Genomic DNA, 71666 nt, shown 5'->3' with positions numbered 1-71666 from the left:
TTATTACACACTACTTGAAAGGGAATACCAGAAATAAAATTGGCACTAAGGTGATTCATGTTTGTTGATCTAGATTTGACAGTAGAGCAGTAATCATGAGTGTTGTAGTGATTGTTCTATAACTGTTTATGTGTGTGTTTGTGTAGTATGTGAAGCCTGTGTTTATGTGTGTAAGTGTGTGTGAAGCCTGTGTTTATGTGTGTATGTGTAGTATGAAGCGTGTGTTTGTGTGTGTGTGTGTGTGTGTGTGTGTGTGTGTGTGAGAAGCCTGTGTTTATGTGTGTGTAAGAGTGTGTATTGTTCCTCAGCCTGTGTTTATGTGTGTAATAGTGTGTATTGTTCCTCAGCCTGTGTTTATGTTTGTGTAAGAGTGTGTATTGTTCCTCAGCCTGTGTGTAAGAGTGTGTATTGTTCCTCAGGCCGGGTCACATGACCCCCGTGTGTGCTGAGCTGCAGTCGCAGGTGTTGAGCTGCTACACACTGAACACACGACACACACTCCTCTGCTCACGGCTGGCCAGAGACTACATACACTGCATCCACTCCTGCAAGAAGGTACGCTTGCAAAATATGATTGTTATATGTACTGGATATTACATAAAAGGGACAGTCAGCCAGTCGTTAAATGGTTAAAAATAAACATGTCACCACTGACCAATCAGAATCAAGAATTCTAGAGCACAGCGTAATAATGTACAGTTGAAACGATGGATAACTGTTTAATAATTTTGTAACCGGGCGGAAACACTTTACAATAAGGTTTCATTTGTTAGCATTCAACAACATCTCTACAGCATTTATTAATCTGAGGTAATGTTAATCTCAGCATTTACTAAAGCATGTATAAGATCAAAAGTTGTATCTGTTAATATTACAGTAGTTATTGCACCGTAGTTATATGAACATAACTAACATTAACAATATCAGTAAATGCTATGAGGATATATTGTTCAGTGTCAGTTAATGCATTAACTAATGTCAACAAACGAGACCTTATTGTAAAGTGTAAACCATAAAGTTACTGTTTGAAATGTAAGAAATCAGTCATGATGATATTGGCAATTTTAGTGTAATCAGACTCATGCTGATCATAAAACAATATGTTACTGACCGATACTGATCATTTTAATCATTTTTTCCCTCCATTGTGTAACTGAGAGCTGGTTCATATTAAAACATGCTAGAGTTATTAAGTGTGTGTGTGCGCGCGCGCGTGTGTGTGTGATAGAAGAGCTGAGCGTCACATGAACGCTTGAATTGATGAAGGAAATAAACACTCATTGACGTGTCGGTTTGTTCTTTCTCTGCAGAACTTGCTGATGAATCACGGATGAAAAGGACGAATGATGCTGAAGAAGAGGAGCAGTGTGAAAAGACGTCCATCCGTGTGTGTGTGTGTGTGTGTGTGTGTGTGAGAGAGAGAGAGAGAGAGAGAGAGAGAGAGAGAGAGAGAGAGAGAGAGAGAGAGAGAGAGAGAGAGAGAGAGAGAGAGAGAGAGAGAGAGAGAGAGAGAGAGAGAGAGAGAGAGAGAGAGAGAGAGAGAGAGAGAGAGACCTTTAAAAACATTTTAATTCACATAACATTTTTTCCAATATCAATACAAATCATAATTAACAGACATTAATCAAACATCATAAAAAAAAAAAAAAAATAAATAAAAAAAAACGATTGAAATAAATATTTAAAATAAAATTATACAACTTCTCTTATAACACTCAAAAACTTATCTGATAACCTTGCCCTTCACTGGGCGTACACAACACGCCTTCTGTTCCCCATATCAAAAGAAAGGTCTCAATATCATTGATCATTTCAAAGTAAGCAAATTCTAACATCAAACGTCCTTTTATAAAACCTTTTGACATCAGCACTGGGTCTACTCCACTTAAGTTAAGAAACTTATTTTTCCTGGTTAGCCAAATTGCCATCTTTGCTTTTCCAAAAATAAAATTCAGTAATATAACTTTTTGTTTATTTGCAGCACTATACTTTGGTCCATATATAAAAAGTTCATTAGTAAACAAAAAACCTAATCTTTGGCAAACATCTTTTAACCAGAAAAAAAGTTCACTTAGTCTTGGACATTCAACAAAAAGATGATTAACTGTTTCAGATTCCCCACAAAAACTACATTCTACACTTTGCAAAGGGTTCAGATGTGCTTTGTATCTGTTTGTGGCTATAGCCCAATGTACAATCCGCCACTGAAAGTCACCCAACCTTTTTTCAATAGGCATCTTGTACAGGGACCTCCAACTACCTTTCGGGGAAGACCCGTGCACAGTCACTGCAGTCCATTTTGACTCGATCACATTATCAAGAGTTCTTAAATTAAGAGCTTTCACACAAACGATGTACAAGGCTTTCTTGGAGGAAAGTTCAAAGTCCCCAAGTACAGGTGTTCTGAAAGTCAAAAGACTCCCTTCAGTCTCTACCCAGTCACCCACTTCCGCAGACACACGTAATTCAGGGAATAACCCGTCAAAGTCCACCAGATGTGATCTCCTCAGACACACAAGATTCTTTGCTTCTTCCAGCAGCCTTTGGAGAACTCGAAGAGACCGAATGTCTGTTTTAAGACGCAACTCTTCAGCTGTAATCCACTGGTCATCATGCTTTAAATGTCCAATTTTACAAATGCCAGCTTCTATCAGACTGTTACGTAATGTGCCTGAATTCAGTAGTTCAATAGGCAAAAGTCTGTTAAAAAATAAGGGCTCTTCCACAGGCCAGATGTCAACTCTTTCCACAGAAAAAATCTGCCACACTTGTAAAGCCGATGCATAAAAGGGTGTGAGTCCATTAAGGTCCATATTCTTCAAGTTCATCAAGAACAGGTGTCTATCAAGACCCAGCCGACCAACCCTCCTCAAGAGGGCACATGCCACTTCCATCCAGGTCTGGTCCTGATGATAAAGAAACCTCTGGACAGCCTGTAGACGAAAGGCCGCACACCTAGATTTAAGTTCAACTAGGCCTTGTCCTCCCTCATGAACTGGTAGGTACAAAACTGCTTCTTTCACCCAGTGATTCCCAGACCAGAAGAAATTTACAAGAACTCTCTGGATATCCACAAAAAAATCGGATGGTGGGTCCAGAACATTTAGTCGATGCCACAGGGTGGATGCAACTAGGTTATTAATGACCAGCACTCTTCCCCTATATGATAGTTGAGGCAGCAACCAGTTCCATTTAGATAACTTAGCACATACTTTAACCTTTACATTCTCCCAATTCTTTTTCTGAAACTCCTCACTGCCTAAATAAATCCCTAAAAATTTATAACCTATTTTTCCCCATTTCACACTTTCAGGAATAACTGGTAAAACTTCTGTTGAATGTTCAATACACCACAAAGCTTCAGTTTTACTCCAATTTAACTTTGCAGATGATGCATTTTCATATACAGAAAGACACTTGCTAATTATGTTAACATCATCTTGATTTTTGACAAATACAGTAATATCATCTGCATATGCCGTCAACTTAATATCATTATAAATGCTATTTCCCACACATAAACCAGACACATTTTTTCTAAAAAAACACAACAAAGGTTCAACTGCAATTGCATATAACTGACCAGACAAAGGGCATCCCTGTCGGATTCCCCTTTGCATTTGTATTGGTGGACTTAAACCTCCTCCAATTTTCACTAAACATGAAGCATTTCTGTATAAAGTCTTAATCCAGGAGAGAAAACCATCACCACAACCAAAGGCTTTCAGTGTTTTAAATAAATACCCATGATCTACGCGATCAAACGCCTTCTCTTGATCTAGCGATAGAAGGCCCAGGTTGATACCATTCAATTTACAATAGTCCAGTAAATCTCTAACGAGAAAGATGTTATCATAAATAGTCCTGTCAGGAATACAGTATGATTGATCTTTATGAATTATATCACCCAAAACACACTTCAATCTATTGACCAAAACTTTAGCCAGAATTTTATAATCGGTAGTAAGGATGGAAACGGGTCTCCAGTTCTTCATGAGACTTATATCTCCTTTTTTGGGAATAAGAACAAGAACGGCCCTCTGACAACTCCTGGGAAGATGTTGTTCCTCATAACATTTCTGCACAACCTCATAAAAGTCATTACCTATGATTTCCCACATAACTTTATAGAATTCCCCCGGCAGACCATCAATACCTGGCGCACGACCAGGTTTCATCTGTTGTACAGCTTCAGTCAATTCGTGAAAAGAAAAAACACTGTCCAGAGTCTCACGTTGTTTTCTATTAAGAGTAGGAAGTTGTTCAAGCAAGTCCGATGTACTCTGTGAATCACAGTTCTCAGCTCTAAAAAGTTCTGAATAGAAGTCCACAGCAATTTTCCTCATTTGTTTAGGGTCAGATGTTTTAGACCCATCAGGGAAAGTCAAACAATGCATCACACTCGGCTTTTTTGAAACTTTTTCAAGATTGAAAAAATAAGTAGTTGGTGCATCCATATCACGAACTGACAAAAACCGTGACCTTATAAGTGCTCCCTTAGCTTGCACTTGTAGAAGAGAGGTAAGAGTATTCTTTTTTTCATATAAGTTATCAGTCACAGAACCTGATTGTAGCACCAAATTAGATGTAATCAGTACTATTTCCTTTTCTAATTCATTTATTTTTTTCCTAATTTTTGTTGTAGAGAAAGAGGAAAACTGCTGACAAAACATTCTAATTTGCGTTTTTCCCAATTCCCACCACTGAATTAGGTTTTCATATTCCCCTTTCTGAGAAACCCAAGTCCCCCAAAACCATTTAAATCTTTCAATAAAATCCTTCTCCTGTAATAAACGTACATTCAATTTCCAGTAAGGACTTTTACACTGAGTCGGAGACAAAGTCAAATTAAAAGTAACAAAATGATGGTCTGAAAAACCACATGGCACAATGTTCGCAGCCACAATTCTATTATTAGTTTTCTTACAAACATATAATCTATCTAATCTGGCTGCACTTATTCTCCCTTGTGATATTTTTACCCAAGTATATTTTTTCACTTGTAAATTCCTCTCTCTCCATACATCCACCAAGTTATTTTGAAAAATCACATTACTTAATAAAGCAGGTGCCTCAAAATCTGGTTCAGTATTATTCCTGTCCAATGTAAAATCAACTGTACAATTCCAGTCACCTCCTACTATTAGAAAATCATCTACATTCACAGTACTCAAATAATCATTCAATTTTTTAAATAAAATTATTCTGTCTGCACTTCTATTTGGAGCATAAATATTAACAAATGTGAAATTATACTCATCAATTTTTGTTTTTACAACAAGAAGTCTACCTTTTTCTAATTCTGCTTTTGACAAAATATCAACATTGAGGTAAGGTGAAAAAAGTATGGCTACCCCAGCACTTAAGTTTGTTCCATGGCTAAAAGAGTAACTGCCCTCCCAACACAAACCCCAATCTGCCTCATTGCTCTCATCACTATGAGTTTCTTGTAAAAATGTTACATGCGACTCTTTAAGTTTAAGAAACTCAGTTAATAAAGCTCGTTTTTCTCTATTCCTCACTCCATTAACGTTTAAAGAACTAACCTTTAAGATTTGCATGTTAGAGGAGAAAAAAAGAAACAAGAAAGACAGACAGAGAAAGAAAGAAAAAAAAAAGAGCAGCACCCAAAACCATGTGAACCTATTTATTCTTTTTTTTTCCTTTTAAACTTTTACGGACTACAGTAGCCAGTTTTTTCAACCGAAATCTTTTTTGTTTTGATATGACATCAGTACTTACACTTTTCTGAACATTCACAACTGACCTCAAAAATTTTCCAGCATCAGGAAAAAACTTCAGGACATCTACTTTCTGTCCTTTTGTATGATCCAGAAAGTCATTAATCTCGTCCACAGTATATAAATCCCCAGACGGTTGACTCAACTCAAACTCAGAAACGTCTGAACCACTATCACTATCACATCTTGACTCATCTACACACACGTCATCAACATCATCATTCTCAACAACCTGTAAACCGCTTCCACTAGCCTTTTCAATTTCCATTTCATCATCACATGTAGGCCTACTACTCTGACCAGCTCGTTCTGAAACACTACACACTTTCGTAAAAGAAGAGTCACTCACCTCAGATCTTATCATTGGCTCCGCATCTGCCTCAGCCTGCACCTGTCCATCTAAAAGCTGCTGTATATCCTCAAGGGGAAGTGCGCGTCCACTGTTAGTTGAGCTTTTATCCTCGTTTTGTACTTTTTGTTTTTTATTTTGCGGTTGCGCGGAAGTCTCTTTTAACAGTGTGGGTCTTTTTTCAGTTTTGTCACTAGTTTTACTACGATCCGACTGAGTTCTATTTTCAACGTTTCCGGTCGCTTCATTTTCCTCCTCGGTTTGTTTTCTGTGAGGGCACAACAATTTCTTGTGACCTAAATCCCCACATTCAAAACAACGCATACTTTCTGTTGTTGCAAAAATCAGGTACGAGCTTTCACCGTGCTGTACGCGGAAAGAAATATCCAAAAACTTAGTCGGTGCTTGCAAAAACATAAAAACGTGTCTACGAAAAGACGTGACGTGCTTCAGTGCACTATTCTTACAGCCAAGCGGCACATCTCTAATTGCACTCGCAAACTTCCCAAAGCGACCAAGTTCTTTTAAAATCGCTTCATTTTTAATGAATGGAGGTGCGTTAGAAATGATGACGCGCGTCGCGGGTGAGCGTAAAGGTGTCACCTGCACAAATGTGTCCGACATTTCTATTCCACTCTCTACGAGCATATTCACGAATTTCTCATCTTTTAAAAACACAACTACGGCCTTATTCATTCTAGACGCCGACACAATTTTATCATGGCCAACAACTTTTCCCATAGCCATGAGTACATCCTCCACCCAGCAAATTTGATCAGGAAAACATTTGCATCCATTTCCAATAGACAAAACCGGCGTCCCCTCAGCAGAAGGTGAGGCCATGTTTACTGTCCACAAATGGACGCGAAACAAAAATAACAAACAAGTGTTTACAACTTCCCAATTATTTCCTAACTAAGGTGAGAAAAAAATCCCCATTAAGAAAAAGAAAAAAGTATAAATTTAAAGTTCAATCAAACCCCCACTCCTCACCACACCAAACACGCACATGCGCACGAGAGAGAGAGAGAGAGAGAGAGAGAGAGAGAGAGAGAGAGAGAGAGAGAGAGAGAGAGAGAGAGAGAGTCGATGTTATCAGGATTGTGTTGGTTTGTTGAGCTGATCTTCATTTACTGTGAGCAAATAAAGTCTCTTCTTCTGATTATCTCTTCAGTCTCTCGTTACTCTGTTAGTTCTCCACACAGTAAATGTTCTTCCGTCTGAAACACTTTTCTGAAGGTCAGTGAAGATGAATATGATGTTTCTGCATTATCGAGACACAAAGCGTGTTTATGAGGAAATGCATTTGGCTCAAGGAACATATAAATCACTAATATTCCACTATAGTAGATGTTTAATCAGTGTTTCACTGATATCAGTTTACATCCAAAGTTGTGAATTTAATTTATGCACACAATTGGAATATCGCATAAAATATTTGAATAAAGCAGCGAATAAGCAATATAAGAATATCCATCCCATAGTTCAAGAGAACAAAATCATCACTTCCTGGGAAATTAGTGCAAATTATCAGTAATAAAACTAAGTTTCTGCAATCTTTCTCTTTTTCCCTCCATCATAAACGAGTGTGTCAGAGCGTCAGATGAAACACAGTAAACGCTGTCATGTTCTCTAGCGTTCGGATGCTGGTGTTCAGGAACACACTCGTGTGTGTGAGACGCTTCTGGAGGGAATTACACCAAATCATTCTGATCACACACTTCCACTCCGGCATTTCAGAAACACCAAACCAACATTAGAGATGCTGCGACGCCATTGGTCCACTGGTTACTCCAGTTATCCAATCACAGCCTGAGGGAAAGTCACATGAGTTTATTGTTGCACATCGAGGGATTTATTCAGTAAATGTGTTTCCATCGTAGTTTATAGTTTATGTGCACATCTTCTTATCGGATAAAAAAATTTCCGCCTCAACTGAGCGCTTGAGTTTTTTACTGTATGTGTATTTTCAGAGTTTATGTGTATCTTGCCGTTCCCTTACGAGAACGTTCTCTCGTACTCGTTGCAAACGCTGTGGGAAAACTCCTTTTCTCGAGAATATTGAAGCCTTTATTTTAAAACGCATTGCTGCAGCACAGGCGAGAGCGCTGATAGGCTGTGCTGAGGCAACTGCACGAACCAATGGCGAGAAGGCAGAGGCGCACGAACCAATCAGAGCGCTTGGCGCCCTGCCAGACTCGAGCGCGCCAAACAGGGCGTGACAGAAGAGTATAAATACAGAGAAAACTCGCCATATGACAGATCTATCTCCTTCAGCTCTGAGACTCACCTCGTCGCTGATTTCTCCGGATAGGAAGCCGCTCGTTGTAGAGAAGCCTCTCAGCGGAACAGCTTCGCGTCTCGGCAGATCGCCAGCCAAGCGTTTCCCTGTGGCATCCGACGAGTATCCTTTTTCTATTATTGCTAAAAGAGCAAATCGCTGTTTTCACATCTGCAATTCCTGCGGGGTTCCCCTGCACGTGTCTGATAGACACACACAGTGCGCTGCCTGCCTAGGTCCTGAGCACGCCGAGTCAGCGCTCACTAAAGGCGGCTGTCTACACTGCGATGGCATGCCTGTAGCAGTCCTCCGATCAAGGCTCGCTCTCGCTACGTCAGAGAGTGAACCTGCCCATCTTCCATCTTTGGCGCCCCGCGAGCCCCGTAGGAAGAAGCGGCGCGATCAGAGGATCCCTGAACGCGGTGATTTCGACGAATGCACGCCGGGTCCTTCCCCACGTGCTTTGCCCACACCCCCATCTCTAGTTCTGTTCGCTCGAAGCGACCAACGCCCCTCACGTGAAGCGGCGGGACTCGTTTCGTTCGGCGGATCTGCTAAAGACATGGATGACGCAGTTTCTGTGGCGGCATCTGAGAGCGAGGATTGGTCGGGCTCTGCGGACCCCGCCCCCTCCTCTCAATGTGATCGTCTCGACACTAGAGCGAGTGTTGACGCCGAACTTTTCCGTGTCATGTCTCGCGCTGTCGACGAGCTGGGACTCAACTGGCTTTCCCCAGCTGAACCTCCCAGAAGCCGCCTCGACGAGTGGTACCTGCCGGGGCGCCAACAGGCCCCTCGCCAGCGCGCCGCTCCGTTTCTACCGGAGGTCCACGAAGAACGCGCTCCTCTTCCTCTTCCACGCTCTCCACTGTCGACGGCGCTGAGGAAAAGGGCTATGTGTCTCTCCCACCACTTGAGGAAGCGGTCGCCGCGCATTTGTGCCCTCCCACTGCAGGTAGTTGGAGGTCAAAGACGGTGCACCCATCTAAACTGTGCAGGACTACTTCGGCTATAGCCAGCCGCGCCTATGCTGCCGCCGGTCAAGCCGCCTCCGCACTACACGCCATGGCGACTCTTCAAGTGTTCCAGGCTAAGCTCCTCCGCTCTATGGATGAGTCAGGCACCTGAACCGGACGCTTTTAAGGACCTCCGAAGTGCTACGGATTTGGCGCTACGGGCTACAAAGACCACGCCGCAAGCCCTCGGTCGCAATATGGCCAGCCTGGTGGTTTTGGAGCGCCATTTATGGCTTAATTTAACGGAGATCAGGGACGCAGAAAAAACCGCCTTCCTCGATTCTCCGGTCTCCACAACTGGTCTCTTTGGCCCATCTGTCAACGGCTTCGCAGAGCGTTTCACCGAGGCTCAGAAAGCTTCAAGTGCAATGAAGCACTTTCTTCCTAAACGCTCCAGCTCGGCTTCACGGCGCCCCAAGAGCACGTTGCGGCCGGAAAAGTCAGTGCCACAGGTTCACCAGCCCCGCCCAGCGGCTGAAACCAGCCAGCACCTGAAGCCCGCGAAACGGTACCCGTTCCCTAAGCGCCAGGGGCCCCGGCCGAAGCTCACGCTCGACCATGAGCCCAAAAAGCCGTCCTAGCCGGCAGAAAGAGGGGTCTATGTCCCGCCGCGGCCGGACCTGCCCCGAAGACCGCTCGAGTGCTGCTCACAGCCCCCTCTTCAGCTCAGGCGGCTGGAGCAGTTTTAAATGCAGAACATGGGCCCGTCATCTGTCACGCACCCCTGCACCCAAACGCTGTTTTAACAGCGACCCACAAAAAGCACAAATCGAGCAAAATTTCTCTCTTAAGTTCATGTCAGGTCGAACCCCCGACTCTGGGCGTTCCGTCATCAGATATGATCGTACCGCTGGCTCATCGGGCTCTGGCTTGGCAGGCCATCCCCGGAGTTTCAGAATGGGTGATGAACATTATAAAGCGCGGTTACTCGCTTCAGTTCGCCCGCAGACCTCCACGCTTTCGCGCTGTTATCCAAACCTCAGTAAAGAGCACGTTGACTCACGTCCTCCGCACCGAAGTGTTATGTCTGCTGGCGAAAGGGGCTATCGAGACAGTCCCCGCGTCACAAAGCGAGTCAGGGTTTTACAGCCGTTATTTTCTTGTTCCAAAGAAAGACGGCGGCCTGAGACCCATTCTAGATCTCAGACATCTGAACAAGGCCCTCATGTCACGGCCATTCAGAATGCTTACGACCAGACACATCCTGGCGCAGATTCGCCCAGGGGACTGGTTCTTTTCAGTAGATCTAAAAGACACGTATTTTCACATCCAAGTGAACCCCCACCACAGGCCATTCTTGAGATTCGCCTTCGAGGGGCAGACATACCAGTACACAGTTCTACCATTTGGACTGGCACTGGCACCTCGTACATTCACGAAGTGCATGGATGCAGCTCTCTCCCCCCTAAGACAGCGGGGAATGCGCATTCTGAACTACCTCGACGACTGGCTCATACTGACTCAGTCAGAGGCAAAGTCCCATACTCACAAAGCCTGGCTCCTCAGCCATCTGGAATGCCTAGGGCTCAGGGTGAATTTTTCCGAGAGTATTCTGTTGCCCAGCCAACGTATCACGTTCCTGGGAACAGTTCTCGACTCTGTACTTATGAGAGCATGGCCCACCTCGGCCCGTGCTCTATCGATTCAGCAGCTCGCCGCGTCGTTCGTAGAGGGCTCCTATGTACCCCTCCGAACGTTTCAGAGGATCTTGGGCCTGATGGCCTCAGCATCATCAGTACTCCAACTAGGCCTACTGCGTATGCGTCCTCTTCAGCTGTGGCTAGCACCTCAGGTACCACCCCATGCCTGGCGCTCAGGCCTCTTGAATATCAGGGTGGACCAGCGCTGTATTCGAGCTCTGGCCCCCTGGAAAGATGCCAGCTGGTACCAGCAGGGCGTAAGCATGGGGGTGGTCTCAGAGAGGAGGGTCATTTCGACAGATGCTTCCAACTCCGGTTGGGGAGCCCTGTACGAGGGCAGGCCTGCCTCCGGCCTCTGGTCGAGCTCGGAGAAACCCCTACACATCAACTGCCTCGAGATGAGAGCGGTTTTTCTAGCCCTAAAAACCTTCCTTCCATACCTGGCAGGACACCACGTCTTGGTCCGGAAGGACAATATGTCAGTGGTCTCTTACATAAATCGCCAGGCCGGCCTCAGGTCCCGCAACCTGTTTGCCATAGCCACACAGCTACTGCTATGGGCTCACACCAACCTGCGCTCGCTCAGGGCAGCTCACGTGCCGGGCACGATGAACACAGGAGCAGACATGCTTTCTCTGGGCAACGTTCCCCCAGAAGAATGGTCACTCCACCCCCAGACGGTTCTCCTACTATGGGAGGTCTTCGGGAAGGCAGAGGTAGACCTCTTCGCCTCAGAAGACAACTGTCACTGCCCAATCTTCTTTTCAAAGAACAGGGATGCGTTGGCCCACGAGTGGCTCAACCTTCCCCTTTATGCGTTTCCTCCGGTCTCGATGCTCCCTCAGGTCATCGAACGGATCAGGAACACGAAGTGCGCAGCCCTCTTGGTAGCCCCCCTCTGGCGAACCCAGACTTGGTTCCCAGAGCTGATGCAACTGTCTGTAATAGACCCGTGGCCTATTCCACTGAGGAGCGACCTCCTGGCTCAGGCGAACAGGACTATCTGGCACCCCCGTCCCGACTTGTGGGCCCTACATGTGTGGCCGCTCAACGGGTACCCCAGGACCTCCCAGAGGGTGTCCTAAATACTATTATGGAGGCTAGAGCTCCGTCTACTAGACGTCTCTACCACCTTAAATGGTCAGTGTTCTCCAGCTGGTGTCTAGCTCGGAACCTCGACCCACACACTTGTGAAGTACCTATGGTACTATCCTTTCTCCAGGAGATGCTGGACGCGGGACGCTCCCCCTCCACGCTCAAGGTGTACGTGGCAGCCATTGCGGCATTTCACGTACTGGTAGCCGGATCTTCTTTAGGTAAAAGCGACCTTATAGTTCGCTTCCTTAAAGGTGCTAGAAGGCTTAACCCACCTCGGCCACCTTCAGTGCCGGCCTGGGACCTTTCCCTGGTTCTACAGGCTCTTAAGGGACCCCCCTTTGAACCACTTCAGTCGGCTGATCTAAAACCCCTCTCCCTGAAAACTGCTCTGCTGTTGGCACTGGCGTCAGTTAAAAGAGTAGGGGACTTACAAGCGCTTTCCACGAGCGCTTCCTGTCTTGAGTTTGGCCCTAACGACTCTAAAGTCTTCCTTAGGCCAAGACATGGATATATACCTAAAGGTGCTCTCAACTCCGTTCAGAGCCCAGGTTATTTCTCTGTCAGCTCTCCCAGTCTCGGGAGAAGACAGTGATGCTCACACGCTCTGCCCCGTCAGGGCTCTGAGAATATATCTGGAGCGTTCTGCCTCTTTCAGACAGTCTGAACAGCTTTTTATCTGTTTCGGGGGCCGGACCAAGGGTCTTCCGGTCACGAAACTTACGCTATCCAGATGGATAGTCGACGCCATTGCTCTGGCATACACCTCACTGGGCCTCCCTTGTCCCATAGGTGTTAGAGCTCACTCGACAAGAGGCATGGCCTCCTCGTGCGTTTGCAACGCAGTACGAGAGAACGTTCTCGTAAGGGAATGTACTTGGTTACTTGCGTAACCTCGGTTCCCTTAGAGATAAGGGAACGAGTACTGCGTTGCCTTGCCGTGCTATTTCTCTTATATCAGGTGTTTTCGCTTCAGTCGATTAGACCTGTCATATGGCGAGTTTTCTCTGTATTTATACTCTTCTGTCACGCCCTGTTTGGCGCGCTCGAGTCTGGCAGGGCGCCAAGCGCTCTGATTGGTTCGCGCGCCTCTGCCTTCTCGCCATTGGTTCGTGCAGTTGCCTCAGCACAGCCTATCAGCGCGCGAGCTCTCGCCTGTGCTGCAGCAATGCGTTTTAAAATAAAGGCTTCAATATTCTCGAGAAAAGGAGTTTTCCCACAGCGTTTGCAACGCAGTACTCGTTCCCTTATCTCTAAGGGAACCGAGGTTACGTAAGTAACCAAGTACGTTTCCATCCAGTGTTTTATATGCGATATCCCAAATTTTGCATAAGAATAGGTGGATGGAAACACAGCGATCTTGTCAAATTGAGCAGTTAGCAGTGTTTTTCTCTCCTTTGGCTGCTTTTTCTGACCTGCACAAACAAACACAGGTTTGATTTCTGGAGATTCTCCATCATTTAAAGTCCTCCTGTAGTCAATACTTTTAGGTTTTTCCATGCCACTGCTCTGTAGAGTCGGCAGCCAGTCTTACAGATAAATCAATAACTTACCAAGATTCCTTTTAACAGGAGTCAATCAATTTATGTCGGCATGAAATACTCGTTAAAAATAAGCTAAAAAGCTGCATATTTACACCTGAGAGAGCTTTAACGCGCTGTTGGCTCATAATGCTTGAGGGAACGTCTGCCAATTACACCAACTGCGTTTAAATGTATAAATCTTTACTAGTAAAAATTACTTTTAACACTTAAAAACAGACATGTTCAAATTCCAAGGCTTGCCGTAGGTTACTGTATGTACAGTACACAATTATTTTCAGAACAAAGTTACTGTAATGTGCTGTAGCTTTTTTTCTAAGTTTAAAGCTTGTAGTTTGTTCATATGGACCATACTGACTTACTACAGTTGAGATTTTGCCAATATCTCCCTTACTGTACATACAGTACATAAATATTTGTATGAAAAATTACTGTAATTCACCTAAAGTGCTTTTTCATGTTCCAAAGGTTGTAGTACTTTGCTAGTGACAACACTAACTTACTGCAGTTGTAATTTTGACAATATCCTTCTTTACTTTAAGTACATTAAACAAATGTTTTTTATGAAAAAAATACTGTAGTTCACATAGTGTTTTTTTTTTCATGTTCCAAATATTGTAGTATTTTCCTAGTGACCAGACTGACTGACTACAGGTGAAATCTTGACAATCCCTCCCTTACTGTACATACAGTACACAAATATGAATAAATATTAAATATTAATAATAAAAAAAAAATCATGTGTTTTTAAAAGTGTGTTTTCATGTTTTCCATGTCCTGAACCAACTGCCGACCTGTAATCATGTTTCACATCCACACTGCAATCTGCGTGTCCAGGGTCTGCCATTACCCACTGCACCGGATCATACATGGCCTCAGAAAAGAGCCATTTCGGAGTAAATCTATTGTTCCAATTGATTGAACATTATCACTGGTCAAAATGTTTAACAAAAGCATTACAGAGAAAGAAGTTGAATCACTCATCTCACTTTCTGATCAAACATGATACATTTTACTGGCCCATATAGTGCATAAAATCTACCTTTAGAAATGACCTGGACTTTTAACATCAACAACATGCATAAAGGAATCTCATTTCTCCAAATATTACTAACTACACTTGCTCCTTACCAACCCACTCTTCAAAAACAAGTTTATTTACTTTGGGATATTGTCACAAATTACACAAAGTGAGGGTATATGTTAAAACCTATTTAAAAAGGATTTCTATCAGAATTCATCAGCTTTACTAGCAATTTTAATAGTAAGGGTTTATAGAATGCAACAAGAACATAAAAAGCAGCAACATATAAAGGAGAACGAAGCCTAAATAGCCTAATAAGTAACTTGAAGGCCTCCATGCTTTAATGTCTTGATTGACATTGTCAAAGTTTTAAAAGAAAATGCACTCACACACTCCCCTTCAACCAGTCCTATTTGTGGAGCGTAGGGTTATAGTCTCAATACAAGCAACCTCAATTCTCTCAGACAACCTAATCACATTATTATAATAATGCTTGCTCTTTTGTTGTTTGGTGGAGATTGTGGATAGGATCGCAAGTTGCTGAGGTCTCACCAAGTATATTTAGCTCATTAGTTGATTTCATTATGTTTGACTACTAAACTTGATTCATCTGCATTTAATAATCTAGGTTTGTCATTATTAATACACAACACAACATTAGTTGAATCACTGAACTTTATTTGATTTGGTCACCTCAAGAATCACGGGCATCATTTGTAGTAGCCTATTCACAAGCTACCTCAAGCATAGCGTTTTCTCTGAGTTCACTGTGTGCTTTCTACCATGCACAAATATGTGTGTAATTGTAACAATGAGCACTCAAACACACCAAACCAACAATTACTAAAAACACACTCAAAAACTGATTTTGCATGGGCATTTTGCACTAGCACTTAGAAGGTTGTGGTATTCATAAACACTCAGTCAGCTACACTGTTTACTTCTGAATATTATAGTTTATTCACAGCCATCATTTGTAGTAACCTAGCCTGCTCCCTGAATTCAATGCGTTCACAGTCTCTTTCACGGGCACCAAACCAACAATTACTAAAAACACACACAAAAACTGATTTTGCACGGGCATTTTGCACTAGTATTCCTAAAGTAAACAAAACAGTCAATGTTTCAATAGTTACAAATCTTCAACAACCCAAAATACAATAACAGCAACTTGACTAATCATTGTTCCTCACCTCCTCTTCCTCTATCTCCTTCAGGATGGTTGCCAGATCTTTGCTCCTTCAGCAGCATCAGTTTCTGCTCAGCCTCAGACATCAGCTGCAGTGTTTGTTCTTCTGAGTCTGGAGTCAGCTGTGGTGTCAGACCCTTCATCTGCCAGAGACCAAGAGGAATGCTCAGACATTTCATGCATGCATCGTTTGAATGTAAAAACATTTCCTTAATCACTAACTACAGACAAAACATCCCTGGACACTTTTTACTGAATTTTTTTTATGCAGTTTCTACTCAATTTAAAAAACAAAACAAAAGAATCAGTCTCCGACGCACGTTCACGAGAGCACCACGTGTGGTGATGACGCAGCAGCTGGCGTTCTGACATATAACCTACAAGCAGAGGAAGATGCATGCAGGTTGCGCATGCGTCGTGGTGCTCTCGTGAACGCGCGTTGGAGACTGATACATAATATCAACTGTGTACATCAAAAAACACATGCCAGTTCCTGGTCAAGAGCTTTCCAAGTTCACAAACCAGTGATCACTGGTGCAAAATGGAAATCAGAGTGCCCAAGATAAAGAAGTATAATGGGAAAAAAAGTTTTAAACACATACAGTATGCCAAGTTCTTAAATATACTGTATGTAATCTTTGTATCTGTGTTGATTTCATATGGCTTTTATGTTCAACAAGAAGTTTAAATTGAACAAATGTCATGTGGTGTAACCATCAAGTAAAAACTAATAGCATATTTTCTTTATACCTTGATGAATGATAAAATATATTTTCAAGCTAAAAAGTTTTTTTTTTACCATATAAATACCCTGCAATGTGTGACTTCACGCCCCAAAAACCTTAATTCAGATATAGGATACATGTATGGAAGCCCATTTCCGCCATAAAGCAATAATAATGAGATAAAAAGTCAATTATGGAATACAAATTTTAATTGTCAGGAAAAGTCACAATTACAAAAAGTTTTAATTAAAATATAAAAAGTCAATTATAACATAAAAAGATGAAATTAAAACAAAAAGTTATAGAAAAAAAATCATAATTGTGACAAAACATTTAGGGCCCTATCTTGCACCCAGCGCAAGTGACTTTGTACACCGACGCATGTATCATTCCTATTTTGCACCCGCGCAAAGCGCGCTTTTCCCTCCACAGAAGCACGTCGCTAAACTAGGGAATGAACTTGCGCTCCCTGGGCGGTTCAGCGCAAAAAAGGAGGCGTGTTCCGGCGCAAACGTTCCTTCATGCTATTTTGATGGTTTAGAAAACAATTGCGCCACTAACCAGGAAAAAATTGTTTAAAGTCAGTGGCGCGTTGCGCATGTTATTCATATGCTATTTTAAGGGTGCATGCTTGGCCAGAATCAATGAAGTGTGTGCTCAACGCGCACTTTGATTCTCTCATCTACACAGAAGCAGCAGTTTTCATTTTTGCAAATCATACATTATTACAATAGATAGATAGATAGACAATGTATTATAAAAGCATACATCTAGCTTACACATTTACCCAAATTATCATACGCCTGTTTAACCGAAGTTAATTTGGGTGGGTTTCTCTATTTCAATGTAACTTCTCTCTTTTACGGCCGTGACGAGAGCGTTGCTCTCCTTGGCTGTGAACCGCTCCTGGCGCGCGCCTGGCAAATCCGCCGTTACAATAGCAATCCGCTATGGAAAAAACGCGTCTGCTCTTAAAGGGAAAGTGAGATGTCGCTCTGATTGGTTTATTTCACGTTACGCCCAAACCACACCTATGAATAATGAAGCTACTTCAGACCAACCCATTTTAGATTTGCGCCTGGCGCAAGAGTCATTTATCCCGCCGGGAAAATAGCAACAGCGCCGAGACCCGCCCACAAAGTTACTTGCGCTTTGCGCTTGACACTTGCGTTTCAGATCGTTAAAATAGGGCCCTTAGACTTTTTATCTAATAATTATGACTCGATATTTCACCAAAGCATGATTTTTTTCTTATGTGGCAGAAATGAGATTCCATGGTGATATGAGCTAGTGTCTTACCATCAAAAGAGTCCTGTTTCTGGGCCTCATGGAACTGAATGCATGTGTTGTACTGGGGTAGTTCCCTTTCGAGAGGTCTCTCGTGTTGCTTACGGCTAGCTTACGCTATGGGAAAACTCCTTTTCTCGAGAATATTGAAGCCAAATCTTTAAAACGCAGTGCAGCTACACAACATAAACAGATGAACGGCGAGGACGGTCATTGGCTGTGCTGCGGCAACTGCACGAATCTAAGGCGAGGCGGCTCAGACGCACAAACCAATTCCAGGTTATAAAACCTCATAAATGTGGACGGCGAGGCCCAGCCTGTCACCACACAGATATCTTCAATGGGTATTCCACTTGACCAAGCCCAAGACGAGGCCATGCCTCTCGTGGAATGAGCTCTGACGCCTAAGGGGCAATGAAGGCCCTTAGACTCATAAGCCAGCGCGATAGCATCAACTATCCAGCGCGATAATCTCTGCTTTGAGACGGCGAGCCCCTTGGTGCGGCCACCAAAGCATACGAAAAGCTGTTCCGATTGTCTGAATGAGGCAGAGCGCTCCAGATAAACTCTGAGAGCCCTGACGGGACGGAGAAAATTTGCGTCTCTTTCATCCTCTGGTGAGGGAAGAGCTGGGAGTGAAATAACCTGTGCTCTGAACGGAGTCGAAAGCACTTTAGGAATATAACCATACCTTGGCTTGAGGACGGCTCTGGAGTCGTTAGGCCCAAACTCAAGGCAGGATGCTTCAGGTCAGCAGACCGAACGGCTCAAAACGGGGCACCCTTCAATGCTTCCAGGACCGTGGAGAGGTCCCAGATAGGCACAGAGGGGGGTTGCGGAGGGTTTAGCCTTCTTGCCCCTTTAAGGAAGCGCACGATGAGGTCGTTCCTTCCTAGTGATTGTCCGGCCACAAGAGCGTGAGATGATGTTATGGCCGCCACAAGCGTGGAGGGGGTGCGACCCACGTCTAAGAGGTCTTGCAAAAAAAACGAGTACACTTGGTACTTTGCATGAGTAAAGTCCAGGCTCCGTGCTGCACACCAGCCAGAGAGCACCCCCCATTTCTGAGCATAGAAGTGCCTAGTTGAGGGCGCTCTTGCTTCAGTGATGGTTTTTAGCATTAAGGGCCCATAAATCTCCGTCACAACTTATGGGCCCTTCATGTATGGCCCCTCAACGGGTACCCGGGTGTCTCCCAGATAGGGTGCTACAAACCATCACTGAAGCAAGAGCGCCCTCAACTAGGCACTTCTATGCTCAGAAATGGGTGGTGTTCTCTGGCTGGTGCGCAGCACGGAGCCTGGACCCCGACTCATGCAAAGTACCAAGTGTACTCGCTTTATTTGCAAGAGCTCTTGAACGCGGGTCGCACCCCCTCCACGCTCAAAGTATATGTGGCGGCCATAACATCATCTCATGCTCTTGTGGCCGGACAATCACTAGGAAGGAACAACCTCATCGTGCGCTTCCTTAAAGGGGCAAGAAGGCTAAACCCTCCGCGACCCCCCTCTGTGCCTATCTGGGACCTCTCCACGGTCCTGGAAGCATTGAAGGGTGTCCCGTTTTGAGCCGTTCGGTCTGCTGACCTGAAGCATCCTGCCTTGAGTTTGGACCTAACGACTCCAGAGCCGTCCTCAAGCCAAGGTATGGTTATATTCCTAAAGTGCTCTCGACTCCGTTCAGAGCACAGGTTATTTCACTCCCAGCTCTTCCCTCACCAGAGGATGAAAGAAACGCAAATTTTCTCCGTCCCGTCAGGGCTCTCAGAGTTTATCTGGAGCGCTCTGCCTCATTCAGACAATCGGAACAGCTTTTCGTATGCTTTGGTGGCCGCACCAAGGGGCTCGCCGTCTCAAAGCAGAGATTATCGCGCTGGATAGTTGATGCTATCGCGCTGGCTTATGAGTCTAAGGGCCTTCATTGCCCCTTAGGCGTCAGAGCTCATTCCACGAGAGGCATGGCCTCGTCTTGGGCTTGGTCAAGTGGAATACCCATTGAAGATATCTGTGTGGTGACAGGCTGGGCCTCGCCGTCCACATTATGAGGTTTTATAACCTGGAATTGGTTCGTGCGTCTGAGCCGCCTCGCCTTAGATTCGTGCAGTTGCCGCAGCACAGCCAATGACCGTCCTCGCCGTTCATCTGTTTATGTTGTGTAGCTGCACTGCGTTTTAAAGATTTGGCTTCAATATTCTCGAGAAAAGGAGTTTTCCCATAGCGTAAGCTAGCCGTAAGCAATACGAGAGACCTCTCGAAAGGGAACTACCCCAGTACAACACATGCATTCAGTTCCATGAGGCCCAGAAACAGGACTCTTTTGATGGTAAGACACTAGCTCATATCACCATGGAATCTCATTTCTGCCACATAAGAAAAAAATCATGCTTTGGTGAAATATCAAGTCATAATTATTAGATAAAAAGTCTAAGGGCCCTATTTTAACGATCTGAAACGCAAGTGTCAAGCGCAAAGGGCAAGTAACTTTGTGGGCGGGTCTCGGCGCTGTTGCTATTTTCCCGGCGGGATAAATGACTCTTGCGCCAGGCGCAAATCTAAAATGGGTTGGTCTGAATTAGCTTCATTATTCATAGGTGTGGTTTGGGCGTAACGTGAAATAAACCAATCAGAGCGACATTTCACATTCCCTTTAAGAGCAGACGCGTTTTTTCCATAGCGGATTGCTATTGTAACGGCGGATTTGCCAGGCGCGCGCCAGGAGCGGTTCACAGCCAAGGAGAGCAACACTCTCGTCACGGCCGTAAAAGAGAGAAGTTACATTGAAATAGAGAAACCCACCCAAATTAACTTCGGTTAAACAGGCGTATGATAATTTGGGTAAATGTGTAAGCTAGATGTATGCTTTTATAATACATTGTCTATCTATCTATCTATTGTAATAATGTATGATTTGCAAAAATGAAAACTGCTGCTTCTGTGTAGATGAGAGAATCAAAGTGCGCGTTGAGCACACACTTCATGCACCCTTAAAATAGCATATGAATAACATGCGCAACGCGCCACTGACTTTAAACAATTTTTTCCTGGTTAGTGGCGCAATTGTTTTCTAAACCATCAAAATAGCATGAAGGAACGTTTGCGCCGGAACACGCCTCCTTTTTTGCGCTGAACCGCCCAGGGAGCGCAAGTTCATTCCCTAGTTTAGCGACGTGCTTCTGTGGAGGGAAAAGCGCGCTTTGCGCGGGTGCAAAATAGGAATGATACATGCGTCGGTGTACAAAGTCACTTGCGCTGGGTGCAAGATAGGGCCCTAAATGTTTTGTCACAATTATGATTTTTTTCTATAACTTTTTGTTTTAATTTCATCTTTTTATGTTATAATTGACTTTTTATATTTTAATTAAAACTTTTTGTAATTGTGACTTTTCCTGACAATTAAAATTTGTATTCCATAATTGACTTCTTATCTCATTATTATTGCTTTATGGCGGAAATGGGCTTCCATACATGTATCCTATATCTGAATTAAGGTTTTTGGGGCGTGAAGTCACACATTGCAGGGTATTTATATGGTAAAAAAAAAACTTTTTAGCTTGAAAATATATTTTATCATTCATCAAGGTATAAAGAAAATATGCTATTAGTTTTTACTTGATGGTTACACCACATGACATTTGTTAAATTTAAACTTCTTGTTGAACATAAAAGCCATATGAAATCAACACGGATACAAAGATTACATACAGTATATCTAAGAACTTGGCATACTGTATGTGTTTAAAACTTTTTTTCCCATTATACTTCTTTATCTTGGGCACTCTGATTTCCATTTTGCACCAGTGATCACTGGTTTGTGAACTTGGAAAGCTCTTGACCAGGAACTGGCATGTGTTTTTTGATGTACACAGTTGATATTATGTATCAGTCTCCAACGCGCGTTCACGAGAGCACCACGACGCATGCGCAACCTGCATGCATCTTCCTCTGCTTGTAGGTTATATGTCAGAACGCCAGCTGCTGCGTCATCACCACACACGTGGTGCTCTCGTGAACGTGCGTCGGAGACTGATTCTTTTGTTTTGTTTTTTTAAATTGAGTAGAAACTGCATAAAAAAAATTCAGTAAAAAGTGTCCAGGGATGTTTTCTCTGTAGTTAGTGATTAAGGAAATGTTTTTACATTCAAATGATGCATGCATGAAATGTCTGAGCATTTCTGTTGGTCTCTGGCAGATGAAGGGTCCGACACCACAGCTGACTCCAGACTCAGAAGAACAAACACTGCAGCTGATGTCTGAGGCTGAGCAGAAACTGATGCTGCTGAAGGAGGAACTACAGGGCAAAGATCTGGCAACCATCCTGAAGGAGATAGAGGAAGAGGAGGTGAGGAACAATGATTAGTCAAGTTGCTGTTATTGTATTTTGGGTTGTTGAAGATTTGTAACTATTGAAACATTGACTGTTTTGTTTACTTTAGGAATATATGTCATATTTAACTTTTTTGGAAGTTGTCAAATAACGCTGACTAATATTACTAATATGTTGTTTATTTCATGCCCCTTTGCAGTTCCCTCGTCTCGGTTACTAACGTAACCTCGGTTCCCTGAGATGAGGGAACGAGAATTGCGTAAGGCTAGCTTACGCTATGAGAAAACTCCATTTCTCGAGAATATTGAAGCCAAATCTTTAAAACGCAGTGCAGCTGCACAGCATACACAGATAAACAGCGAGTACGGTCATTGGCTGTGCTGCGGCAACTGCACGAATCTAAGGCGAGGCAGCTCAGACTCACGAACCAATTCCAGGTTATAAAACCTCATAAATGTGGACGGCGAGGCCCAGCCTGCCACCGCACATATCTTCAATGGGTATTCCACTTGACCAAGCCCAAGACGAGGCCATGCCTCTCGTGGAATGAGCTCTAACGCCTAAGGGGCAATGAAGGCCCTTAGACTCATAAGCCAGCGCGATAGCATCAACTATCCAGCGCGATAATCTCTGCTTTGAGACGGCGAGGCCCTTGGTGCGGCCACCAAAGCATACGAAAAGCTGTTCCGATTGTCTGAATGAGGCAGAGCGCTCCAGATAAACTCTGAGAGCCCTGACGGGACGGAGAAAATTTGCGTCTCTTTCATCCTCTGGTGAGGGAAGAGCTGGGAGTGAAATAACCTGTGCTCTGAACGGAGTCGAGAGCACTTTAGGAATATAACCATACCTTGGCTTGAGGATGGCTCTGGAGTCGTTAGGCCCAAACTCAAGGCAGGATGCTTCAGGTCCGCAGACCGAACGGCTCAAAACGGGGCACCCTTCAATGCTTCCAGGACCGTGGAGAGGTCCCAGATAGGCACAGAGGGGGGTCGCGGAGGGTTTAGCCTTCTTGCCCCTTTAAGGAAGCGCACGATGAGGTCGTTCTTTCCCAGTGATTGTCTGGCCACAAGAGCGTGAGATGATGTTATGGCCGCCATAAGCGTGGAGGGGGTGCGACCCGCGTCTTAGAGCTCTTGCAAAAAAAACGAGTACACTTGGTACTTCGCATGAGTAAAGTCCAGGCTCCGTGCTGCACACCAGCCAGAGAGCACCACCCATTTCTGAGCATAGAAGTGCCTAGTTGAGGGCGCTCTTGCTTCAGTGATGCTTTTTAGCATGAAGGGCCCATAAATCTCCGTCACGACTTATGGGCCCTTCATGTATGGCCCCTCAACGGGTACCCGGGTGTCTCCCGGATAGGGTGCTACAAACCATCACTGAAGCAAGAGCGCCCTCAACTAGGCACTTCTATGCTCAGAAATGGGTGGTGTTCTCTGGCTGGTGCGCAGCACGGAGCCTGGACCCCGACTCATGCGAAGTACCAAGTGTACTCGGTTTATTTGCAAGAGCTCTTGAACGCGGGTCGCACCCCCTCCACGCTCAAAGTATATGTGGCGGCCATAACATCATCTCATGCTCTTGTGGCCAGACAATCACTAGGAAGGAACGACCTCATCGTGCGCTCCTTAAAGGGGCAAGGAGGCTAAACCCTCCGCGACCCCCCTCTGTGCCTATCTGGGACATCTCCACGGTCCTGGAAGCATTGAAGGGTGCCCTGTTTGAGCCGCTTCGGTCTGCGGACCTGAAGCACATCTCGCTCAAAACTGCTCTTTTTCTGGCGCTCGCTTCAGTCAAGAGAGTGGGTGATTTACATGTGCTATCAGTGAGCGCGTCCTGCCTTGAGTTTGGGCCTAACGACTCCAGAGCCGTCCTCAAGCCAAGGCATGGTTATATTCCTAAAGTGCTCTCGACTCCGTTCACAGCACAGGTTATTTCACTCGCAGCTCTTTCCTCACCAGAGGATGAAAGAGACGCGAATTTACTCTGTCCCGTCAGGGCTCTCAGAGTTTATCTGGAGCGTTCTGCCTCAGTCAGACAATCGGAACAGCTTTTCGTATGCTTTGGTGGCCGCACCAAGGGGCTCGCCGTCTCAAAGCAGAGATTATCGCTCTGGATAGTTGATGCTATCGCGCTGGCTTATGAGTCTAAGGGCCTTCATTGCCCCTTAGGCGTCAGAGCTCATTCCACGAGAGGCATGGCCTCGTCTTGGGCTTGGTCAAGTGGAATACCCATTGAAGATATCTGTGCGGTGACAGGCTGGGCCTCGCCGTCCACATTTATGAGGTTTTATAACCTGGAATTGGTTTGTGCGTCTGAGCTGCCTCGCCATAGATTTGTGCAGTTGCCGCAGCACAGCCAATGACCGTCCTCGCCGTTCATCTGTTTATGTTGTGTAGCTGCACTGCGTTTTAAAGATTTGGCTTCAATATTCTCGAGAAAAGGAGTTTTCCCATAGCGTAAGCTAGCCTTACGCAATTCTCGTTCCCTCATCTCAGGGAACCGAGGTTACGTTAGTAACCGAGACGAGGGAACTGCAAAGGGGCATGAAATAAACAACATATTAGTAATATTAGTCAGCGTTATTTTAGAACTTCCAAAAAAGTTAAATATGACATATATTCCTAAAGTAAACAAAACAGTCAATGTTTCACTAGTTACAAATCTTCAACAAGCCAAAATACAATAACAGCAACTTGACTAATCATTGTTCCTCACCTCCTCTTCCTCTATCTCCTTCAGGATGGTTGCCAGATCTTTGCCCTGCAGTTCCTCCTTCAGCAGCATCAGTTTCTGCTCAGCCTCAGACAACAGCTGCAGTGTTTGTTCCTCTGAGTCTGGAGTCAGCTGTGGTGTCGGACCCTTCATCTGCCAGAGACCAACAGAAATGCTCAGACATTTCATGCATGCATCGTTTGAATGTAAAAACGTTTCCTTAATCACTAACTACAGAGAAAACATCCCTGGACACTTAATGAATTTTTCTTATGCAGTTTCGAAAAAATAAATAAAATAAAAAAACATTCTAAAACACCTATACTATGTATCAGTCTCCGATGCGCGTTCACGAGAGCATCACGACACGTGTGTGTGTGTTGATGACGCAGCAGCTGGCGTTCTGACATATAACCTACAAGCAGAGGAAGATGCACGCGAGGTCGCGCATGCGTCGTGGTGCTCTCGTGAATGTGCGTTGGAGACTGATACAGAAGGGAAGAAATTACTGAATAAAGTTGACATTTAGTTTTTTTTGGTGCACAGAAAGTATTCTTCATGAAATTAAAGGGATGGTTAAGATTAATTCAACCCAGGGTCCTTTGCACCATGACCTCAAGCCAAACACCCCTGGAATGCTTGAGGCTGCTGCTTCAGCATCACACGGGTGATGACATCCTCATCATTGCTCCTGTTGTCCTCATCTGTTGACAGAAAAGACATGCAGGTGTGTAAGGTGTGTGTCAGCTCTGTCTGCTAAACGTAATAGTTCTGTTATTGTTCCATATGGATCAACAGCATTCATAGTTCCCATGTACCAGTAGGCCAGTCTCTCAGTCACACACACAATCACACGTAAACGTGATCTGGCCTTTGAGACATTAACAAATCCACCACCACTCTGTACAACAGAAGGGTGAGCTTTAACTTCCACACAGTGTACAGATTAAGGAATGGAACTAAATCAGAACAGCACAGGTGAACATCTTGATAAGAGGGAGCTTTTGAACTGTGTACATCAAAAAACACATGGCCGTTCCTGGTCAAGAGCTTTCCAAGTTCACAAATCAGTGATCACTGGTGCAAAATGAAAATCAGAGTGCCCAAGATAAAGAAGTATAATGGGAAAAAAAGTTTTAAACACATACAGTATGCCAAGTTCTTAGATATACTGTATGTAATCTTTGTATCCGTGTTGATTTCATATGGCTTTTATGTTCAACAAGAAGTTTAAATTTGACAAATGTCATGTGGTGTAACTATCAAGTAAAAACTAATAGCATATTTTATTTATACCTCGATGAATGATAAAATATATTTTTCAAGCTAAAAATAATTTGTAAATATATCAAGTAGGATTTTTTATTGAGGAGTTTTTTTTTACTATATAAATACCCTGATATGTGTGACTTCACGCCCCAAAAAGCTTAATTCAGATATAGGACACATGGAAGCCCATTTCCGCCATTAAGCAATAATTATGAGATAAGAAGTCAGTTATGGCATAACAAATTTAAATGATCAAGAAAAGTCATAAGTATTACAAAGCGTTGAAATTATGAGATAAAAAGTCAATTATGGCATAAAAATTTTAATTGTCAGGAAAAGTCACAATTACAAAAAGTTTTAATTAAAATATAAAAAGTAAATTATAACATAAAAAGATTAAATGAAAACAAAAAGTTATAGAAAAAAAATCATAATTGTGATAAAACATTTAGACTTTTTATCTCATAATTATGACTTGGTATTTCACCAAAGCATGATTTTTTTCTTATGTGGCAGAAATGAGATTCCATGGTGATATGAGCTAGTGTCTCACCATCAAAAGAGTCCTGTTTCTGGTCCTCACGGAACAGAATGCGCGTGTTATACTTGGGTCGATCTTCTGCTATCTTGGCAAGGAACTGCAAAGGGTCATGAAATAAACAACATATTAGTAATATTAGTAAGCGTTATTTTACAACTTCCAAAAAAGTAAAATATGACATATATTCCTAAAGTAAACAAAACAGTCAATGTTTCACTAGTTACAAATCTTCTACAAGCCAAAATACAATAACAGCAACTTGACTAATCATTGTTCCTCACCTCCTCTTCCTCTATCTCCTTCAGGATGGTTGCCAGATCTTTGCCCTGTAGTTCCTCCTTCAGCAGCATCAGTTTCTGCTCAGCCTCAGACAACAGCTGCAGTGTTTGTTCCTCTGAGTCTGGAGGCAGCTGTGGTGTCGGACCCTTCATCTGCCAGAGACCAAGAGGAATGCTCAGACATTTCATGCATGCATCGTTTGAATGTAAAAACGTTTCCTCAATCACTAACTACAGAGAAAACATCCCTGGACACTTAATGAATTTTTCTTATGCAGTTTCTACTAAATTTTACCAACAAAAAAAACAAAACATTCAAATACACTACCTATACTATGTATCAGTCTCCGACGCGTGTTCACGAGAGCATCACGACGCATGTGTGTGTGTGTGTGTGTGTGGAAATGACGCAGCAGCTGGCATTCTGACATATAACCTACAAGCAGAGGAAGATGCACGCGAGGTCGCGCATGCGTCGTGGTGCTCTCGTGAACGCGCGTCGGAGACTGATACAGAAGAGAAGAAATGACTGAATAAAGTTGACATTTAGTTTTTTTGGCGCACAAAAAGTATTCTCATCACTTCATAAAATTAGGGATTAGGGACTTTTATGGGCTTTTCCCAAATCACGGAAGTGACCTCGACTTCCGGGTTAGCGGTAGCACAAGCCATCAGGCAAATGTTATTTAAATAAACTCCTGATGTACTCACAAACGTTACAATGCCTTGTTTTATGAGTACAGAACCTATTTGTACTACTGTAGAAGTTTGGTACCACTGTAGAAGTTTGGTACCATTCCGGGCATTATTAGTGCGGTAATTTACGAGATAAAACCTTGGGTCCATTAGCGCCTGCACTAAGCCATTCGGCTGATATCTTTAAATAAGCTCTAACTTTAATAATGTTCGACCAAGAGAAAAAGGCTTCTTTTTAAAATTTAATAAAATAAAATAAAAAGGCCATGACCATGTTGGCTCGAGGTCATGGTGCAAAGGACCCTAGGTTGAATTTACCCTGAAACCAGGGGGTTTATGTATTTGACAAGATTCATTAGTACCAGTGGTATGTGTTGAAGTTTTTCACTGAGGTGCTTCACTCCTGCTTTGGCAGCGTTCAGTGCATGTTTGAGTCCGTACAGACGATCTTTAGCTGCATCACGGCGCTGCTGCGTCTGCTCAAGCTGCTGCTGAAGCTCACAAACCTGCAGAGAGCTGACCGAGGACAATAATGTTATGTTACTATTCAGTCACAATAACAGAGAATGTGAAGTGATATCATATTCACACTGTCTACAATGTCTGCTCTTACCTTGAGAGTTCAGTTTCTCCTGAGAATTTCATATCCTGAAGCTGAGTTTGAAGCATATTCCTCTCTTCCTTCAGTGGAAGCAGCAAACTCTCATTTTCTGCCTTCATCTTCAACAAACGTTCCTGTGTTTTTCTCCGAGAGATAAACAGGCCCACTAGTTCCTATTACAAGAGAAATCAGGAATACACATTGCTTAACACAAGAACAGAATTAACATTGCTTAACAAGGAGTAATCTATATACACTTGAAGGGGGGGGGCATATACTTCAATGTATATGTAATGAGTGATTATAATCAAGGTATTAATCAATATTTTTCCTTCTAAATATCAAATGAGTTAAAAGACTTCTCTGGGGATTTTACTTTGTTATAGAAGTTACCAGTGTGATTACTGAAATGTTCTTTTCATGTATTCTTTAATGTCTGTGTTTGATATCTGAATGCAGTAACAGTGCTTGCTCATTTAGCCCCGCTTCCAGAAATGAAATATGGATTTGTTTTGTGTTTGAGAAAGGTCTTCAACGTGTTAAAACATATAGGGGTCATTGAAGCCAATAGTTTAAGGGACCATTTCTTTGTTAGACTAAAAGACTACTTTCCAGTTAGACTAAAGTGTAGCTCTCCTTGAGAGAAAGAATGCATTATCTTGATGTTTTGAGAGGACTCTCCTGTTTATAGTTAGAGCCTGGCCAAATCCAACCTTAGAGAAGCTGTGTGTCGGTGTGTGTGTGTGTTAGTCTTCTTGGTTACAGGTTAAGGAACCACTGGCATTATTGGAGATTGACTGAGTTATTGTTCTGGACATGCTGGCGCCCAGCAATGCAGATCTGTGACCTGGAAGGTCACGACGTGTCTAACTTCAGGGTCCGAGTGTCAGCGGCATAATCGATAGAGATATGCTTCCGTCTATATGTATATGTGTGGAAAATTACTATGTTTATCTATTTCTTAGCCAATCAGAAACTGCAACCTGAATAAAGGACGTAGCTTAGACCTTGCTGTGCTTGGAACTGCTGTGTGTGTGTGTGTGTGTGTGTGTGTGTGGTGTAGGATATAACTGCTGTGATCTTTGTAACTGTAAGTGGGGCGGCCTACGAACTACTGTGTGAGTCTTGAAGCTGAACTTCTGCTGATGAAACTGCAAACTATCTTCAGTAAAACTTTTCTTTAATTTATTATAATTCTGACTCCGGGGTCTTCTTTCAAACATCTGGTCCTTGTGTCCTAAACTGTTACCCCCCTAACACACTGAAAACTGTTGAATGTTGTGTTGTGTGTCCTCACCCGTGGGTCTGTGACTCCAGTGGCCTCTCTGATTTGCTGGAAAGCTTCCTCAAAAGGAGAGATGGCTTCCACTTCTTCTACTGCGTTGGCCTCGCTGCTCAGCTCGTCGGGGAGCTATTTTTCAACATTGATAATAATAAGAAAAGTTACTTGAGCACCAAATCCATATTAGAATGATTTCTGAAGAATCATGTGACATTGAAGACTGTATATGATGCTGAAAATATAGCTTTGCATCACAGGTATAAATTATATACTTAAATAGAAAACAGTTATTTTAAATTGTAATAACATATTTCGCAACATTACTTTATTTCTCATCAAATAAATGCAGCTTTGGTGAGCATAAGAGACTTAATATCGTAATTATTCCAAGCTTTTGACCGGAAGTGTATATACTTATAAATAGTTGAATTGTCTATTTTATTTTATTGTTGTGAGCTTTGCAGCATGCTAACACAAAGCTCTATTAACATCAATTGCGAGTCCAGTCTCCTGTGCACTTCACATGAGAAGTGCTATTAGTATGACACACATATCTTTATGCTTATTAGAGTATTACATTGTTATCTGATGTGTGATGGATGATGCTCGCTCTTCTCTTCCTCTCCTTTGCCTGAGCAATCCTCTCCTCCTGCTGCTTCTTGTAGAGGGAGAGGATTTTCTCTCGCCTTCTGCGCTCTCTGCACACCTTCTCGTCCTGAAGCTGCAGCTCAGCCTGGACACACACACACACACACACATCTTAATGAAATGAGGCATTTATAGAGCGCTCTCCCCTCAACCACCACCAGTGTGCAGCATCCACTGTCAGAACAATGGCGCCAGTGCGCTCACCACACACCAGCTATAGGTGGAGAGGAGAGAGAGTGATAAAGCCAATTGAAAGCATGAGGATTCTTATTCGTAGGCCATGATTGATAAAGGCCAATGGAGGGAATTTGTGCAGGACACCCCTACTCTTTACGAGAAGCATTACTTGCACAACCTTTACCATGGCACACTTACACGTATGCTTGCTTTATTATCTCATTACATTTTTTGGTTACACTTTATTTTACGGTGTCATTGTTACAGTGTAATTATATATTTAAGTACTGAGTAATATTAATTAAGTGCAAGTACTTACTATAAGGTTAGGATTAGGGTTTGGTTGAGGGTTAGTTGCATGTAATTATGCATAATTAACTGTTAATACTATTGTAAGTACATGTAACATATGTAACAAGGACACTGTAAAATAAAGTGTTACCCATTTTTTTTTATCATTTATTAAATGCTTTGTCTTTACCATGGCTGCATCCTTTGAGGATTGAGCGTCACCGTTCGTGACCTGCAGTTCTTTGAGCACTTGTGTCTGCCGGTGGATCTCTGCCTCCATCCTGTCCAGCCGTGGCTGAAATGTAAAACTGTCTCCCTGAAGAAACAAATAAGAGGATAATCATAAATGTTTATTTACCATGATGCTGTTCAAAAGATTGGGGTCGCTAAGAGTTTTAATCTTAAAGGGATTATTCACCCAAAACTGAAAATTCTGTCATTATTTACTCACCCTCATGTGGTTCCAAACCCATAAGACTTTCGTTCATCTTCGGAACACAAATGAAGATATTTTTCTGTCCCTCTATTGACAGCCTATGCAATTACCACTTTCAAGCCCCAGAAAGGGAATAAGTAATCACCGAAAAAGCTCCGTGGCGCATGTGTGTTGTTGTTGCATGAACGCATGCTGGAGATTAATATTTTGTAAATAAGGTGGTAAATTATGTTTGTTTTTTTCGCAATATTTAATATTATTATATATTAGAATATTAAGAATATTTCTTTTAAATATTTTTAATAGATTACTTTAATGATGTCTATACTACCTTTCTGGGGCTTGAAAGTGGTAGTTGCGTAGCTGTCAATGGAGGGACAGAAAGCTCTCAGATTTCATAAAAAAGATCTTAATTTATGTTCCGAAGATGAAGAGTAATTAATGACAGAATTTTAATTTTAGCTGAACTAACCCTTTAATGAAAGAAGTCTCTTATGCACACCTGTAAAATTCAAAATAACTGTTTTCTATTTTAATCTATTTTATAATGTAATTTTTTCCTGTGATCAAAGCTGAATTTTCAGCAGCCATTCCTCATTCCCAGTGTCACATGATCCTTCAGAAATCATTCTAATATGCTGATTTGGTGCTCAAGAAACATTTATGATTATTATAAGAATAAGAATATATTTTGAATGGTATGGATGAGTGTCATTGGATACATTGGATTGCTTAAATTTTCAACATTAAATATATGGGGTATCATGCTTTATAATACACATCTGTGTGGGTTTATGTGTGTGTGCTGTGTCAGTCTGTACATGAACCAGTTCATCTGTTCTTTCTCAGATACCTGTAGTTTGTCCTTCTCTTTGAGGTATCCTCGCATTACGTTCTTTGCTTCATGACGTTTCAGCTGCGCTTCCTCCAATCTGTTTTCCAGAATGCGCAATTTCTATAAAACAAGCACACAAGTTCATTCATTTTCTTGCTTGAACTAACATATTTAATTGTGCTCATCGATACAGGGTGGCTAAACACTCTGCTTCCCACTAATCAAGACAGAGGGGAAGACGAAAGACTTGAGAGAAGGAAGAAGAGCATTTACAATGGAAGAATGACCACTTAGGGAAACTTATGGCAGAGTTCCCTTCTTTACTCTAATTCTCATTATGATGTGCAAAAAAATCGTATTCTCGTGAATTGTTTAGATTATATAATAAAAATGGTGATAATAAAACTGTGGGCATGGTTTACAGTAATTACAGTAAGGAGAAATTGGGACAAAAATGATTTGACTGGAAAAAAAGGCTCAATATTCGTACTGCTTTTTTTCCTTTCGATTTTGGGAGGAAACCTGGACAATTCTTAAATTGTAAGATTCACCAGTGTTCATTCAAAATGCACAGAAAAAAAAAAGACAATTTCTACCTTTTCCTCGTCTAGTTCCTGGTTGTCAGGCAGAGGCTTCATGCTCTCATACTGGCGCTTCAACTCCTCCAAACGCTGCCTCTGTGTGTCAGTGGTTTGTTTCAAAGCATTCAGCTTCTTCGCTTTATCACAAACCTCCTTCTCCAGCACCGTCAGAGCCGACTGCACAACAAAAATGACTGTCAACCACAACTGATATGCAGGTGATTCTGTAACCACTGGATAGTACAAGTGAAAGAAGTGGAAAAAGGTTTTTAAATAACTGAAATAAAGGTTCATTTAACCTCACCTTAACAGGCATGTTCTTGAATGATTCATTCTCCATCCCACGGTCTTGAAAAACATCCTTGGTTACTTGTTCCTCTCCCTGGAACAACCAAGACCAAGATATGCATCAAATACAGCTATAACGTGACTTAAATTATATGGATATGTTTTAACATTGCATATGTGTGTGTGTGTTCATAATGTCTGACCTCAGCCAGTTTCTTGCGCATGTTTTCATTGGCATGTTTCAGCTGCCAGATGGTTTCTCTGTTCCTCTCGATGACAGACTGCGAGCTTTCAAAATTCGCGTTTCTTTCTCTCTCTAGTGGACAGAGAGAAACATTCAGCGGCCATGCGAAGTTGGGTTTAATTAATGCAATATTAACTTTCTGTAGACAATTTTACTGAGCTCTTTATTCAATTTAAAAGTAATATAAATGTATTAAACAGCTATAGAAGCAACTTTGCTATATAATAACTCCAGGCTGACATTACAACACAACATTGCCATCCATTAATAAGCGCAATAATAAGAAAACAATTGAAATACTCATTATTCCACTACTGCCGCAATATTACTGACTATTTAAGCAGGTTTTAAGTTAACGTTAACTGTTTCAGCTTAATTGGCGAAATCTGTAATAAAAAACTTAAGTTACCCAGAAGTAGAATTTGTCGCTGGAGCTCGGAAACATTTCGCTGAATAGCTTGCTTATTGATGCCAGGCATTTTTATTATTTATAGTTATTATTTTATAAAGGTTTAAATAAAGAGTTATGTCTCTAACTGTGTAACACCGCCAGTAAGTTAGTTTGAAACTCGTTTGTGTCTGAAACTCGATGTCGTTGCTTAGCAACTGAACCACAGCTGGACGTTGGCTCATGAATATTAATGAGTTTGTTGCATAAATAGAACGTTCTATATTTCCGGGTTGTTACGGTAGGCTGCACGACTTCCGGTTACTCCAGTCAGAGCGAGTGGCTGCTTGTCAGAGCGAGAACGATAACGGTAACTTTAGTTAGTCAACGAGGAAGATGGCATTTTACACACGATGCTTGCAGGACCTGCCAAGGATAACCGTTAACGATGTACATAGGATTATACAATCCTCATCAACAGCCCCAAAGAGCAAGCGGGAGAAGGGGTTTAAAATGTATATTTCCAGCTACATTTACAATTACGAAGGTAAGTTAATTTACTATGCTTTGTATTAGTCTAGTAGCCTAGCCTATGAGCTATCTTGCTAACCGGTAACGTTAAACATTGAATGAGCCTGACGAATATTATCTTGTTTTATGTGTTTTGATCATAACATGATATTATTCTTAACTCAGTGTCAAACAAAGAGCCAGAGACAGGGAGAGTGAGAGCGTCCACGCTACCTGCCATAGGTCACTGAGGAAGAATGAGAAACCTCACGACCTCAGAGTAGGATTGAAGATAGTTCAGTTGTTCCAGCCAGTTCTGCTCCAACCATGTCCTGGGGATTTTGTGTCGCTAGGATAGGTTCTGTATCAGTAACATCGGCAGAACATACCGAGTGATCTGATCTGACGTGTGCGCAGACTGGTGCATAGAAATATACACACTAGATGTCGCCTTGTCTACGGCAGTTCATTGGAACGAATGTCTTTAAGGCGACATCTAGTGTATATATGTCTATGCACCAGTCTGCGCACACGTCAGATCAGATCACTCGGACATGTCTGCGTATAAGAGGTAAAAACGATATAAATACTGTTCGTTTTCTCACACAAACCGCTCGTTTCGTGTCTTAGGCCATTAATGTGTACTTACGATGGTGAATTGTTTAATTTGGACGACGGGGAATTGTTTTAATTTGGACTCTGTGCTTGTGTTTTGAGACCGTGACCATAGACCTGCATTTTATGACTGACAGACAAGAACGGTTTGACCTAAAAATATCAAAATTGAAACTACTGCGGAAACAAAGACACCTACATCTTGGATGCCCTTGAGGTAAGCTAAAATATACCAAAAATGAATTTCAAAGTGAACTATCCCTTTAACTAATATGACTAATATGATATGGTTAAGCCTACCATGATTAACAATCTGAAATGTTGATTTTGTTCCATTTCCTGTGCCTGCACTATATTTAAGATGGTAATGGTTATCTGTAATATGATTAGTTTGTAAAATTGTCTCTCTTTTTTTAGATTACACTTGAGCAATCATTCCCAGTGCAACTGTGTGAGGCTGTGTGTTCATGTGTGGCTGGTAAGGCACTGTGCAATCACAATGTTGCACTGCTCTATCAGACAGCACACTACTCACAGCTTCAGATCAGTGCTGTACCCCCTGTCCTTAGTTGCACTGAAACAGAGCAACGCTGGCACAAGCCAAGGTCTATGGTAAGTCTGAGAGCATTATTAACCACACTGTTTCATAGTGTAGTCAGTCAGCTGAATTGGTATGTGTGCAAAGCTTGCTTTCATTAAAGGTGGTATCAGTGATTTCAGGCCCAAAAATATATATATTTTTTTTTTCCTAATGATCCGCTAGCTGCCCGCCCCATAAGCATGCCGTCAAAAAACCGCGTCTCTGTAGGCAGCCTAGGCTCTGAGATCTGCACACACAAACAAATGGTTTCACCAAACACTCAAAACAAAAACAAATAGTGTTCCAACCAATCACCGACAGGGGGAGGGTGCTGTGAGGTTTTGTGCTCGTGCACGGCTGCACGCGAAGTCAGAGCTAAAGAAGAAGCTGGCTCAAAACCTCACAGCACCCTCCCCCTGTCGGTGATTGGTTGGAACACTATTTGTTTTTGTTTTGAGTGTTTGGTGAAACCATTTGTTTGTGTGTGCAGATCTCAGAGCCTAGGCTGCCTACAGAGACGCGTTTTTTTGACGGCATGCTTATGGGGCGGGCAGCTAGCGGATCATTAGGAAAAAAATATATATATTTTTGGGCCTGAAATCACAGATACCACCTTTAAAGACCATTACTATCAACAGGGTGTGAAGCCAGGCCGGGTCAGAGACATGGTCGTGTTGTCAGCCAAACCCAAGCAAAAGACGGTTGGAAATGGTGTAAGGTAATAATGTTTTATCTTATTTCTATAATTTAGATAAAACATGATTAAAATATGAAAATAAACACATCTGAAACACAGCATGTTACCATGTACACAGGAGCACACTTTACAAAGCACTGAGGGGAGAACTGCCAGATGTGGACATGCTCAAAGTGGCTGAGGTGTATAGTGATTTCCCTGCGACCTTGGCGCCACTCATCACCACCATGGCCATTAGTTCTGATGTTCCGTTAGTCCAGTCAGCACTAGGGGAAGTGCAGGAGGGAAGTGCCATCGCCTCTCAGCAGCCAGTAGCACCCACCAGGACCATCCAGTTGCACTCAGATGCACCTCCACCTCCACTTCTGCCGTTGGCTGATTACAGGTTGGAGCCTACAACCTGTCAATTTGTTTGCAGTGAACAACAACAACTTCATCTGGTCTCCCTGCAGACAAGTATTGAAATGGCCAGACAGGTGGAGGCTTCCACACGGGACCAGAGCTTGTCTGCAGAGTGGCATCAGGTTCGTCGACCACGGCTAACGTCCTCACACTTTAGAGAACTGTGCCATGTTCGAGGTGAGAGTACAGCACAGCAGCTCGCTCAGAGGATTTGGAAGGGCACTGTTCAAACTGCTGCCATGAAGAGGGGCCTGGTACTTGAACCTGTTGCCATTGAGGAGTACTGCAGGGTACACAAACTATTGGCCCTGTGGATTTATCATCCACCCTGATGCCCCCTGGTTAGGGTCTTCTCCTGACGGGGTTGTATTTGACCCAACCGAAAACCCTCCCTATGGTTTGGTTGAGATTAAATGCCCAAATTGCAAGAGCTATGTTGATTGCAAGTACTTGAAGTTGCATGGCAACACAATGCAATTAAAACGGCAGCACAGCTACTACTGGCAGGTCCAAGGCCAGCTTCTAATAAGTGGAATGGAGTGGTGTGACTTTGTGGTGTTTGCAGAGAATGACATGGTCATCCAAAGAATCTACAAAGATGCAGAGGTTGCACAAATCATTAGGGAGAAGGGGGATCACTTCTTTTTTTTTTTTTACATGGCTGTGTGTTTGAAATGGATACTGTTACTATTTACTGTTAGAATAATTTACAGTAAATCAGTTCTAGTTTTGTATCTATTTATTAAATTGAATCAGTTCAGGTTTTATAGATTTGTAAAAATAAATCCGTTTTGTATAGATTTGTAAAAATGAACCATAACATCTCTGCATTTGTGAATGTTTGTAAACAAACATTTGTCGTCATCCTCACCGTCACCTGTTGTCTTTGTCATTATCTCTGTGTATTTAAGCTCCCCCTGTTTCTAGGTTCACACACACTGTTTTGATTGTTGGATTGTTTGCCTGTTGGAATATTAAACCTTGGTTATTTTTGTACTTCGAGTTCGCCGTCGCCTTCATCTACCCTGAGACATTACAGCTATAGGGCTCCATTATACTATTTGCTATTTGATTACCTGAAATATCTTTTCACAAGTTGGATTCATATCTAAATGTTATAAAATCACAATTATAACAAAAATAAAAAAATTGTCAGTTTAGCATTTTTTGTATTGAAAAAAACCCCAGTTTCTCAATAATGTTACATTATGATTAGAATCAAACCTGAACAAAATGTTACAAAGAGAAATGTTGGAGTCTTAAGATGTTATCATTTATTTCAATCTATTACTAACTGTAACAGAACAGAAATGAACAATTATATTACATATTGGCTAAAAATACATGACATGACCCTCAAAATGGAATGAACTGAACAGCAATAACAAATGAGCAAGTGTGTGTGAGAGAGAGAGTGTGTGAGTGCATATAAAAATATATGTATGGATTTGTAAAAATGAACAATAACATCTCTACATTTGTGGATGTTTGTAAACATACAACATATACAGTATCAGTTCAAGTTTTGTATAGATTCGTAAAAATGAACAATAAAACTTGAACAAAGAAATTGGAACTGATTGTAAACTGATTCATAAAAATTCTAGACCAGTGGTTCTCAACTCCAGTCCTCGGGACCCGCTGCCCTGCACATTTTGTATCTCTCCCTTATTTAACACACCTGAACCAGATCATCAGCTCGTCAGGAGAGACTCCATGAACTGATTTGAGTGTGTCAGATAAGAGAGACATACAAAATGTGCAGAGCAGCGGGTCCCGAGGACTGGAGTTGAGAACCACTGTTCTAGACCATTCATTTCTGTGTTGCCCATGCCTTAACCAGTGGTCCATTCTGGTAATTCACCAATAGACAAGCAACGGTGAACAACTGGTCAATGCTCCCACACACTGACAGAGGTATGACTTTATCAAACAGTTTGTTCTCTTTTACTCGCCTGATGCACCTCTCAACATGCACTCTCACACGGGCAATAGACTGTGTCTGCTGGACATCCTCTTTGGCCATCTGTTTGTTTCTTGCAAGGAAAGCAGGTCGGTAAACCTTTCCAGGAAAGAGATTGTCCACAAGAAAGCCTTTGTCAACCATAATGGCCATCTCTGGTGTGAGGAGTTTTGCTATTCCTGACTGCTTAAAAAATTCCCGGTCACTCATGGAACCTGCATACAAAGGTGACACAAAGGTGATGGGACCATGAGGTGCAATGCCAATCATGGCCTTGAAAGTGGTGTGTGACTTGTATGGGGAGTAGACTTCGCTGTGCAAAAGAAGAGAAGAGGGAGTTTGGCAAAAGATTTCTGTGCAGTCAAGCACCACTTGTGTGTCTGGGAACAAAGCAAACTCAGGTGGTAGATGAGCCTTTACTTTCTCTGGTGGTATCCACAGGCGGATGGAACCCAGTAGATAATAGAGGAAGTGTGTCCACGATGTAATTATTCTGCTTGCTGTGGTGGTATGGATGTTGAAGCGTTTGGCTAGGTCCCTCAAATGCAGGCCCACAGAAAGGTGCATCAAGAAAAGCAGTAACTCATCTATCGGTGCTAGTTTCTGTAAAAAAAAAAAAAAAAAAACACATAACACACTAGAAATAACTTGTACTGTAGTATTAAAGGGATAGTTCACCCAAAAATGAAAATTCTGTCATCATTTCCTCACCCTCAAGTTGTTTCAAACCTGTATGAATTTCTTTTTTCTGCTGAACACAAAAGAAGATATTTTGAAAAATGTCGGTAACCAAACAGTTGATGGACCCCATTGACTTCCATAGTAGGAAAAAAAAATACTATGGAAGTCAATGGGGTCCATCAACTGTTTGGTTACTGACATTTTTCAAAATATCTTCTTTTGTGTTCAGCAGAAAAAAGAAATTCATACAGGTTTGAAACAACTTGAGGGTGAGGAAATGATGACAGAATTTTCATTTTTGGGTGAACTATCCCTTTAATGTATGTTGCCCTAACAAATCAGCTGAAAACACCCTTGATTAATACTGGAGCCTTTGACAGTCAAGATATGTCAAGTAAACTGTAACAAACTAACAACATAACTTACCGATGGTCTCAGAAGGCTAGGTTCTTTGGAGGCAGCATGGACACTGGTGATCCGTACCATTTTAGTTGTTGCAGCAGGCTCCACCAATTGCCAAAAGGCCTGGAAATGCTTGTATGATGTAAATCTGCAATGAAATTATAATCACTTTAGAACTTTGTTCATAATAATACAACATGATGACTGACATGTTATTGACTACTGGCTTTTGTTGACAGAACTATACTACGTACGTATGGAGCTGTATATGAGGCTTGGGCTAGTGTTGCTTTAAACAAGGGGGACTAGGAGCAATTTGCGCCCTTGGAGACAGCCTTCACAACCCAGCAGGGGTTGGTAATAACGCAACTACTTGTAACGCACATGAGTAAAAAAAGAGTTTTTTTCAAGGAACGTGTACCCTCATATTCTTGCTGTTTTAAACCGTATTAACTATTTTACACTTTCCAGCACATCATAAACATATTTAAAAAAATGAAACCACGTACTTTTTTTACTTAAGTATGTTTCTCAAAAAGGACATTTTACTTTTACTCGAGTACATTTTTAAGGGAGTAATTGTACTTGAACTTGAGTATAGATTTTCATTACTATAACCCCCACTGCAACCCAGAAACACATAGAGTTAGGCTGCTACATACAATTGCATAATAGCATGGACCAACCTTGTGTAAAAACGAATATCCTCATCGGATCCTTGGAGGTGTTGGAGTCCAAACCGAGACTGCAGTTGCAGTGATTGGACTTCTTGTTGGAGCTCCTCACAGAGCTGCCAACTCTCACGCTTTCGCCGTGAGACACACGGTTTTGCCTGTTTACTATGGAACGCCTAATGGGTCATATTTCGCCACTTTCCTACGTCGTTTTGTTAAAAAAACGCCGTAAAAAGCGCCGTTTAAACGGCCAGGACGCCGCTTTTTACGGCGCCGAAAAGCGAAACGCCGTAAAAAGCGCCGATGAATTGTGTAAACAACGGCGTATTTTTCGACGTTTTGGAGGCGGCGAAAAAAACGACGCTCTAAATGCCCATGTAACGCCGCTTTTTACGGCGCACAGTGTCCCCAATGACGCGTATCATAACGCGTCACAAGACGCGTACTGTTAAATGATAATGATCTCCACCCTGTCTTTTCCAAAGCCAATACATTTGAACTGGTATCACCCAATCAGTAAAGAACAAGAACAGACGATATTAATCCAACCCAGCACAAGGATGAGATTCGATCCATGCCTCAGCTCACTGAATGTTGCTGAAACTTAGGTAGATGGTCTAGCTCACTGCTAACGTTATACCGCCTTGTAAGGCAAGCATATTTTATTAATCATTATAATAGGCCCACTTTAATCTGTTATTTTTCTATGTTCTTTTGTAGCACATTCTCGATTTTTTTCATCTGATTATTTGTAAAGCACTTTGCATAGCCACTTTATGCATTGTGCTTTATAACCTCTTGCCGCTACTCCCCCTTACACATTTGTTTGTGACGGTGTCATTGCTTGGGAACAATGATTGTAGACAGATAAACTGTAGCCAGAAAACTTTTGGCATTTTTTGAATTTCAAAAAACACCATATGTTTTAGTATGAGGACACAGATGTCGTCATAAACCATGTTTACGTTGTAATACCCATGTCATTATACACATTTGTGTCCTCATAAACCATATACAAGAACACACACACTAACAGCAGGCCCTGACAGGAGGAGGACAGAGTAAACACAGGACCTACAATTTCCACACTTTTCTCCTGTGTGTAATATAAATGTGTAGGGGGGGTGTACGTGTTTTCATTGAAAATGTGTTCTGATATATATTCCTCACAGAAAATGAGCCAAGGCCAAATGAGTCTCTGTCACATGCCTGTCCTGTCTTGTCAGCCGCAAAGCACTGGCAAAAGTAGGCTAATAATATAATAAATGTGTCTGAAAAAAATAACGAAGCATTTTAATTGTTTATTAATGAACTAGTCTTTTCTAAATCAGTGCGGTTAGGCACCCTGCAAACATATCTCCATACATCTCCGCTGCCTAGATGCGCCTTTCATACGGACAGGATTACATAATCAGATGGTAGGCTACCGTATTTGCCATTGGATTTTTTTCGTTGGTGGACATTTTTTTAATAAACTTTATATAGTTAGTTAGATTTCTCATGTCTGTGAGGCTTGTCTATACACTGTTTTTCAGTTCATTTTTGAGATGCGCTCCAATTCACAGATCATGAAAGCGCGCCCTGTTCGTTTTCTTTTATTTTACAAAAGCACAACGTGTTCTTGTTGTTGTGAGTTTACACAAATAAAAGTAGTTGCGACTGATGTATTATTATTTTCTGTATGACCAGAAATGGAGTATTTTAAGTTGTTTCCACTGTTGATAGGAAAATGCGAGTGATGGCACCGGCGCATCCATGTCATGTAGTGCGCGCTCCACACTCCGCACAAACACTCGGATATGCGCTTAATAATAGCGAACATTTATAGGTTAACGTTAGAGCGAGCGGCCATGCCAGACTGATAATTCCTCTTCATGTTTAACAAATCAAATTTTATTGCATTTTATTGCGCCAGTTTGAAAAGAGCGGCTGAAACACTTAGCCTATACAGATAAACGCCCAACGCTGGTGTTTTTCTTTAAACAAATTCGTTTAGGCTTTAAAATAAATATTGTTTATGGGCTAATTAATGCCACAATAATTTGTTTATTTTATTGGCTACTTGTATTTTTCATTTTTGTTTTGCATTGAATACCATTTAAAGGATTTGCTGCACCGCAATCCCATATCCTGACACGTTAAGAGCCACCTTTATTTTCTTTATAATAAAGGGTTTCTATGGAAGGAAACCGCTTAACGTATTAAATTCATTGCGTTGATATTCTGGGCTCATCTGCTTTTGTGTACAGCATTTGATCTTTATCACTGAAGCTTTTTCTTTATTATAAGGGTTTATTATTCCATTCCAAAGGACTGTTTATAAGGTGACAATCCGTTACAGATTGTGTGGCTGTATCTTGAAGATTTTTGTATTGTATTGTATTGTAATGTCTATCTTCTGTTATAAAGACGAAGATTGACATTTCGTTAATTAAACAAAATAAGAACACAATGTTGTAAAAAATAAACAACTTAGGCTATGTTGTTAGATGTGTTTGACTACTTTTTGTTTAATGATATCTCTATGAAGATATAGCCTATTAACAAAATAAATCTTATTATATAGCCTAATATATCATATAAAAAAAAAAACTTATAGGCCTATATAAAATATATTTTAAAAAAGGCCCTCATTGATTAATTTTGCATGATTGGGGGCTGCTACTATTTGCTTAAGCTTTTTGAACGTAAAAGTGTGATAAAGGCGCGATAGGCTGTCAATTTTATGTGGATAAAGAGGCATATTTTGTACATGACTGCATGTCCTTATAAGGGCAAAAAATATGTCGTTTTAACGACATAGCATCTCATTATTACGAGAACAAGATGTCGTTTTTAATGACATATCTCGTTATTACGAGAAAAAGATGTCGTTAAAACGACATTAATCTCGTTATTACGAAAAAAATATGTCGTTTTAACAACATAAGATCTCGTTATTACGAGAAAAGATGTCGTTAAAACAACATAAGATCTCGTTATTACCACATAATTGAGGGGGAAAAAAGTATGTGGCAGCATGTGTCACCGTATACATTTGCCAGACTTATACGTTGAGAGAGAGAGAGAGAGAGAGAGAGAGAGAGAGAGAGAGAGAGAGAGAGAGAGAGAGAGAGAGAGAGAGAGAGAGAGAGAGAGAGAGAGAGAGAGAGAGAGAGAGAGAGAGAATTTCTTCAATATTATTATTTATTTAATAAATTAGTTCATTCTTTTATTAGCAGTAGAATAGCCTAATAAATGAAAACGCAAAGCTCTTTTAACAAGTAGGCCTAGGCCAATCAATATGCCTAATTATTTATTTTATATGATCTGCAATAATTACAAAAACCTGTGCAGCAGGACTTATTTATATATTCAGTTTAATAAATTATTTATTATAGATAGGACTATATACTTTATTTATTAAAATTAAACTGCATGTTTCAGTTGACTGTGAAGTTAGACATCGAACATCAAGCGCATGCTGGGGCTGTTTTTCATGTTATAATTGTATCCTAATTTCCGTTATTACAGTTAAGTTTGACTGTAATAATTAAATTCAAGATTTTATTTCATAAAAATACAATATAATTGTTGGCTATACGCCATAGAATAGGGCATACGATTATATTATATTATATTATCTCCACCTAGCGGAGATCTTGCGTTATGTTTGGATTGTGCTTTTCAAATCAACTGGGCAAACAATACGACTGGCTACAGTTTATCTGTCTACAATCATTGTTCCCAAGCAATGACACCGTCACAAACAAATGTGTAAGGGGGAGTAGCGGCAAGAGGTTATAAAGCACAATGCATAAAGTGGCTATGCAAAGTGCTTTACAAATAATCAGATGAAAAAAATCGAGAATGTGCTACAAAAGAACATAGAAAAATAACAGATTAAAGTGGGCCTATTATAATGATAAATAAAATATGCTTGCCTTACAAGGCGGTATAACGTTAGCAGACCATCTACCTAAGTTTCAGCAACATTCAGTGAGCTGAGGCATGGATCGAATCTCATCCTTGTGCTGGGTTGGATTAATATCGTCTGTTCTTGTTCTTTACTGATTGGGTGATACCAGTTCAAATTTATTGGCTTTGGAAAAGACAGGGTGGAGATTGTCGGTACACGATCCGTTCCACCTGCACGATCCGTACACGCATGCGCGTAATTACGTAGTAGAAAACGTCACGGTTTTCCTACACTATCGGAACCACGCATGCGATGGCACAACTTGCGGCATATTTGTGTAACGTTGTATTGTGTTTAACATTTCACAGCGGGTCTATTTTGATGCTTTTAAATGTAGCTTACGCTATGCATTACGATGTGTTTACGTGGTTGCCAATCCAAAAATAATAAAGGAGTTGTGAGTTGTTACATTAACATACATGATCAGTTTCCTCCATAGGCTACTCTCCTTTGCGATTCACTGCTGTATGGTATTAGGCTTAACTTGCCGTGTTTTGGTCTGAGGTCAGTAGTATTGTCAAAGACGGTTTGTGTCGTTTTTTTATTATTAAAAGCTGCTAATATTAGTTAACTTTTAAGTTGAGTAATTTTGTATTAGTATGGTATGGGTCTATATAATCTAAATGAGGAAAATGATCCCTTCAATGTTGTTTACAGAAGACAATAAGGAACATAATATGCATTTCTGCCTAGACAATCTGCACTTACATGAAGAAAGAACTACGTGGAACAGATCGTGCAGTGTCGTAAATCGTCGCAAAACAGAATTATCATTTGCGCATGTGCGTTTTCTACTGCGTCTACTACGCATGCGTGAAACGGATCGTGCAGGTGGAACGGATCGTGTACCGACAGCGATCATTATCATTTAACAGTACGCGTCTTGTGACGCGTTATGATACGCGTCATTGGGGACACTGTGCGCCGTAAAAAGCGGCGTTACATGGGCATTTAGAGCGTCGTTTTTTTAGCCGCCTCCAAAACGTCGAAAAATACGCCGTTGTTTACACAATTCATCGGCGCTTTTTACGGCGTTTCGCTTTTCGGCGCCGTAAAAAGCGGCGTCCTGGCCGTTTTAAACGGCGCTTTTTACGGCGTTTTTTTAACAAAACGACGTAGGAAAGTGGCGAAATATGACCCATTAGGCGTTCCATAGTTTTCACACGCACTCACGCCACACATCACATTTCTCACGCGCGCAAAAAAAAACAAAAAAACTTCCCGACCATAGATGGCGCTGATGAGCGTCACTGAACCCTATGCGCTGCACCCCGAACTTAGTAACAGAAGAAGAGATACAAGAAAGACGGCGGGGAAAACCGCGACGACTGGTGATGAGAATCTGAGCTCAGCTGAGAGGTATGTCACAATGAAATGTCAACCTTGAGTACTTACGCTCTCGCTCTTAAACTTTACATCTTGAAATAAATAATTTGCTTGTGTGTTTCGTTTGTTAACATGAGTGAATCAGCTGTCATAGCAGGAGAGCACCTTGTTAACCTAGTATAGCTGCTGCATGTTCAAAACATCAGTTCCTAGCATTGTTTAATATTCACATGGCATTTATCTTTTTATTAACAGGCCAAAAGGACTCACTTTGGATGAAGATTATTTTCTGTAGGACTTAATAGCACTTTTTCGAACAGGTAAGAGATGTATTCCAAAGAATTTAACAAATATGGAAAATTTGTGCAACAGAAGTTAGGCTCGTTTTTTAACCGAGAGTAAAGTTATTAAACCAACATGACCATGAATTCTTTAAGGTTTCAAAGATGTCCCGTAAGAGACCTCTGCCAGGACAAAAGCGAAACCTTTTATTTTATTTAAAGAATCATCCAAGTGAAAAAAGACAGACAAACACACTGACAGAACAGGCAGAACAACTGATAGAAACGACAGGACAGACAGAGGAGCAACGAACAGGACAAAGGGAGCATCTGGCAGAAATGATAGAAGAACATGCAGAAGAGCAACAGACAGGACAAATGGAACGAGCAACATGTCAGATGGAAGAAGACACAGAGGGACAGATGGAAGACACAGAGGGACAGATAGAAGACACAGAGGGACAGATAGAAGACACAGAGGGACAGATAGAAGACACAGAGGGACAGATAGAAGACACAGAGGGACAGATAGAAGAGACCCCCCCAATCCAACAGCAGGGCCAGAAGAGTCGTGCTCTGGCTGGAGCAGCAACATATAGATCCATTTTCAAACAGGAGTGGACCTCTTCATGGCCATTTATTACCAGAGGGAGCCGCAACACGCACTACTGGTGTGCAGTCTGCCGTATTGAAAATTCATGTTGCCACCAGGGTGTTGCAGATGTAGTGCGCCACATTAAAACCAAAGGCCACCAAGAAAAGCAAAAGGCTCTACAGTCCACAGCCACAATATTTCAATATGCAATGCCTGTTTCCTCTGTTGGGGGGATGTCTGCACAAGAGGTTAAGGTATGATATGTGTAAAGGTTCAGAAAAGAGTTTTGAGTTATAGTTGATCACGGTAATGTCATGGTTGATAGTTTTGACTAATTTAAGGTTGTGTATTTCAGTGTAGTATAGTCCAATTTTCTTAATTTGAGATCTTAGTTGCTGAATGAGTTTTTTTTACCTGTGCCCTATTATCGCAGGTATCTATTTGAAATAAACTATGGTCTTTTGGGAGGATTAATAATTTAATTTATTACAGACAAGAAGGGCTGAGGTCAAATTGACAGCTGGGTTGGTAGTTCACAACATCCCCCTAGCCTTTGCAGACCACCTGGGGCCTCTCCTAAAAGAATGTTTTGGAGACTCGAAGACAGCGCAGGAGTACAGGTGTGCCAGGACTAAGTCATCCTGCATTATCAATGAAGCACTCGCACCATATTTCACACAGGAGCTTGTCAAGGAGATGAAAAAATCCCCGTATACCCTTGTTACTGATGGGTCGAATGACACTGGTATTTCCAAAACTTGAGATTTTTCTCCTTTGCAAAGCACATACTTTTTTTTGCATTCTTAAACATCTATCAACATAAACATCTGTATGATTCTAACTTGTCATTATTATAGGAGTGGAAAAGATGAACCCGCTTACTGTCCGGGTCTTTATGGGCAGCAAAGTTGTTCACCAGTTTTTAAGTATGTGCACAAGAAGTGGGACAGCAAGTGAGATCTTCACCAAAATTAACGTCACCTTAGAGGAACATGGCATCCCTTGGGATAATTGCATTGGTCTCTCAGTCGACAATGCAGCTGTGAATATTGGACCACATAATTCCATTGCCTCTAGGGTCCTCCAGAAGCATCCCAACACCTATATTCATGGTTGTCCTTGTCATGTGGCACATAACACCGCCAAAGCTGCAGGAGTGGGATTTTTTAAAGTGAGTTAAGGCTTGATTTATCTTTACATGTAACTTTTTATCTGTATCCTAATTACATGCATTGACTGAATGTGTTATAATTTGATTAATGCATTGCAGGTGTCCGGTTTTGATTTGGAGGATTTGGTAGTGGACATCGGTTACTGGTTCAAGGGTAGTACAAATCGGAAAGGATACCTGACAGGTATGTATCTTTGATACTATTAAGTGCAATATTGAAATGTTGTGCTGTAGAAAATATATGATATGGAATTAAATGTCTGAAACAGAGTTTTGTGAGCTCCATGAAGCAGAGTACATGGAGGTCCTCCTGCATATCTCGGTTCGTTGGCTTAGCCTTGAACGTTGTGTGACCAGGATCCTGAGGCTGTATGAACTTCTGGCCAGCTACTACAAATCTGCTAGTATGGTCATCAATTTTCAATTTCATTATGCAGCAACTACATGGATTGTTAGTCACAAATTTGTATTAATGACAACCTCTTGTTTGGTGTTATTTATTTATTTATTGATTCAAGATGAAAATCAGGCCAGGTTCAAGAGGCTTGCGAAGACATTCACTGACCCCATGACAGAAGTGTACCTGCTGTTCTTCCAAGCCACCGTACCAACTTTCACTTCTTTCAACTTGCTTCTTCAGAGAGAGCAGTCGTCGATATTTTTGTTACATGATGAGGTGGGATTGGATTTTGCTGTTTTTTTCCATTATGTGTTTCTTGCTGATATCTGTAGGGATCCTCTAAAACAAGTTTGACCTACTATTTTTGTAAATGTCTGTTACAGATGGTGAAATTCGTACGCAAGCTATGTTCCAAGTTTATGGTTCCAGCAGCTCTGCAGGGTCATGAGGAGCCTTGTGAAATTGCCTTTAAAGAGAAGGCAAACCATTTACCAGGTTAGTGTTTGACTATTGATATGATCAAACACTGTGATATGTTAAATGTGATATTTAGCCTTGTACCTAGCCTTTTTGCCACTTCATGAGTAGAAACCTAGAAAGGTTTGTGGTAGTCCTTCCATTAACCGTGAGCTTCTGGTTGGATTTCTTGCCCTATGTGTCTAGCTGATATTGCCACATCAGCATGTTAAACCATTTATGTTAACCTGAAATGCTGTATCTGTGACAGGAAGAAAGTTGAACATTGGGTTCACAACCAGGGCTAAACTTAACAGATTACTCGACGAGGGTGACATCACACCACAGCAGGTGGATTCATTCCATGAAGCTGTGTTGTGTTTCCTGACAAGTGCTGTGGATTATGCACTTAAGAAGCTGCCACTGAAAGAGCCACTGATCAAACATGCCAAATTCATAGATGTACGGCAGAGGGCTGCAAGTGACATCGAAGATGTCCTGTACTTTGTTGAAAGGTTAGTTTTTTTTTCTCTAATTATTATCTATCATCTTAGCTAAAATACCCTGTGTTTTATAAAGAGGTATGTTCACTCCAAAACTGCATATGAGCTATTCTTATGTGGCTTCTCCTCAAAGATCTGTATGAATTGCTGCTGGTTGATGACAATATACCTAAAACTTAACAACTTGTAACTCTACTTTCATAAACAGGTTTCCCCATCTCCTCCCATACCATGGACCAGAGGAGCATGACCTTCTGGGTGAGGAGTTTCTAAATTATCAGACCATGCCAATAATATCCCTGCAAGAAGAAAAACTGAAATGGAAAGCTTCTGGGCTGAAATGGCAACTCGGAAACATAAGGTAATTTTTTTTTTTTTTTGGCAGGTGTGTCTTGGTTACATCTGTTGCTTAAACTTTGTTGTATGCATATGTGTCATGCATGTTGCAAATAATGCATGTTTTTATCTTTGTTAATGGATCAACCTACAGTATACTTGGAGTATTAATTAATCAAACATCAAGCTATGTTTTTCCATTGTGTTCTTGGTGCATTTTCCATAGGTGACTGGAGCCAAAGAATTTGAGAGGCTTGCTGCTGTGGCCAAGCTGGTCCTGGTGTTGCCCCATGCAAACGCAGATGCTGAGAGGGTGTTTTCAGTTGTGGGACTGAACAAAACCAAAAGAAGAAACAGCCTAGCATTGGATGGCACCTTGTCATCAATAATGACCATAAAGATGGCCAATCTGGAGCCCTGCTTCAAATGGGAGCCCCCCTCAGATATCATCAAGGCCTCCAAGAAGGCCACAGGCCAGTATAACCATGCCCACAGATCATAGGCAGGACTTTACCCAGCTTCTGATCTGTATTTGATACTGATTATGCCTCATTTTAAGTTATTTGTGTAATGTATTCATCTGTTTTATTACTTGAAAAAGTTGTACTGTTTAATAACTTTATTTGTTGCACTTTGATTCTGATGGACCATGTGCTGTGAGGATTTGAATGAAGAATAATGACCGTCCCTAACTAATCTTGTCATTTTTGGCTGAACATAAATCATTAAGTGCTCTTAAGAATACAATTATTCCCAACATAGGCTAGGTTTCAGTTATACCATTCGTTCAAAATATCAATCAACCTACCTAGGTTAAATCTTAAACACTGGTCTATGAATGAGGCTTTATTGTGGTCCATAGGCACTAGGCAGTCATTTAGGCACAACAATAGTTTTCTGGTTGAATGTTCAGCTCAAGTCTAGAAGGCCCTTCAAGTCTTGATGCCAAACATGAACCAGAATAAGTTCAGGTATTGCACATGGGTGCAAGTGCTCTTTAGCAGACCACCCAAAAATCCACTAGAATGCAGGAAATCACATCTGCTTAATCCAAAATGTCCTGGGGTTGGACCTCCCGCTATGTCTGCTTCACAGAATGTAACCAATATTGTCTATCTCCAGTAAGCTGCCCCTAGCTTTGGGCCCCCCCACAAACCACCAGAATGCAGGGTACAACATGGGTGAACGTCAATTCCAATACTCTGATATCTGAGCCACCAACTTGTGTGGCTGTGTGCGCGCTGGGCGGCATTATTTTGACCACCCCTGACAAAATCTCACTCCAAGGTTTTTTGAAAAGTTGGCAGGTACATCATACAGGCCTACTCGTTACATCATACAGGGTTCCTTCCCACGGTCCTTGAAATCCTTAAAAAAGTTTGTGAATCTGAAGGGAAAAAAATGTCAAGGCCCTGGAAAGTTCTGCTTTTAACAGTGCCACAGCCCACAAACACAGTGCGCCACCGCCCCCTACTGGACAAACCCAATACCACCCTTAACATGCAACATTCATCCTGAGAATAAAAACATTCTGTTTCAGGGATTTTCACTATCATTATGTGATCATAAAATGTATTTTATCACCCAGTAAAATCCAGCATCTTTGTTGTTCCACATTCATAATGGCAGTCAATGAACTTATGAGAATGTATATCTGAATGACAGCATCAGTTTCTTCAGTTGTACTGATGTTGTTCACTCGATCTTATAGACTGTATCTGCATTTAAATGCCATTTGGATTAAACATGTTGATGTAATATCTGACATTTGAGACAGACAGCTGTTCTGCTGGAGATATTCATATATCATAGTTCATATATCGTTTATTATTCTCCTCCATAACATAATTTGAGCAGAGGAGGACTTTTATTTTATTACTCTCAGTGTTATCAGTGAAACTGTCATTTCAACTGGATTTGATTTAATTTAATATGAGATTTTGATTCAATTTTTTTTTGCACTTGTCTCACACACGTCACGTGTTCCTGAAGAGAGATCGAGAGTCTGAAGCTCAACAGATGCAAAGTGAACAAATGCAAATGAGTTGAGAGAAAGTTTCTCCGCAGCAGGTGCAAAATGCCTTCAAACCATGAGAAACTGCACAAATTGAGCTGTTGCAGATCTACACTCACACGCGTGTGTGTCTGTGTGTGTGTGTGTGTGTGTGTGTGTGTGTGTGTGTGAGAAAGAGAGTGAGTGAGTGTGTGCGAGTGTAGATCTGCAACAGCTTTCCCTCAACTCATTTGCACTTGTTCACTTTGCATCTGTTGAGCTTCAGACTCTCGATCTCTCTTCAGGAACAAGTGACGTGTGTGAGACAAGTGCAAAAAGAAAATTGAATCAAAATCTCATATTAAATTAAATCAAATCCAGTTGAAATGACAGTTTCACTGATAATACTGAGAGTAATAAAATAAAAGTCCTCCTCTGCTCAAATGTTGTTATGGAGGAGAATAATAAACGATATATGAACTATGATATATGAATATCTCCAGCAGAACAGCTGTCTGTCTCAAATGTCAGATATTACATCAACATGTTTAATCCAAATGGCAATTAAATGCAGATACAGTCTATAAGATCGAGTGAACAACATCAGTACAACTGAAGAAACTGATGCTGTCATTCAGATATATATTCTCATAAGTTCATTGACTGCCATTATGAATGTGGAACAACAAAGATGCTGGACTTTGTTGGAAACGGTATATTTATATTCTCAGGGTTAATATACTGTATATTATTCACATTAGTGTTGGCCAGTACTGAGATTTATACGGTACAGTAACAGCCTTTCCTTCAAATCACCACTGTAGTTATTTATCATTATTAACACTAAAGCTTTGTATTATTTCAACCCAGTCACTGTATGTTTGAAGCTCATATAATATGTTTTTAATATTCTTTAAGCCAAAGCATGAGTAAATTCATAAGTCGACACCATTGCTGATTATTTTCTCCTTAAAACTGCAGTGAACCAAAGACAGTCTAAAAAACACGCTTTGAAATCGCTGGTGTTTCTGCGATTGTGACAAAATATGTAATTTAGGTGATCAAAGATGAGTTTTAAGGGATAAAATAATTGATTATAGGCCGGGGGACTTTAAAATTGGGGGTTTTAAAAACACTGCTTAAAATCTGTGGTTTGCTGACGAAAACATTCGGGAATCCTTAATCATGTCACATAATATTTCTGACAAATTTGATTTCTCTAATAACAAAGTTGAAATTTTGAGTGTAGACAACTAAGATTTTGTGCATCCATGATTTTCATCAGACATGAAACAAACGACAGCATTTACTGAGACTTACTTGCTTAGTGTTCCTGACCCTTATAATATTCCACTTCAAACAAAACACCAGTTTCAAACGGTTTCATACCCTGGTATTATTTTAATAAGGACTCAAACATAATGGTATTGCGTGTCAGAGATGCAGACGCACACGTGTGAACTGTATTTCTTTAACTATATTGTTTGAAGGTTTAACACTCTCTTTCTGTGATTCACACATGGATCTTTATTGATGGAGATCAATACGGCACATGGAGAACGCCAGACTCGTTTTCTGACCCGTTATCTTCACCAGCGTTACCATGACAACAACCACACAGGCCACCGTCCTCTCCTCAGCATCCACTCCTCGTAAAACAAGTGCGAGTTTCAGAGAAGCAATGCGCCACTCGAATCCCGGTGTCTCGATGGAGAGAGATGTTATTGATCCCTGAGGGATCATTTCCTCGCTGATTTCACCTCTCGCAGGATGTGCATCTATTTTTGAACTTCATGAAACACTCAATTATCAAAGCGCATATTTCATATTTCACTGGATCTCCAGGTGCTTTTCTCAACTTGAAGTCTCCCAGTGTCAAAAATCAAGCTTATAATGTTTATATGTTCATATAGGTGTTTTTAATATGCTTTAAGACAAAGCATGTGTAAGTTCATAAGTCGACAGCATTGCTGAGTATTTTCTCCTTAAAACTGCAGTGAACCAAAGACAGTCTCAAAAACACGCTTTGAAATCGCTGGTGTTTCTGACGTCACAAACTACCTTGTAACCAATCAGATCAACGTGTGATCGTCAACCAGTGGATCTCTGAGCTGAGTGAGTGAGTGGAGGCGGGGCTCATTTGCATATTGATAGAACCATACATATTAAATGAGACAAGGGTGTCGAGTTACAGTCAAGATGTCGAGTTAAAGGCATGACGAATGTTTTTTCCAAGGAAAAATCTTTCAAATTTGTCATTTTGGTGATCAAAGATGAGTTTTAAGGGCTAAAAGTATTGACTACAGGAGGACTTTAAATGATGGAGAATCTCCAGAAATCAAACCTGTGTTTGTTTGTGCAGGTCAGAAAAAGCAGCCAAAGGAGAGAAAAACACTGCTAACTGCTCAATTTGACAAGATCGCTGTGTTTCCATCCACCTATTTTTATGCAAAATTTGGGATATCGCATAAAAAAACACTGGATGGAAACGGCAAGATGCACATAAACTCTGAAAATACACATACTGTAAAAAACTGCACATAAACTATAAACTACGATGGAAACACATTTACTGAATAAATCTCTCGATGTGCAACAATAAACTCATGTGACTTTCCCTCAGGCTGTGATTGGATAACTGGAGTAACCAGTGGACCAATGGCGTCGCAGCATCTCTAATGTTGGTTTGGTGTTTCTGAAATGCCGGAGTGGAAGTGTGTGATCAGAATGATTTGGTGTAATTCCCTCCAGAAGCGTCTCACACACACGAGTGTGTTCCTGAACACCAGCATCCGAACGCTAGAGAACATGACAGCGTTTACTGTGTTTCATCTGACGCTCTGACACACTCGTTTATGATGGAGGGAAAAAGAGAAAGATTGCAGAAACTTAGTTTTATTACTGATAATTTGCACTAATTTCCCAGGAAGTGATGATTTTGTTCTCTTGAACTATGGGATGGATATTCTTATATTGCTTATTCGCTGCTTTATTCAAATATTTTATGCGATATTCCAATTGTGTGCATAAATTAAATTCACAACTTTGGATGTAAACTGATGGCAGTGAAACACTGATTAAACATCTACTATAGTGGAATATTAGTGATTTATATGTTCCTTGACCAAATGCATTTCCTCATAAACACGCTTTGTGTCTCGATAATGCAGAAACATCATATTCATCTTCACTGACCTTCAGAAAAGTGTTTCAGACGGAAGAACATTTACTGTGTGGAGAACTAACAGAGTAACGAGAGACTGAAGAGATAAACAGAAGAAGAGACTTTATTTGCTCACAGTAAATGAAGATCAGCTCAACAGCTCTCTCTCTCTCTCTCTCTCTCTCTCTCTCACACACACACACTCTCTCTCTCTCTCTCTCTCTCTCACACACACACACACTCACTCACTCACTCACACGCACACACACACTCTCTCTCTCTCTCTCACACACACTTTCTCTCTCTCTCTCTCTCTCTCTCTCACACACACACACAAACACACACGCACACACACACTCTCTCTCTCTCTCTCTCTCACACACACACACACTCACACACACACACACACACACGCACGCACACACACACACTTATTTCCTGCAGAGATAATGACTCTGGCATGTTTTAATATGAACCAGCTCTCAGTTACACAATGGAGGGAAAAAATGATTAAAATGATCAGTATCGGTCAGTAACATATTGTTTTATGATCAGCATGAGTCTGATTACACTAAAATTGCCAATATCATCATGACTGATTTCTTACATTTCAGCAGTAACTTTATGGTTGACACTTTACAATAAGGTCTCGTTTGTTGACATTAGTTAATGCATAATTCTCATAGCATTTATTGACATTGTTAATGTTAGTTATGTTCATATAACTACAGTGCAATAACTACTGTAATATTAACATTAACAGATCCAACTTTTGATCTTATACATGCTTTAGTAAATGCTGAGATTAACATTACCTCAGATTAATAAATGCTGTAGAGATGTTGTTGAATGCTAACAAATGAAACCTTATTGTAAAGTGTTTCCGCCCGGTTACAAAATTATTAAACAGTTATCCATCGTTTCAACTGTACATTATTACGCCGTGCTCTAGAATTCTTGATTCTGATTGGTCAGTGGTGACATGTTTATTTTTAACCATTTAATGACTGGTTGACTGTCCCTTTTATGCAATATCCAGTACATATAACAATCATATTTTGCAGGCGTACCTTCTTGCAGGAGTGGATGCAGTGTATGTAGTCTCTGGCCAGCCGTGAGCAGAGGAGTGTGTGTTCAGTGTGTAGCAGCTCAACACCTGCGACTGTAGCTCAGCGCACACGGGGGTCATGTGACCCGGCCTGAGGAACAATACACACTGTTGGGTAGACTAGTGTGGTGCTGGTGGATATTGAGCAGACATAAGTCGTCCGGTCAGAGACGAAGTACACTTTAATGGATTCAGACATGTAGAGACTATATGAGCACGTAAGAAAAATGGCATAACGTTCTCTGACACGTGAGCTGACTGGAATCTATACATATGGTTTCATTAATATGAACAATCTCCCTTTCAACGTAAATAAGAACATACACATACCCAAAATAACTCAAGGGGACTCATAATTACAATATTACACGTAAATATCAATATATATAGCTGTCTATGTATGCTTTCACTAGCGCTGTATATGGATGATGCAATCGACAATGCGTGTTGCGTACATACGCGATTATAACTAACTAACGCAGATACAATCTCACATTCAAATCACAGCTCTTTAAAGATAATGAATAACATAAAACAAAATCACTCACTTGTATATGAACGCACTCTGCAACAACAACAGTAACAGCGGGACACTAGCAAAGTCTCTATACGAGCTCTCCGAACTGCTTCCGGTCAATATTGACCCGTTAAAAGGAAAATTACTGAGTCATCAGAGTAATGCGTCTTAAAATCACAAGGGGGCGCTAATGTCTCAATATATGCATAGCTGGCCTTTTCAACAGCCGCCCCCACATTTGCGGTGTAAATGTGTAAATCAGAAAAGGTATACCAGGTAAGGGAGAGTACCAAGGGATACTCAGTCCAGTAGAGCTGGGAGGCTGATGAGACGGGTGATGGAACGTAGATAGGTTTTCCCTTTGACTTCCACTTCGGCAGCTCGGGTTCTCCCATCTTCTCCTGGAAAGACTTTTGTCACTTGTCCAACTGGCCATAGAGCTCGGGGGAATTGATGATCAACAATCATTACAACGGTGCCAGGCTGCAGGTTCTCTGCCTCTTTGCACCACTTCTGGCGGACTTGGAATTCTGGAAGATAGTTACGGAGGAAGCGTCTCCAGAAGTGGTCTGCTAGAAGCTGACTGTGTCTCCACCTCCGTTTGCTCAGCAACTCTGATACGGGATATATTACTTGAGGTAAAGATGCGTCAGGCCGCCCCATGAGCAGCATGTTGGGAGTAACTGGGTCAGGGTCTGCTACGTCTGAGGATGTATATCCGAGTGGCTTTGAATTGAGAATGCCTTCAATCTCAACGAGCACGGTACGTAAGACTTCTTCCGTCACAATTTGTCCCCCTATAGTAGAACAGAGGGCAGACTTCAGGGCTCTTATCTCTCTTTCCCAACAACCTCCGAAGTGGGGAGCACCAGGGGGGTTAAACTTGAAACTGATCTGGTGGCTGGCTAATTGCTCCTGCAAGGAAGGATGGAGCTCAGCGAAATCCTCTTGTAATGCTCTCTCACCACCTCTGAAATTTGAACCATGGTCTGATATGATCTCAAATGGCTTGCCTCTGCGGGAGATGAATCTTCGGAGGGCCATTAAGAATGAATCTGTGTCCATCTGGTAGAGCAGGTCAAGGTACACAGCTCGCGTTGTCAGACATTTAAATATGACCTCCCACCTTTTCTCATGTCTGCGCCCAATCTTGATGAGGTAAGGGCCAAAACAATCCACTCCAGTGGAGTAAAAGGCCGGTTGCAGCAAACGTAATCTTGCAGGAGGTAGATCAGCCATCCGGGGAATTCTGGGCTGGCCTCTCAACTGTCTACAACCCAAGCATGTTCTCTGGTGCTGCCGAATAGCTTCTCTACCTTTCAATATCCAATACTTAAGACGCACTTCTGCAAACACCCTCTCTGCTCCTGGATGGTGTAGAGTTTCATCGAAGTCCTGGATAATCAGTCTGCTCAGGGGATGCTTAGGGTCCAAAACTATGGGGTGAATAGCAGATTCATCTAAGCCTGAGACGACCACCAACTCTGATGAGGTGTGTTGTGCTATCATATTCTGGCGCAAGGCACAGGAGACGACTACTCATTGGTAGAGGTTTACCTGACTTAAGATGAGTCATCTCGACTGGAAAACTTTGACTCTGTGCCTGTTGAAGGAGGGCTAGTTCGGCTTCTCGATAATCTTCAGCTGTTAGTGCTTCTGAAGGGTTAGCCTGCCCGTGTAAGACTCTGGCACCAGCTGTGAGCAGTTGTTTATAGGATGTGAACTGGTTGCAATCAGGTAAGGCTGGGTTGGAGACAGGAACTGTAAGTCCACAAAATGTGCCTGATTTCAGCTCTGCATCTTCAGTAGGGAGCTGTAGCAGAGGAATTTGAGGCCACTGATCTGAGGCCAGGAGGAGGAACGATGGGCCTTGACTCCATCGGCTCGGCTTAGCTAACTCGGCTAATGTTTTACGCCTCGTGATATCATCGGCAGGATTCGACTTAGAATCGACGTAACGCCAGTCCTTGGGGTCAGTCAACTCCTGGATCTCTGCTACCCTCGTGCCGATAAAGACTTTAAACCGACATGAGTCAGCCTGGATCCATGCCAGCACCGTAGTGGAATCCGACCAGAGTGTGACTTGACATATAGGGACACTGTGTTCAGACTTCAATAATCTGGCTAGTTGGGCTCCTGTCAGAGCGACACACAGCTCGAGACGAGGTATGTGTAAAGTTAAATCTGAAATTGAAGGAAAGAGGGAGAAATATATATTCATCATTGTTTAATTTAAAGATTTGAGATCAAAATGGGAGCAGCCTATTGGTTGTGAGCACAGTGCTGCTGGAACAACCAGGGAAGCTGATTGGCCATTGAAACTCCACATGGCACAAAGGACCAGGTGTGTGTGATTGTCAGCATGCTGAAATCTTTGAGCAGTTGATGTGCTTCTCCTACCCAAACTGGTGGATTTTAGAGATTATACAACCAAATGAGAAAGATTGGTAATCAGCATCGAGTCAATTGAGTTTGTTCAAAGACTGCTGGGAAAAGCCAAAATGTGTTCATCAACTTGGAGTGCTACTGGTAGGACAAATATTCATTGTGTTTGAAAGTTGTTTGATGCTAGCATTTTAGCATCTAGCATGCTAACTGGACATGTGCACTAGGTGTATTTGATTTTACATTGTTGTTGCCGTTTACAAGCTGCTATATAAACCGCAAATAGTTTAACAATATTGTTTGTACTTTTAATATCTCTGAATGTACATTTATTTATACTGTGTGTAGTGACTCATATATTTATATATGTTTTTCTATATAGGTTATTAAGCTAAGCATCTGAGATATTCATTGAAACAAGAAGGTCAAGTCATTGTTGAAAGATTTTCAATAAATTGATTCGATGAAGAAGAATTCAATGCTTCGAGTTATTCCATGCACCCTTCTCTTAAAGTTGATTGAAGCCTTTTCAAGTTTGGGCAGACATTGAGGCAAAGAAACCCTGAGAACTTGACACTTAATAACCAACGCTTATGGATAAGAAGATTAAAGGCTTCTGATGGTCCAGAAAATAAAGCTGGTGCAAAACAAGAATCAACATTGTCAAAACAAGTCATCAGAGAATTGAGTTGTTTAATGGCGCTTTTCCACTACACAGTACCGACTCGCCTCGACTCAGCTCGGCTCGGCTCGGCTCGCTTTTCGCTCCGTTTTCCATTGCAGATAGTACCTCCACAATAGTACCTGGTCGTCATAGCGACGCCGCAGGAAACTGCCGTGACTTAATCTTTTACGCGAGACGCGCGAGACACACCCGCTACCCACACACACAGGACAATGGAGGAAATCGAGTGTATGCTGTTTTTGGATGTTTTTGTTTTTGTTTTTGCTGTTTTTTATTCAGGATACTCCGTCTGGCGCGTGCAATACGCTGATTTCACGCAGCCGTTATTTTGAAATCGAAAGCGAGGCTCCGGTGGGAAGAAAACCGGAAGTGTCGCCTTTAATCACAGGAGAGTCGTGAATGTGATAGCGTATTGTTGTGTTTAATGATGTTGTGTCAATTCTAAAAATGTACAAACATTTCTTTCATACTTTAGACTATATACAGTGAAATTCGTTTATAAATAAAATATTTTTTTTATATATAATTCAGAATGTAAAAAACGAAGCAGGAATGAACTATATACATATCCTATATTGGATATTAACATCCAATAGTGTAAATCGCGGCAGCAGCTTCAGGTTGGTAATCCAAGGCATTGTTGTTTATCTTTACTTCCGGGGTTCTTCCCACCGGAGCCTCACTTTCGATTTCAAAATGGCGGCTGCGTGAAATCAGCGTATGATGACGCAGTGAATAGTGACGATTCTCTCTGACCAATCAGCAGTCTGCTGTGTTTCCACGTCACATTTTAGTATCGCCTCAGCTCGGTTTAGAACCTCGCTGGAGGTGGTACGAAAAAAAGTACCTGGAAGCGGGTACAGGTACAACTTTTACACAGTGGAAAACCAAACAGAGCCGAGTCGAGTCGAGTCGAGGCGAGCCAAGGCGAGCTGGTACTGTGTAGTGGAAAAGCGCCATAAGAAGACGTATCATTGAGACTTGAAGATAAGATGGCAGAAGAAGCTTTGGGGAAAACGATGAATCAACTTAAAAGAGAGAGAACCACTGCAAAGATGTGTTTCACAAGGCAAGCCAACCTTCTCATTCGAGAGTCAAGTCAAATGATTGAATCTGAGCTTCGGAAGGAATTCCAGAAACTCTCTTCTAGTGCAAGAGCACTTTTTGATGCGAATGATGACTACAACATGGGGTTGCTGGCAGAGCTGGAAGTTAAAGCAAAGAGTGATGAGAAAGTGGAACTTGAAATGCAGCAGACAACAGATATTGAGAAGACTGTTAATGATTGTGAGACAAAGCTCGAGGAGGTGCGGAGAATGGTCCAATTCAACTTATGGCAGAGGTACGGCCAAGAGGAATTGACTGTTGCAGTCCATGAAGCTGAGAAAGCTTGTAATCACTGTGCTTCAATACCTGTTGCTGGTGTCAATTGTGAAGGATATGAAGTTCAACTAATTCACTTGGAGAGGCTCTTGAGTAGAGCAGTCAAAACTCTATCCAGCTGGGAGCGATGGATTCCTACAGGAGAGAAAAAGGACTTTGAGAGCAGAGTAAAGCAGTTAAAAGTAGAAAATAATGGACTTGTTTCAAGAAACACTGAGTTTATTACTGCACGTAATGCTGAAAGAAGTTCTCAATTTGCAAGTCCTATAGACCCAAACACAGGTCTCCGAACTACGCCGGTTACACCAGTTGTGAGAATAAAACCAACTAGTTTGCCTAGATTTAGTGGCATCAAGAGAGATTTCTTCCGCTGGAAGAAGGATTGGAAAAGTTTGCAGAAACAAGGTGAACCATCGGGATCAGTAGAGGTCAAGAAAATCCAGCTCCTGGACAGTTTGGATGACAGAATTGTAAAGGACTTAAGGCTGTCAAGTTATAGCACTGCTGATGATGTGTTTAGAGTGCTGGAAAACAGATTTGGCAATAAAGTAACAATTGCCATGGAAATTATTGAAGAACTGGAAAGAATTCCTGGTGTGAAGGGCAATCAACCCAGAAAAGTGATAGACTTGATCCAGACTGTTGAAAAAGCTCTATCTGACCTGACAGATCTTGGGAACATTGGTGCAATTAAGAACCCTCTCGTAATCAAGTCTATTGAGAGTAAACTGCCTGAGTTTGTAAAAAGAGACTGGCTTTTCTTCATGATTGACTCTGACAATGGTGTGACTCAAGAGAATCACTTTGACCACCTGTTGAAGTTTTTGAGGAAACAGGAAAATGTTCTTGAAAAACTCGAACAGCTCCGAATCACCGACAAGGTAGATAGATCTGAAAATAGATTTGAAAGGAAGTATGCGTCTACAAGAACCACAAGGAAAGATTCTGACGGTGGGTGTGCTTTGTGTGGAGCTGTGAATCACAAGGACAAGATTTTCTTCTGTAAGAAGTTTAAGGAGCTAAAGTTAGCTGAGAAGAAAGCTGCTCTGAGGAAGATTGGAGCATGTAAGAAGTGCCTTGGATGTCATGAAGGTAACGCCGACTGTAGAGACAAATTCTTGTGTAAAAATAGAGACTGCAGAAGAGAAAATGTCCCAGATCATCATTATTTTCTCTGTCCAAAAAGAGAATCCACGAGTGGGAGTGAGAAAAGGTTTGAAAGGACAGTAGGAAGATAAATGTGCTAACAGCAGAGCAAGAGGAACTTCTAGCTGAACTTTCCCCAGAGCTTGCTGAGAGGTGCAGAAATGCCTTCACCAACAAAACTGCAACAGTGACTTGCACTGGAAAAAACAGAGTTGGACTTCTAAAGGAAAGTGGGGTACAAGAACTACCTGTCATTATGATGCTCATGGAAGCAACAGCCAATGCAGGGCAGAAGATTGGAACTTTGGTAGATCTTGCATCAGATACCAACTATATTACCCACAAGGCTGCAGAACGTTTGAGGTTAAGGAGCGAAGATGTCACACTGATAGTGCATGGAGTTGCTGGAATGACCATCAAGGTGAAAACCAAGCGATATCTTCTTCGAGTAAGAGTCAAGACTGATGAGGATAAGGAAAGAGCACATGCGCTTTTTCTGTTATGGCTTGGAGGAAATTGCTAAAGTGCATAAAGTTATCGAACCTAAGCAATTGCAGAGATTCTTCCCAGAAGTCAAGCTTGAAGAGTTGGTAAGACCTAAAGAGATTGAACTTCTTATTAGCCATCGAGAAGGGAGATTGGCCCCACAAAGAGTGAAGGTTGTGGGGGATCTTGTCTTATGGGACAGTCCTTTGGGAAAGACAGTAGGCGGAGCTCATCCAGACTTATTTGAAGAAATTAACGTAGCTGCATATGAATCCAAAACACATTTTGCTCGCTCAATGAGAACAGCCGCAACAAAATATGAAGAGAAAGTGGGAGGACCTGAAATGCAAGTGATTTCTAAGTCAGTCCAGATACTTCAAGAAACCAGAGCTGAGACAAACATTGCTGTTACCAACCGTGAGTTCTTGGAATGGTGGAAGTGGGACAGCATTGGGGCAGCTTGTGAACCAGTGTGTGGATCTTGTCGCTGTGGGAACTGTCAGCCAGGTGGTAAGGAGATGACATTGGCAGAGGAAAGAGAACTCGAGGTTATAAAAGAGTGTCTTACCTACCTAGAAAGTGATGATCACAGCAAGTCTCCTCATTGGCATGCAAAATATCCCTGGACTGAAGATCCAGCTTCCCTTCCCAATAATAGAGGGGGAGTAGAGGCAACATTCCTGAGAACAGAAAAACAGCTCATGAAGGAGTGGCTGGAACTTTGTTGAGAATGAGAAGGAAAGCTTGGGTTGTAAAAGGCCGCAGACTAGCTAAGAAATCTGTAGACTACTGTGTGACCTGCAGAAAGGCAAGGTCAAAGCAATGCCAACAGATTATGGGAGACCTTCCACCAGAGCGGTCTGAACCAGCTGCGCCATTTGAGTTCACAACCCTGGATTTGTTTGGACCATATCTGGTAAAAGATGAGGTAAAGAAAAGGGTGGGGCTCAAAGTTTGGGGAGTTGTCTTCTGTTGTATGGCATCAAGAGCTATCCATACTGATGTTGTCAGTGACCAATCAACAGAAGGATTTCTGATGGCATACCAAAGGTTTACAGCTTTAAGGGGACATCCCCGGAAACTGTGGTCAGACTCGGGATCGAATTTCATAGGGGCCAAGCCTGTTCTTGAAGATCTTCAGAAGTTCCTAGAGCGACAAGACAGGATAAAGTTAGAGATTGAGGCAGCCAAGAATGGTACCGAGTGGTCTTGGAAAATTCATCCGGCAGATTCCCCTCACAGAAATGGAGCAGCAGAAGCAGCTGTCCGTCTGGTGAAGCGAGCCCTCCAGAATCTAGGCTGTAATGGTGGTATGTCATGGGGAGAATTTCAAACTTTTCTTTACACGGCAACCAATTTGGTCAATGAAAGACCTATCGATGCCAGGACACAAAGTCGGGAAGACTGCGTGGAATACGTAAGTCCAAACTCTCTTCTCCTGGGACGTACTGGAAAAAGAGGGGATCAAGGAAGTTTTGAGTATGAAGGCTATCCATACAAAAGACTAAGAATCATCCAGGAAGTAGTCAACAAGTTCTGGTGAAATTGGTGTCAGCTGGCAGGTCCTAACCTGTTTGTAAGAAACAAGTGGCATACTAAAGAACGGAATATTGCCGTGGGAGATGTGGTATGGGTGGGTGACCAGAATGCTCTAAGAGGTCAGTACAAGATGGCCAGAGTCATCAGTATAAATGCAGACAAGAAAGGAACCGTAAGAGATGTAATGGTCAGAGTATTCCCCAGCTATCCTGTCTCGATTGTTAAACCAAACCAAGCAGAAGCAGCCAAGAATGTCAAACCAGCAAAGAAGCTTGGTGATAAGATCCCAGCTACGATTCTGCATAGGGATGTGAGACGCTTGGTGGTTCTAATTCCCATTGAAGAACAGTAAAAGAAATTTCAGGCAAGAAGTGTGTGACCTCCTTGGGTCAGTTGACCAGGAGCTCAAAGTGGGAGGTGTAAAGTCAAATCTGAAATTGAAGGAAAGAGGGAGAAATATATATTCATCATTGTTTAATTAAAAGATTTGAGATCAAAATGGGAGCAGCCTATTGGTTGTGAGCACAGTGCTGCTGGAACAACCAGGGAAGCTGATTGGCCATTGAAACTCCACATGGCACAAAGGACCAGGTGTGTGTGATTGTCAGCATGCTGAAATCTTTGAGCAGTTGATGTGCTTCTCCTACCCAAACTGGTGGATTTTGGAGATTATACAACCAAATGAGAAAGATTGGTAATCAGCATCGAGTCAATTGAGTTTGTTCAAAGACTGCTGGGAAAAGCCAAAATGTGTTCATCAACTTGGAGTGCTACTGGTAGGACAAATATTCATTGTGTTTGAAAGTTGTTTGATGCTAGCATTTTAGCATCTAGCATGCTAACTGGACATGTGCACTAGGTGTATTTGATTTTACATTGTTGTTGCCGTTTACAAGCTGCTATATAAACTGCAAATAGTTTAACAATATTGTTTGTACTTTTAATATCTCTGAATGTACATTTATTTATACTGTGTGTAGTGACTCATATATTTATATATGTTTTTCTATATAGGTTATTAAGCTAAGCATCTGAGATATTCATTGAAACAAGAAGGTCAAGTCATTGTTGAAAGATTTTCAATAAATTGATTCGATGAAGAAGAATTCAATGCTTCGAGTTATTCCATGCACCCTTCTCTTAAAGTTAATTGAAGCCTTTTCAAGTTTGGGCAGACATTGAGGCAAAGAAACCCTGAGAACTTGACAGTATGGACTGTTGTTTCTTTGGTGAAACTCTGGATCGAGCAGTCAAAAAAGCTATCTCTACATACGCTTGAGGACTGAGTGTTCGGAGGTAGGCTCCTGAGCCTTAGGCTCGCTCGGAAGCGTCACAAAAGATGTGTATGTCTCGAACACTCTGTGGGTTATCCAACCTTACCGTGGAGTAACATCTGGGAAGTGAGATGCGCTGAATGTCTGGTAACTCTTGCTCCCATAACCGCCAGGCTTGGAGCAGCTCGTCTGGAAGTTGAGGGTCATCCCATTCCCTTTTCTTGTCCCACAGACGCTGGACCAGAACTTTAGCTCTTGTGGTGTAAGGGACAATGTACCCTAGGGGGTCATATTGACTGGCTAATACCTTGTATATATGACGCATAGTAGGGGCAGAGTATTCAATGGGACGATGCTTGTATGACAGCGTGTCGGAGGTACAGTGCCAGTGTAGTCCGAGTGCAGACTCTTGCACATCTGGTTGCACTTGAGTCAGCCACAACACCAGGCTACTTGACTTGGAGTCTGATGGGATATGTTCAAGTACTTGAGGGACGTTGCTGGCCCATTGTCTCAGATCAAATCCTCCTGTGGCTAGGAGATCTCGCAACTTGGAAGCCAGTGCCTTGGCTTCTTCATGGGAACTAAAACTCTGAAGGAAGTTGTCTACATAGAAGGACTTCTCTATACATTCTAGGACATCTTCACCTGGCTGACTATGGTCGATGACATGCTTCTGGAGCGCGAAGGTCGCACAGCACGGGCTGCACGTCGTCCCAAAGGGAAGAACTTGCCACTCATATACTTGCGGGGACTTGTCTCGGTTGAGGTCCCTCCAGAGGAATCTTAACAGTGGGCGGTCTTCAGGTAGTAGTCGTACCTGATGAAACATGCCCCTAATGTCACTACTCAAGGCGACAGTATGTTGACGGAACCTCAGGAGTACAGACATCAGGGAAGGGCCTAGTGTGGGACCAGGGAGGAGGTTGAGATTCTTCCCTCCATGCGCGAATGAACAATTGAAGACGACTCTGTTCTTGCCATTATGTTGAGTCATATGGTGGGGAATATACCAAGATTCTTCTGCTTGGTCCACTTGGTCAGGAGGTATCACTTGGGCATATCCAGCCTCCTTCAACTTGTTCATCTCCACCTGATAGGTTGCTGTTTGTGCTGGATCCCTGGCTAATCGCCTCTCTATTCCTTGGAGGCAAGGTAGAGTGTTCTCTGGGAAGGCTCGCAGGAGAGGCATATTTTTCACTCTTAATAAGGGTGTGGCGTACCTGGCTACTCCATCTACTGACACTCTGGTAGTCTTGGACTCGAGCAGTGAAATATCATCTTGATCTTGCTTCGAACGGGTAATGAGTTTCTCACTGCGGTAAGGGAGCACGTCTAGTTGCCACAATTTCTCAACTGGTCTGAACAGATCAGTATACGAGCCTGAAGTAGCTGTGAAGAGGCACTGCTGGCTGTGAAGGCGATGCTTGATCTCTTGAGTGGGACCTTGCAAGGTCCAACCTAGTCGGGTCTTGATGGCAGCAGGACCATTAGGTGGGCCTAGACGGACTGGCTCTACTGGGGTGATGAGGTGAGGGTAATCCGACCCTATAAGGAGGAGAGGTTGGACGGATTCAACATGTGGCAACTGTAGACCTTGTAAATGGCTGTATTTACGCTGTAACTCATCTACTGGATAAGTATGCTCAGCTAATCCCAGTGTCTCTGCTGTAAAGGCTTGATGAATCCTGAATGTGGCCTTAGGTTGGGACGCTGGCGACACTGTGAATGTCACTGAAGCACCTCGTAGCATGTGGAGGTCTTGTCGGACTGTACGCAGTACAAGCTCTTCTGGTCGACCAGTCAATCCGAGCTGCTGTGCTGCTGAATGAATGAGGATTGTGCGCTCAGACCTGTCATCCAAGAGGGCATAAGTCTCTAAGCAGTGGTTGCCATAGTGGTCTTAATAGTACTTTACAAATCTTCAACAAGACACGCCGGCTGTCAGTGGGCCGATCTAGGTACAGTGTCTCTGCAGTCGTGTTCACCAAACAGCTCTCTGAAGGTCCGATCTTAGGTTTCTCAGCAAAGGATCTATCATTAACCTCGTAAAGAACGTATAAGTGTCGGCGATTACAAATCTTGCAGAGTGTCTTGAGGTTACATTGTGCAGCTTGATGTGCTTGTCCACAACGCCAACATCTCTTGTGTGATTGTATCCACTGTACTTTCTGATCGCTGTTTAGTTTCTGGAAACTAACACACCCATTCAGGTAGTGGTCTTGAGCGTCGCAATACGGGCAGAATGTCTTCCTGTCTCTGGGCATAGGGTCAAGAACTTTAACTGGAATGTCCCTGTTGTCTTTCTCCGTGCCAAGGAAGATACTCGTGGCCTTGAATGGCTGTCTCGTGTCTCGCTGGTGTGTCCTTTTGTGAATGGTTACAGATTTACTTGCTAGAGGATAGAACCTCGTGCTGTCTTCTTGAACTTGCAGCTCAAACTCTAACCATGTTGATAAATCCAGCAAAGTGGGTATAGGAACTTGCTGGGGATGGACAGACCGTCGAAAACTTGTCTGCAGATCATGTGGAAGCTTACACAACAGTCTTGATACATGGGAACCACACTCTAGCTCCACATAGCCTTTATTCCCCAATTGCTGAAGCATACTCACTAGTGAGCGAACTTTCAATGCGAACATCCGGAAGGCTCTCACATCTCCGTGACTGACATTCGGACCATCCATAAGCTCTGCTATTCGCTGAAGTGCTAACTGGTGGGGCTGTCCATACTGTTGATTAAGCGCCTCCATAGTCTCTGAGAAAGGGAATAATGAGTTGCAATATGAGTCTGCAATCAGTAGTGATTCCTCAAACTTCAGGTGATCGACAAGAATCTGGTACTTAAACCTCTCTGTAGCGTCCGCTGGCAGAATGTTCTCCAGAGCAATGCGCAGCCGAGAAAACTCTCTAGGATCTGGCTTAACGAAGTTCGGGATGGTGGGTGCTGGTCCCCTATAGGTAATCTCTTGACTGGGAGGAATACGTAATCTGTTTGAGCTGTAACCACTTCGGCTATAATCAACTCTGTCGTAAGCAAAAGACTGACACTGTGTGGGTCGGGCGTAATTAGGCTGTGACGTCCTCTCCAGCTGCTGAAGCCTCTGTTCTAAGTCATGCAGGCGATCTTGTCTGAATGACTCCGCTGGGTTGTCAGTTGGTCTCTGAGGTAGCTTAGATCTAGGCAGAGGGATGGGCCTGACAATAGTATTGATCTGCGGGGTATGGACACGGGTTTGAGGAACAGGGGAAGATGTACTCTGTGTATGGCGACTGGAACGATCACTCACTGTAAGTAGACTCAACTGTGCTTTCAGGGCCTCATTCCTCTCCTCAAGTTTCTTTATCTGCTCATGGGAATGACGTCGCAACTCCTCTGTCTCCTTCCGCAACTGCTGGAACTCTACTAAGACTTCTGAAGACAGCTCAGGGAGGGGGGAAGTATGTGCTCGCTGTTGTTCGTACTCTCTACTGGGACTCCACTCTTTCAAAAGCTGCCATGGCTGCATACTTGCTCTGTGAGTTTGGGTGCAGCCGCTCCTCGCAATTCTGAATCATCACTCATCTCAGAGGAAGAATCTACTCTCTGTCTCGACTGTATCCTCTGTTGATGATCAGTGAGCTCGAAGTCTGACAGGTAACTAGGGAGCCGCACCGATCGTCTGGGTCTGACGGTGGGCTCAGGAAGGTCAGGTCTAGGATCGGGATCACTCTGATGCATCATTCTTATGACAGCTCCTCAAATCCGGCTCGAAGGACCATTTGTTGGGTAGACTAGTGTGGTGCTGGTGGATATTGAGCAGACATAAGTCGTCCGGTCAGAGACGAAGTACACTTTAATGGATTGAGGCTTGTAGAGACATTCACAGTCGTAGAATTGAGTTGAGTGAACAATTTCAGTACAAGTAGTAGAGGGTATGACAGAGTAGTTTGGAGTAACGTAGTATGAGTGGTTCTAAACAAACAGAAAATAATAATACTGAATTAGTAATGAACAGCAATAACTAGAATGAACTCAATCTGTCAATTATACGTACATTATGTATATAATTAAACACATAACAATCGATTCAGACATGTAGAGACTATATGAGCACGTAAGAAAAATGGCATAACGTTCTCTGACACGTGAGCTGACTGGAATCTATACATATGGTTTCATTAATATGAACAATCTCCCTTTCACTGTAAATAAGAACATACACATACCCAAAATAACTCAAGGGGACTCATAATTACAATATTACACGTAAATATCAATATAGCTGTCTATGTATGCTTTCACTAGCGCTGTATATGGATGATGCAATCGACAATGCGTGTTGCGTACATACGCAATTATAACTAACTAACGCAGATACAATCTCACATTCAAATCACAGCTCTTTAAAGATAATGAATAACATAAAACAAAATCACTCACTTGAATATGAACGCACTCTGCAACAACAACAGTAACAGCGGGACACTAGCAAAGTCTCTATACGAGCTCTCCGAACTGCTTCCGGTCAATATTGACCCGTTAAAAGGAAAATTACTGAGTCATCAGAGTAATGCGTCTTAAAGTCACAAGGGGGCGCTAATGTCTCAATATATGCATAGCTGGCCTTTTCAACACACACTCTTACACACACATAGACACAGGCTGAGGAACAATACACACTCTTACACACACATAAACACAGGCTTCATACTACACATACACAAACACATAAACACATACACATACACACACACACACACACATAAACACACACACACACACACACACAAACACAGGCTTCACATACTACACTTACACACACATAAACACAGACTTCACATACTACACAAACACACACATAAACACAGGCTTTATACTACACATACATACACACACACACACACACACACACACACACACACACACACACACACACACACACACACACATAAACACAGGCTTCACATACACACACACACATAAACACAGGCTTCACATACTACACTTACACACACATAAACACAGGCTTCATACTACACACACACACACACACACACACACAAACAGGCTTCATACTACACATACACACATAAACAGATACACACATAAACACAGGCTTCATACTACACATACACACACACATAAACACACACACACACACACACACACACACACACACACATAAACACAGGCTTCATACTACACATACACATACACACACACACACACACACACACACACATAAACACAGGCTTCATACTACACATACACACACACACATAAACACAGGCTTCACATACACACACACACACACACACATAAACACAGGCTTCACATACTACACTTACACACACATAAACACATACACACACATAAACACAGGCTTCACATACTACACATACACACACATAAACACAGGCTTCACATACTACACTTACACACACATAAACACATACACACACATAAACACAGTCTTCACATACTACACATACACACACATAAACAGGCTTCACATACTACACATACACACACATAAACACATACACACACATAAACACAGGCTTCACATACTACACATACACACACATAAACACAGGCTTCACATACTACACATACACACAAATAAACACAGGCTTCACATACTACACATACACACACATAAACACATACACACACATAAACACAGGCTTCACATACTACACTTACACACACATAAACACAGGCTTCACATACTACACTTACACACACATAAACACTACACACACTGCTGGATGAGTTCTAGAACAATCACTACAACACTCATGATTACTGCTCTACTGTCAAATCTAGATCAACAAACATGAATCACCTTAGTGCCAATTTTATTTCAGGTATTCTCTTTCATGTAGTGTGTAATAAAGCTGTGAATGTAAAAGCTCTGAAAAGTTACAAAGATCAAAGTGAAAGAAGTGATTCTGAACTGAAACGAGTCGTCAGTTATTCCAGTCTCACTTCCTGATGATCCTGCATAGGTTTAGAACTAATTTGCATAATGCTCTTGATTGGCTGATCAGCATCTCTTTGCCCCGCCCTCAAACACTGTAGTTTATCTGAGACTGGAAGAGTTTGGTTCGTGTTGTTCATGTCGAGAAGACGCTGTTTTCTGAGATTGATACGGTAAAACCCACGCCATCGTTACTGTTCGTATCACTGTGATCAAGAGCTGACATTCAGATATGATAATGAGCGTTTGGTTTCTGACCAATCACTGCAGACCGGGCCGTCTGACCAATCAGAGCAGAGCAGCTCTCAGAGAGGCGGAGCTTAGAGAGACTGAATCCTTGATCGAAGCGTTTCAGACACTGAGAGAAAAGAGCTGATGCTGCAGTGGAGATTATGAGAAAATTAAAGTGTTTTTGACCTTTGATGCATGTAAACCTGTTGAAGGAGACTCAAAAACAACATCAGGAACCTTTATATGAGATAGCATAACAATAGCATAACAGGGGCACTTTAATATACCACTTATCACAGGAAACGAATCACAGGAGCAAAGACTGACAGACACACAACAGGAGCAGTGCTGCCACCAAGAGGCCTGATGAAACACTGCGGACATGATTTCTGTCTGTCACAAACACACATTGAAGCATTATAATCCTTAAAAGATGAAGTTTGATGTCTGTGACTCAACAAAGATGCAGATTTATGCTCTTTCACAGAAAAAAAAGTGTCATTAAAGGCTAAAATTTGAAAAATTAAGTTACCCTGACATCTCAAAAAGTATTATAGCTAACTAAAACTAAAATCATAAAAAACATTTTATTTACTTAAAATTAAAAAAAACATTAACTGAAATAAAAATTATATTATTTCTATTATTGTTAAAAGCGCTATATAAATGAAGATGATTTGTCTTGACTTGACTATTATTTTCTCTAGTTTCTCATTTTGATTTTGTTTAGCTTGACATACTAAAATAAATAAAACAGAAACA

General features: G+C 42.0%; 4 protein-coding genes and 2 long non-coding RNA genes across 6 annotated transcripts in view; 4 read left to right on the top strand and 2 right to left on the bottom strand.

Annotated features, from left to right (window-relative positions):
* LOC309484266 (MICOS complex subunit mic25-a-like) overlaps positions 1-1532 on the top strand; it is a gene marked incomplete at its 5' end in the record, with an annotated part of 12762 nt that extends 11230 nt beyond the window's left edge. Inside the window, 2 exons of the mRNA XM_082150526.1 lie at positions 420-555; positions 1311-1532. Of these exons, the coding sequence (XP_082006652.1) occupies positions 420-555; positions 1311-1334 (160 nt within the window). The 3' untranslated portion in view covers positions 1335-1532. The remainder of the gene's footprint in view (positions 1-419; positions 556-1310) is intronic.
* A 22292-nt stretch (positions 1533-23824) lies between these two features.
* On the bottom strand, positions 23825-33631 carry LOC309480868 (outer dynein arm-docking complex subunit 3-like). The gene is made up of 13 exons (XM_082145554.1): positions 33500-33631; positions 33050-33162; positions 32863-32940; positions 32574-32735; positions 31996-32097; positions 30897-31022; positions 30168-30323; positions 29606-29719; positions 28321-28481; positions 28070-28223; positions 27015-27164; positions 26746-26830; positions 23825-25627 (listed from the first exon to the last, which is right to left on the bottom strand). The coding sequence occupies exons 1-13, from the start codon at positions 33567-33569 to the stop codon at positions 25539-25541; spliced, it is 1560 nt and encodes a 519-aa protein (XP_082001680.1). The 5' UTR covers positions 33570-33631; the 3' UTR covers positions 23825-25538.
* Positions 33632-33833: 202 nt separating this feature from the next.
* Positions 33834-37278, top strand: LOC309492472 (uncharacterized protein). Its single transcript, XM_082161478.1, has 4 exons — positions 33834-34025; positions 35021-35215; positions 35822-35901; positions 35999-37278. The coding sequence occupies exons 1-4, from the start codon at positions 33927-33929 to the stop codon at positions 36612-36614; spliced, it is 990 nt and encodes a 329-aa protein (XP_082017604.1). The 5' UTR covers positions 33834-33926; the 3' UTR covers positions 36615-37278.
* A 204-nt stretch (positions 37279-37482) lies between these two features.
* LOC309492782 lies at positions 37483-40144 on the bottom strand. Its single transcript, XR_014203702.1, has 3 exons — positions 40015-40144; positions 39353-39476; positions 37483-38848 (listed from the first exon to the last, which is right to left on the bottom strand). It is a non-coding gene; the product is annotated as an uncharacterized lncRNA (long non-coding RNA).
* A 5083-nt stretch (positions 40145-45227) lies between these two features.
* LOC309505303 (zinc finger BED domain-containing protein 5-like) lies at positions 45228-49715 on the top strand. The gene is made up of 12 exons (XM_082178679.1): positions 45228-45319; positions 45542-45606; positions 45724-46416; positions 46655-46907; positions 47020-47333; positions 47433-47517; positions 47603-47737; positions 47852-48009; positions 48117-48228; positions 48461-48704; positions 48901-49053; positions 49255-49715. The coding sequence occupies exons 3-12, from the start codon at positions 45733-45735 to the stop codon at positions 49256-49258; spliced, it is 2142 nt and encodes a 713-aa protein (XP_082034805.1). The 5' UTR covers positions 45228-45319; positions 45542-45606; positions 45724-45732; the 3' UTR covers positions 49259-49715.
* A 9465-nt stretch (positions 49716-59180) lies between these two features.
* LOC309492825 overlaps positions 59181-71666 on the top strand; it is a 143374-nt gene continuing 130888 nt past the window's right edge. Inside the window, exon 1 of the long non-coding RNA XR_014203721.1 lies at positions 59181-59610. This is a non-coding gene — a long non-coding RNA (uncharacterized lncRNA). The remainder of the gene's footprint in view (positions 59611-71666) is intronic.

Source organism: Leuciscus leuciscus, assembly GCF_965113295.1.
Source record: "Leuciscus leuciscus genome assembly, chromosome: 1".
NCBI classification, from domain to species: Eukaryota; Metazoa; Chordata; class Actinopteri; order Cypriniformes; family Leuciscidae; genus Leuciscus; species Leuciscus leuciscus.
Note: the sequence above shows the minus strand (reverse complement) of the source record. Positions and strands in the feature narration are given on the sequence as shown.

What these genes read in the sequence shown, in the direction of transcription:
- LOC309492472 (XM_082161478.1), top strand. Translation starts at nt 33,927, where the DNA reads ATGTACATAGGATTATACAATCCTCATCAACAGCCCCAAAGAGCAAGC. An exon ending in CTACATTTACAATTACGAAG is followed by an intron (nt 34,026 to 35,020) that starts GTAAGTTAATTT and finishes CTCTTTTTTTAG; the next exon opens with ATTACACTTGAGCAATCATT. An exon ending in ACGGTTGGAAATGGTGTAAG is followed by an intron (nt 35,902 to 35,998) that starts GTAATAATGTTT and finishes CCATGTACACAG; the next exon opens with GAGCACACTTTACAAAGCAC.
- LOC309480868 (XM_082145554.1), bottom strand. Translation starts at nt 33,569, where the DNA reads ATGCCTGGCATCAATAAGCAAGCTATTCAGCGAAATGTTTCCGAGCTC. An exon ending in AGGAACTAGACGAGGAAAAG is followed by an intron (nt 32,098 to 32,573) that starts GTAGAAATTGTC and finishes CTTGTTTTATAG; the next exon opens with AAATTGCGCATTCTGGAAAA. An exon ending in CCTCAAAGGATGCAGCCATG is followed by an intron (nt 30,324 to 30,896) that starts GTAAAGACAAAG and finishes GTGTGTGTCCAG; the next exon opens with GCTGAGCTGCAGCTTCAGGA.
- LOC309505303 (XM_082178679.1), top strand. Translation starts at nt 45,733, where the DNA reads ATGTCCCGTAAGAGACCTCTGCCAGGACAAAAGCGAAACCTTTTATTT. An exon ending in TGATGGGTCGAATGACACTG is followed by an intron (nt 46,908 to 47,019) that starts GTATTTCCAAAA and finishes TCATTATTATAG; the next exon opens with GAGTGGAAAAGATGAACCCG. An exon ending in TATTTTTGTTACATGATGAG is followed by an intron (nt 48,010 to 48,116) that starts GTGGGATTGGAT and finishes TGTCTGTTACAG; the next exon opens with ATGGTGAAATTCGTACGCAA.